Raw genomic sequence first — 72,089 nt, forward strand, 5'->3', positions numbered from 1 at the left:
TCTGGTGATGAATGGAAATTCGATGGAAGTTTCAGGTGTAAGTTTAAGTGTGTTTGATATTTTTCGATTGCATACTGTGGCGTATTTAGGAAATTTTCATGTAGGACTCCCTATAGTTAATTTTCCAAACACATTCGAGTGAGGAGCTCCCCTATAGAATATTTTAATATATATATTAGGTATTTAGATAGGTATTTATGTGGCCAATGGGAGGGGGTGTCTGTACCCCACGGACTCCTCTGTAAACACTGGACACCACTGATTGTATAAATTTATCTTAAATGTTTAACAGTTGGAATTATTATCCACAATGATTTTTCGACATGAAACTTTTGTTCTTGATACAGTAATAATTGAATATCTTCTTCAACTGTTTATAATATCGAAATATTAATTATTATTAAACGGAATAGATAATATTGTTACTCAAAGTTGTTACTAAAAAAAGTTAATGAAATAAAAATGAAGAGGTAAAAGCACTTCAAGCTCATTCAAGCACTTTTATATTATAATATATCCTTTTTTCGATTAAAAAATAATATTTTAATGAAATCGTTTTATGTTTGATTACTTATTTAAATAATACCTACAAAAAAAATGTCCTGATGGTTACAACGTTTATTTTAAATATTCTTTAAAAATTATTTATTTTTCTTAACTGTTAAATAAAATATAAGTTACCTTTGTGATTATGTTATTATCCATTAACATTACCTAAATATTAAATAATGACGTAATTGTTGTAATTATTTAAAAATACAATTAATGTTTAAATACTTAAATTAGATAGTCACGAACAATAGATTATAATTGTTTTGTTGTAATTGGTACTTTTAAAGACAATTATATAATAATAGGATAATAATAAATAGTAATTGCAGTCATAAAATAAACCAAATATGTCAGATGTCAAGTATGTATATGTTAATTCCACCTATCATTATAAATCATAACAACGCTCAAATACATTTTTATATGATACTAAATAATATATTATATACTCGTATAATATTATATCGATATGGTAAAAAGACATTAAGCCAAAGAAACCTTAGAAAAAAAAATAATAAGTTAATATAATAACATCGGTAGGAAGTAGATGTATCGATTGATATAACAAATCAAAGTATGACTAAATTAATATATTTATCGAAATGTATATTTTTCTGTAATAAATATTAACCATCAAGTATATATATATCCTGCATCAATATTATGCATAACGTTCGGGTGGGAAATATATTCATAAAGCTTCTCAATTTGCAAAAAGCGGATAAAGGGTTCCATATACCTATAGATTTTCAAAAAAACCTTTTTAAAAAAATTGTTATACAACAATTTATCAAGCTAAAATGCACTTAAAATTAGTTGTTATTAATAAATTGTATTAGATAATATTAATAAATACCATAATGTGTGAGTATTATTATTATTTACTATCTTGAAAATATGGAATGCAGGCTATAATATCTAAACAACACAAAAGTTATTTGTTATTATTTTATTGTATTGTATAAACAAATAATAACAATGTTATTGACTTAAATAGTTCTTCAATGGATAATTTAATATCTATGTTTTTCTAATATTAATATAAATGGGCAGTCATCATTGACTGACATGGTAATATATACCATGTTTCACAAACGAAAACTTTTAGTAGAGGTACACATACTTACCTATAATTAAAAAACTACTTATCGGTGATAAAAAAAAATTTTTTTACATTTAAGTTATCTTTTCTGAACAGTGTATAGATATTTTATACACCAATCCAAAATAGCTCTTGTAATGGGTTTTCAGTACTCATGTATCACCACCATTCTTCAATTAATTGATGTCCCAATAAAGTTGTTTCCCCTTTTACTTTGATGTTGTACTTGTGTTTTCATAAGCCTTTCCTTCGACCGTTAGTGTGCATACTTCAGTTTCAAGGCCAGCAAGCTATTGATTATTAATGACCAACTGATTTTTAAATCTAAACTTTTATAGAATTTCATTCTCTCGAATGGTTTGTCACTTTCAAACTTTTTTCTTAATCATATATTAATTTCTAATCGTGTTCACTCGTCTTAGTCTACAACATATTATTTTATTTTCTATATTATTTTATATGGCTCGCATGTAGATATTCAATGTGCGTATTCTTAAAAAAAAAAGCAAAAGTGAAGTGAACACACTGAACAAAACAAAATAAGCCGATGTTCAATCTAACGAGAGGTAGACGCTAGATTTACCTTAATCCTTATCCGTTGGTTTCACGTGCTTGTTAAACTTTAATGTATAGTGACATGTGAGGAAATTGACTTTAGCTTCCATACAACATTTTATAAATGGGTCCCTAAATTTACATGTTATTAAAAAATAAAAATCTAAAGACGTCGGCCAGATTTGTGGCCATATAGTGGCAGACCGACAGTGGGTGTTCGCACAAAACGCATTGTTATAACATTAAAAACATTTAAACATTTTTGACGTGTGAAAATCTTATGTTATAAATCATATTCGCGTGTCATAAAATATTATAATTCAAAGGTCTTCAAATGCGATAGTACTAATCTAAATGGAAAAATGTCGACGTTGAGTTTTCCCAACGTTATACTTCTTTTATTATAACGAGATAAAATATTAGGTCATTTTACTTAATTTTAATGTTCTCAGCAAATGTCCACAAAGCGAGAATAACACAAATCTATTGTTATAAATCCTAAACGATTATCCTCTCGGCATTTAGACTTTCAGAGTAACGTTTATACCGTTTAACGTGAAATGTGTGACTTTTGAAGTCTTATTGTAATACGTCAGGTTTATAACTCATTCGGTAGATATATTATATACATATTATCATGTCTAAGATACGTAAACAATAGAATACACCACGTTAGATAAAAACATCCGAGCATTGTTTTCGAACATTTAAAACATCTATTTTTGTAAGTCGTGTACGATATATTTCAACGACAGTCTAATAATATAATAATACCTCCGTTAAATTTGATGATACGTGTGTGTTGTGTATGAATGCAGCTGATTATTTTTCAGACAGACTGTCAGCTGAGGGTTTTCGTGTACCTTTATCATATCATATACAACATGCATACCTATTTATACACACGATCCAATACATCCAGAAATAATACTAATGCATAATTCAATAAGATGTTCACGAATCCCGGAATTCATATTATTTCGTACTTCCTGCAATTCACAATATTGTGTAGACGTCATAAATGGTAAAACGGTTGTATATACATCCGAGTCGTCTCTTATTTACGCCTAGTTGAATTTCTAACTTCAGAATTACTATGTACATAATATAGATGTTCGAATAGAACGTATGAAACCTTTTTACAAACATAAACATTGCTGGTATATCGATAATAATATTTATGTTAAATAATATTTGAATTTTCATCCGTTTTTATGTTTGTTGGTTCGGTTGTTTGTTCGTGGTAAGTGTTGTATAACTTACGGTTTACATTGTTTTCCCCGATTTAAGTCCCTTACAAATACACCCGATTTTATTTTATTTGTAGACGTCATAAATGCCTGACACAATAGTTTGACTGCTTTCATGATCCCAATCATAATTTTGATTATATTATACACGAATGCACCTATATCATAATTTTAATTATTCAGCTGTAAGTCAAAGAGTTGGTACGTTTTTTTTTTTTATTCTAAAATCAGTCGAATAAATTATCAACCCTGAAACTATAATACAATATCATAAATAACTGTGGAAAATAAAAATAATATTTGGGAGGAGAAAGAAATATCAGTAGTGGGGGGTAAACCTAGAACCCTACCATGTACACGCCATTGACTAGCTTACTTGACTAGCTTACTATATCGTTAAGTAGACACACAATACACCATCGACCTTACAATAAAACGGCTTGTACTCGAGCTCTTAATGAGCAAGTTTATAAAGACGCTTTTTGCAATAGTTTACTGATTCCGACGTTTCCATCCCTACAACGGGCAGTATGGAAAAACCCAACTGCTTGGTATGTACAACAAAGTTACGGTCTGATTAATATACATTACGAAAATTAATAAAGTATCCACGAAATGTCAATATTTGAATCATATTATTTGCTTTAGAGTTAAAATAACTGACCCAGGAACAAGGATTAATATTTCTCCCTTTTCAGTTTTATGTTAAGTGCATTTGTTCTAATATTAGGTTACGCCAACCATGGTGGAAATACGAAGCAATGTTTTTATTTCTACTCCACCCGTTAACGATACGGCGACAGTTCATGTCAGAGTTGTAGCTGTAGCATTGGTTTAATGAAATGTATAAATACGTAAATGCAGTATAATATATTTTTGTACGAATGAGAATCCGGAAGTACTACTGTTTAGCACCCACTCATGGACTCGTGTGTTTATTTTGTTGTTGTTTTATGGTTTTTTCTCAACTCCATAGCGGAACGTCGTGGTAATTTCACACTTGGAAAACGGATCTGGGCGGAGGAATATGCGTTGTATATCTACTATCTATTACATACTATTATATAATAATATAAACACGTATATCTATTGACGTGTGCATCATATTATTCAGTGGTAGATAACTTAAACCGTGCCATGAAGATAAACTTATTTTGTTATCACATTTTTAAGAGGCAGACATGACGGCTTCAATCAAATATAATAATTAAACGTTATGAGAGTAGTTCAGTTTATATTATAAATGTTGCAGAAGCACTAGAAAAATAGTTATTTATACGTTGGGTAAATATTACCATACTATCTGCAACTATATTAGTAGTCAGTAGTCACTCGCGTATTTTAGGCTTAATTAATAGGATGTTGTATTAAACATTGGTATAAAATATAAGTAACCACGTAATTACGTTATTTTGTCATCACTTGTGTTTTTTTTTTATTTGGTGCACAATCAGCCTAGGGTGTCGACACTTAATTGGGACGTGTTACGCGTACTACATAAATATTCAATAAGATCAGTCAAGATTTACAACTTAAACATTTTTTTTCAAATGCACATACCTACTTAACGGTTTGAATACTGAAATTGGTCCACGTATTTTTGGATAATAAAGCTTTATTTATTTGGTTATTTTACATATTAAAATAACAATCAAAATAAATGTATTGTTTTAAGTCTAAATCATTGGAATACCTTTACTGGTTGACATAACGTTACGTAAACAACATAATAATATAATTTATTTTTAATTATTTTTTTTCTTTATCTCACCTGCTCATCATTTTTTTCCCGACGACATAATACTACGATTAGTTTTCTCGTTTACCAACTAGGTTTTTTTCACGCATTGACAAGTTACTTAACTCAATCATCGCGTTCGTGAAGACCTTCAAAAGTATATTTTAAAAAAAAATCAATGACGCGTGCTCAAACAACAATATTATATTGTATTCACTCAATATAATGCCCGTCAAGTTGGCATCGGCACATTATGCTAGGAATATTTAAATAATAAATAGTATCAACAATTTACTAGAAATTTCCAGGCCATTATCGGTTTTATCATATTTTTATATCATCGCCCCTAAACTTTTAAAATGCCACTACCATATTGGATTTTGCGGATCATTTTATCAATTCAAAAAATTATGCCTGATTGTTTTTAATAGGTGGGCTTTTTAGAATTTTTCTAAGTCTCCCATTGCCTCCCTTGGAGGCTTACAATTTGATGTCAGCATTGGCACACTGTCCGATTCTAAAAAAAATCGTAAAAACCTATTTGAATAAATTTGCTTGATTTTCATGGTCATCCTCAGTCGCTTCATTAGAAACGCGACTTTAACACCTCCGTCTATTTTGAGTTTTAAGTCCGTAAAAAGGTGATTTTTTTCTCACTATTAATTTAATTGTTGTGATTGATTCAAAAGTTAACCATTCAAATGTTACTCAACTTTCACACAGTATTTTGGACTTTTGGTAATGGAAATAACTATTTAATTTTTTTTTTTTGGAACCGGACAGAGGCCTATTTGTTGTGGAATTACGGAATTAAGGATTTACGGCCCCTATCCCTAGAAAAATTCACAAATGGCCTATCAAATTCTAACAGATTGCTAGAAAATGTTTGATATTATTATTATAGTCCTAACTTCTAGCGTATTGTGCCGGTGCCAACTTAACGGCCATTACAATATTTACAATTTTATCAGTTCACCACGCACATATAAAATTGTATACATTCGTTGTTGTATATATTTAACTATTTAAGTATTTTTTTTTTTTTTTGATAGTAAACTGTCATTATTTTTTGTTTTTTGATTGCATCGTTTTAGTCATGGATAATTTGCACACCATCGTTGGTTTACTAATATTGATATCTATTACTATAATAAGTATAGTTACTAACACGGATTATAAGCGTATGTAGTTGTTATTATTGTAAACTATTTTACTTAATGCGGACCATATTGTCTTTAGGGTTATTACTTAATAGACCATCTATTACAATAATCCTTTATGGGTTGTGTTGTTGTTTTTGTCGGTGATTTCAATTATAATATTTATATTATTTACTACAGTACCTAAATGGTAAAAAAAACGTCTGACGGGAACCATAAAATTAAAACTAAAAAAATGTAAATGATAATAATAACAAAGCGGTTGTCTAACTTGAAGAAAATAAACGATTATTATCAATCACTATTTCAATATTATACTATAGTATAATACCTATATATATATATATTATATAAGTGGTGATAAATGATACGAAAAATAAAACGTTTATACTTTTTTTACGATTATTATTGTTATTATATTCTCCTGCCCCTTTGTCGTTATCGATTTATTCTTATAATAATAACTGAACGTAAAAAACGAACCGGAACTTTTGGTCTACATAGGATATATTATTATTTTACAATTCGTTTAAAATATAAGCACATCTCCGAGTATCTATATGCTATAGTATACGCATAATCAGCCGTAGATAGGCAAATAAAATTTACGTTTTTGTACAATATTCTCCGTGACTTGTCACTGTGCCCGTCTGTTGATCTGTTAAGTGGTTGTCCCCGCACTGGACAAGGGAGGGGTTCTACATCCGGCGACCAAATAGATGCACCAATGTGTACACAACACTAAATCATACGATTAGGTACCATAAAACAACGAACATTTGTATTTTTATGAGCATCAAATATAATTAACATTCTGTACAGTACACAATTATACATTTTTTATACACTATAATATTATTATATAAGTACAAAATAATACAACGTTAAAACTCGAATGAATAATTCGAGTCATTATACGCTCGCAACACTATAGCCTAATCAAATACAAATGATATGCATTTTACATAATATATATTATACACATAATAATTAATAATAATAATATAGGTAATAATGTAATATATATATATAATACGAAACAAACACAGAAATCAAAATTTTCACTTACAATGTGTAAACAATATAATATTATAATTACGTAAATATAATAAGAATAGTATATTATTATATTATATAGTATTGAATGAAGGTAGGATTGAAAAAAATTACTAATTTTTTACACGAGAGTTCGTTTACCCGTCGGGCGTGTTGTATGATTGTTTTAATATAATAAAATATTATTATTATTATCATACAATAAATAAATATATAATAATAATGCATCGTGACCTGATGCGGTAAAAACCAATAAATTAGTTAATAAAGATAACTGACACAATTAAGCAATGTGCTCGGTCTTATTTTCACACTTACAATTATACATATATTATTTACATGATATACACTCGTAAGTATATATATATATAGTATGACCTATTTATTTATGGCAATAGATAAGGGGCTATTATTCTCTGTAATAATCATGTTACTTTTAATTTAAGAAAAATAATTACACCAATGAATGATTATTAGTAACTGTTTCAGGTAAAAAGAAATAAAAAAGTACTAATTTTAGTCATATCGTGTAAAACATCAAGGGCTGTTAGTTTATTTTAACTTTCCAACAATGTATTATATTAACAACCCAATTGACTAGTTAAAAATTAAAATATATAATTAAGCATTGTTATGTTGTTGGATTATATTTGAATATTAGACAAACGAATTTACACCATTGCTTTTGTGAGCCTTCTACTCTAAAACGCTTTTGTTACTATGTGTAATGTTAACCAAAAATGAGCGTTAACTTTTAATTGTGTTTGTAAACTTCAAAATAGACAGGGAAATGTGTTGAAACGAAAATAAAGTAAATTTCTTATAAATTGATTGTAATCCAAATATGACGTGTCGACAAATAAAAGAGGTTTATGCAGAGCTTTACGAAAATAAAAAGTGATAACGACTGATAATGAAGTTCATACAGCCATGAATAATAGAGCGCCTTTGTGGTTAAATTTTTCGCTGAAGGTAGTGAGTAGTCGAAAAATAAAAAAATAAAAACGTGTGAAGAGAAACGTGTTGGAAAGAGGGTTGCTGTTAATTATTTTTGCACGTTAAAAAAAAAAAATAATAATAATGAATTCAACATTTACGTGTAATTAATTCAAGTTAAAAGTAGGTAAAAATTCTGCAGAGGTCAGATAATATACGTGAACGTAATATTACTAGGTAGGAATTGAACGCGTAGTCGAGGGACACGTAGATGATTAATCAAAATGATCATCATTATATACTGTTGAAATGACAAGCACACGCAAAAATATCATTATCACAGAGCCTTTATAGTCAATTTTAACGTTTTTTTTTATTTTTTTATGGCACAAAACAGTGGTTAAACTATAATGCTATACGCGACCCATTCGTTTACATAATATTATTTTGTTTTATCGTGTTGTATCGGCCGTTTGGAATCGTTAAACGCGCTTTAATAAAAAAAAAAAAAAAAAACGACCGAAAAATCGATGCGAGACGGCATCTAATAACCGTCACTATATACGACTATTATAGTACCTATAAACCTGTAGTTGGTTGCGGTTGTGTGGTTGTTGTGTTTCGTTTAAAACCGTTGTACGAAGTAGCCGTTGATGTATTTACATGGGTATGTCGATCGATAAATAACAACGGTCGAGTGGGGCCGTTTAATCATTTTCAAACGCGTCCGTTGGGGCTACAAGATTTTTGAACAGCGTCCACAGTGCTACGACGTTGCCGGGTGTGTGTGTATAGGAATCTTATTGCACTTGAGTGAGGACAGATTCGAAGTACTCGTAAACACGTCGCTCCGCAGCGGACTGTATACGATCGAGGGGATTAATATTATAAGTGTGAAATGGTGGGGATGGGAAGGAGGTGGCCGAGTAGAAATAATGACACTAATATCGTTGTATAAAAATCAATTATCGAACAATAATAAATAAAAATTAAATTATAAAAGAAAGTGAGACCCGCGTAGAAACGGGATCGCGCCGACATCGATTGCCGTTGAGCCTCTATTGGAAAGCGAGCGAACCAAAAAAAAAATAATAATAATTTAATTTACCAATAAACGGTGAAAGATCGTTTTAAACATTTATTTTTTTCCATTTTTCAAACGGCAACTATAGACACAGATAGCAGAGAGAATAATATAATAGCTAATATAATATATCCGGCGGAGAGTATAGCGTGTCACTCAGCAGGAATCTGGCCGTGTGATGTGAGGAAAATACATAATGCATATCGACACAGTGCATGCGACACCGGTGTGTAGTCGTCTACCATGCATTTCGTTACGGGTAAATGCAACAGATTTTCATTAGATAACATTGTTATGGGTATTTTTTTTGTAAGGCTACTTAATTGAAAACATTCCATATAAGCACAAAGACGTATTATAATAATTGCGTAATAATATTTTTTTCAACCCTAACAACACTACTAATAATCAAAATGAATTTTATTTTATTTTTACTTTTTTTTTTTTTAGAAAAATACCATTATAATATTATGACGTAATACACTATGAAACCGTATTGAATATTATAATATATTATATAAAAAAGAGAGTAATTATTATGTTAAGTAAGTTATTTTAAATATTAATGTATAACATATATTATATTATGATAGTAATAATAATTTTTATAAAAAGTAGAGAGCTACACATAATATAATGACGATTTCTAAAATTGATCATTATTAGCACAAAAAAATCGTCGGATTTGGATTACAACAACAGTACCTTTATTTATTTATTGAAGAACGTCTGACTCGTACAAAGGGTCGATCACATGAATGTTTGATCAGAATACAACAAGAAAAATGATTAATTTATCTTTTTTACAAAACATTAATTTTTTTATAAACTAATACTCTACGACTAGATCTATAATTTGTGTGTCCAACGTTCTCCAAACACAGATACATGTTGATGCGTAATACGGTAGCGGTGGCCGCGACGGTGTTGGTTTTCCTATATTGAATATTTTTCCGGACTCGATCATGAACGTATCCCATGAAACACAACGACTACAGTCTTTACTCTTTCGAATTTTCATCAAATGGTATATATTATACACCGACACATACCCACAATGAGGCATAGCGCGTGCTTTACATGTTACGCGATCGATGAGATGCGTAACTGGTTTACAAAGGCCTCTTATCCTCTCCCCCGCCCTACAGCCACCAGTACACTCGAGACAACAGCTTCCGTAGCACTTAAGCCGGTTACGGGATAGTGGCTGGATGGTGATGTATGATGGGGAGGAGGATGGAGAGGGGATCGTGTGCGTCGGATTATTTTTTATCGGTGCGATCGGGGTCTTCGGGGCAGAGGGGCAAGTAAAACGGGGTCGGCAAGTGCGTATTATTTGTGGCTGGGCTTAAGAGTCGCAAAAACGACGGAGAGAGTGAGGGTGGTAAACACGGTAACCGGGCGGCGGTAGAGATCGGTTGTTCAAGGTTTGGCCACCGCCTCCGTATTTGGAGATTTCGCCGGAAATGTATGAAAAGCCGGTGACATTAGTAGTACCGTCGGATGTTCCGGCGGCTTGGTATCGCCTCTCGCCCGTTGGCGTTGAGGCGAAAAGCTCTAGCTACAGTTCCGTGACCGGTATCGGCTTGTCGTTGCGGTGCGGCATTGTGTTCTGGTGGCGTGGTTGCTGTGGCTGGTAAAGGTGTTGGTTGTGGTGACTGTAAGTACCGTGATGCAGTGGTGGCGGGGGTGGAGGTGGTGGTGCCGGCGCCATCATCATCATCATGTGATGGTCGTTGCTATGATGCTGATGCTGCTGCTGCTGGATGTGCTGCTGAAAGTTCTGGAGGTGGTGATGCTGCTGCTTGTGCTGCTGTGGCTGACTGTGATGCTGAACGCCACCGTGGTGCTGGTTGTGCTGCTGCGAGTTATGGTGTTGGGGCTGGTGGTGGTGATGGTGTTGTTGTTGTTGCTGTTGTTGTTGTTGTGGTTGGTGTCCGTGAGGACCAGTGTGATGTTGCGTGTTTGTGTTCCGGACGATGAATTCATCGTCTGAGAACGTCTTCTGGTACTCTAGGTCCTTTCGGTTTACCGTCTCCTTGTTCCAGAACGTTTTCTTCAATGAATGGTGCAGACGCTTCCGGAACCGGTACGCCAACAGCAACATGAGCGCTATGAACGCTACGGTGCACCCGAAAACTGCACCCACGATGGCCTGCTGCCTGGTGTAGTACTTGGCGCATGACAGGTCGTCGGACCCAAGTGAGTTGAGTGGCTTGTCCTTGAGTGGTGCCGGGCTGGCGCAGTTAACGTGGCTGGTGTTACGGCGAGCCAGCAGTTCCTTGAGCCACAGCACTGAACACTCGCACACCAGTGGGTTCTCGGTCAAGTCGATCTGCTGCAATTCTTGCCATGTGACCATCGCCTCGGCAAACGATGTGAATGCGTTGTTGCGCATGATCAGGTTCCGGAGGTTGGGTAGCCCCATAAACGCACCGTTTTCAATGGTCGCTAGCTGTTTATTGCTACTAAAGTTTATGGTTTCTAGGTTGAGGTTGTCGTTGAACACACCTTTTTTTATAACGGACAGTTGAGACGCACCTGACACATCAATCGATCGCAAGTTGGCTAGCCCTTTGAACGCGTTTGGTTCAATCGTCACAAAGTCGTTCTGCCCCACACACAGGTCTTCCAACCGATTCAGGTCAGACAACTGTTTGGTGGGTATGGCTGACAGCCGGTTGTCCGTTAGCACCAGTCGCCTGAGTACGGTTAGTCCTTTGAAAGCATTGGTACTGATGTTGATCAACGCTGCGCCGGTAAGCTCGAGCACGGACAGCCGGCCGAGTCCCGCAAAACAGTCATCGTCCAGCGTGGTGAACGCGTTCAGGCCGATGCGCATCTCAGCAAGGTTTCCTAGGAACTTGAATGCGGGCGTGGGTATAGCTCGGAGCTGGTTGTCATCCAAGTACAGAACCCGAAGTCGGGTTAGGCCCTGGAACGAGGCCGGATCAATGCGGGTGATGCGGTTGGCGCCCAAGTCGAGTTCCTCGAGTTTGGGCAGCGCTGCGAACAGCCGATCGGGCAGGTCTTCCAGATAGTTGCCACGCAGGTTCAGTATGGTTAGTGACGCCAACCCGATGAACGTCTTGTTGTTGATTGACGAGATCTTATTGTGATTTAGGTGGAGCTCAACGAGCTTCTCCTGGGCCTCGAACCCTTTGTTGGGTATGTTCACCAGGTGGTTGTGCGATATATCCACATACTGCAGTGCCCCGTAAAACTGAAACGATGCGTCCACGATCTTGATGCGGTTATACATGAGCATCAGTCTCTGGATGGACGGGTTCAGTGTGATTGGGATCACGTCCAGATTGCCCTCCTTGCATAGCACCACCAGCGTATCGTCGTCACATGAGCAATTTGACGGGCAGTGGGCCCTTATCATTGCGGTCACGGCCAATATCGTGAGGGCCCACGTGGCCGAGACGCGGTTGGTCGCAAACATTCCGGTCCGCTGTGGCTTACACGGTCCGCAAGCGAAACATCTGCAAAACGATAAAAAAAAATCGTTAAAAGTGATCAACAAAATACGATTATAATACAATGTTATTATAGATTTAAATACACGAGGACGGTCGTGTGTGATAATCTGCACTCGGACCCTTTTCAATATCATTATTTATACATGTATTAAATGTAATATTGTATTATGATTTTGCGCCCAATTTTAAACACAGCTAAATGCTAAATTATCTAATATCTAATGGTATATCTAGTTTTTAATATGATTTTATGACTGTTGCGTACTGTAAGAGTAAATATATATTTGTTCGTATAACCATATAGGTGACGTTAAATTTACATAAAATGTGTATATTATCTACAGCACAATCACAACAGTTGTATCCGCGAATATTAACGACTTCACAAAATACATTATGTTTTAAAACGCATTAAGGTCAGAGTATAGCGCCGCGATTTCTCTGTTGCAATGATGTTTTATAAAAAGGTTTTTCTCTGTTACTAGTAATGTCAGCAATTGCATGTCATGTAAAATGGAAAAAGAAATCTAATGAGTAGGGAAATATTCCAAGGCGTGTATGCCACAAATCAATAATGCACACCTGTTTTTTACGTACTTTAGAAATACCAGGAATCATTCTATATAATGTAATACATAATATTGAAAGCATACATTGATAAATAATGATTATGAACCGTCGGACTTTAGCACGATGTCTTTAACCTTTCGCGGTCACCTAAATCACTTATCGAACGGCCAAGGTCGAATTCGCGAGTGTTTCGACAAAATACTAGTTAAATAATTATTGTTTACACGTCCATTTTTACTTTTATTTTTCTATATCGTTCCGTTCGCATGTTAAACTACAAAATATTGAACATAATAAACACTACAGTTGATTTATTACGAGACCCCTAAACGTGATTGATATATTATTATATTATTATGTATTTTACGCACACAATCTGCAGTGTGCGCGAGATTAAGTGAGCCATAAGTAAATAGGCTACAGTGAAAAGCTATTTAAATTTTTGTATTTCAAATTTTATAGAATTTCATACATGAATGCGTCGCTTAAGAAGCAACAAAGGCGATTAGTATATTATTATATGACTCACGTGGGGGAAAGAATAACCCGAAATGTTGTAATATATTTTTATCGATCATCTGCAGAGTGTGTGGAGAGTACACACAATATTATTAAAACACGGATACGATGCACTTAATAATAATAATAATAATAATAATAATAACAACAACAAAATAATAGTACGTTATAACATTATGTGTTGACAAAGCAGGGATTTGGTTAAGTCGGGCTAGGCGTTGGATGCGAAACGATTGCGCTCAACGATAATATTTTGCAAACGCGTAAAATAAAATCGTGCCTGGACGCGGCGCGGACGATGGTAGCAAACCGAAACTATTCCGACGCGCGTGAAACAACCGCCGCGTCGTTGTCGTTGTCGTTGATTTATTACTATTATGGTTTAATTATTTTTTTCAACACGTTTTTGTTATTCTTTGTATTTTTGTATTTTTTTTTTTTTTTTGATTCGTAAGCAAAACGATTGTATTTGAAATGTTTTGGTTGAAAATATGTGTGCGGAAAAAGCTGTTTAATTTTTTCAAACATTTTTTTTTTTATTTCACACGTTCGCACGTTATAAATCGACCCCCACACGACAATATTAAAGTATTATTAAAATGCTTAACCGCAGTTTTTATTTCTCGTTAATGAGACGTAACTTAGTGAAACTGGTTTTTATCCATGTAGAACGAACCTCGAGGACGACGACCAACAAAGAGAGGAATACAAATAAAACGAAACGTCAAAGTATTAAAATTATAGTCTGATGGTTAGTGATATTTTTTATTTTTTTTTTGTTAATGTCCGTCGTAGAGATATTAATTCCGATAGTGTCCGTCAATAGAGGTTTTTAGATTTTTACTGTTCGTAAAAGTTACATCACTATAATAGGACATGTACATTTTTCTGCTCGATCGTGTCGTAAACTATATGAGCACCAGAGCGCACTAAACATAATTTATTTCCTAACGTTGTGAACACGAATATTTACATAACATTATCAGGGAACGTTTTTGATAGAAGAAATTGTTTTGTTTTTATTAAGTGCGTATTTTTAAATGTTGTGACTTAAATATATATTTTTATTTTTTTATTCCCAAAGGGTTATGACATTTTCCGATTTATTTTTTCAACAGAAACAGAAACAGATTTTTTAAATAATATTTTTAAGTAAGTACCAGGAACAATAGTAATTGTTTATTTAAAAATAAAGTAAGCACCTATATACAGAATTTTACCAGCCACTCCTCTCTAAAAGAAATTAGGACGTTTATCAAAGGTATTCGAATTACGTTACGATAATTTATTTCAATAATAATATATTATATAAAATTATTACAAGCGTAGTCACCGCGTTAATAGCTATAGACCGCCCGTAAATCGTGTTGTACCTACTATAAAGGTGGGTTATTATACGGTCAGTTAAACCTCGCGAACAATTTTTTTTTTATATTTTGTGCAGTTCTTTTGAGCAATTAAACTGAGTAACTGCGTATAACTGTGACATTTTTGTACGAATTTTAGTTGATATAATAAAACGCCGTCATCGTCGGGAAATGATAAAATTATAAAACTATGCCACTTGCCGTCGCGCAGAAACCATAATTATATCGAATATTCGGTTCCGTCCACGCAGCCGTCACCGTAGAGTACGAAATGGGTTGATTGTAATATAATATATTATTGTCTTTATTAAAAACTTGCACAAGACCGACGGTTGTACGGCACCGCAAACTTTTTACTTTTTCAATTATGTTACTGCATCGACATGTTTTATGTTTTCGGGAATTGTTTTTCTCCGTATACGCACGTGAACGGCGAACACATTACCTGCACTACTTAATCGAATTCGAAATTATTCAAAAGTACCTAACAACCTTATATCGCCCTTCATGCGTGTAACGGGAGGGGTAATCGCCCACCCCTCAGGGGTTTGCCCCATCCGACGTCGCTATACATATTATATAATAATACGTGTAATAGTTTTTAACTACGAAACCTATAGGTATAGGTAGTAAGTACCCGTACATTATGTGAACGTTGAGCGCTCACAAAGTCGCAAATGATTTCCATTCAATTTTGATACAAAGCCGACCCAAGCTCATGCGTTCATCAAAACTTTATTCCTGCAGTACACTGGAAATGCTGTGCTTAATCCATTTTTTTTTTCGACGTTCCCGGGAATCTAACGTTTAAACTTTAAAGTTTCCCCATCTATATAGGGATCCCTAGTTCTCTCTCTATATCTGTCTGTTTGTCTGTCCCTCTCACTCTCTATCTCTTTCTCTCTCTCTCTCTCTCTCTCTCTCCCTCTCTCTCTCTATCTCGCTATGCATTGTGTGCCACTTCAACGAAGTACGAACACTAACACGTACAACGGAATCGTATGCCCGTATCAGCTGTAGGTAGGTAGCAATAATAGTGTACACGCCGCCGTGCTGGAAATATATAATAATTTACAAGTTTATACGGTCTCGTCGAGTTTCACGTACGTACGTTTTGCATACCTGCAATGCATTTTGCGTGTCTACGAATCGGGTGATACACGAAAAATGTCACAGTCTGTACGCGAACACCGTTCGTGAATTTATTATTTAAATGGTTTACCAGCTATACTATATTATATAAGACCTATAGGTCCCATAACGGGTGTGGTCTTTCTTTTCCGTCCCATCGGCGCACTGCAGAACATATTTTATGCACACTGCGTCTATCGATTATCGAATATTATTATGATATTATCGTTATTCAAAACACAGTTCGAAAAACCATCCGTGTGCGCGTTATGTATATTATAATATTATAATGTTATCTGCGATGAAGTGCCTTTGTCAAACTGTATTTTGTGTATTTTTTTTTTTACTTAAAAAAGGTATATAATAGTCTCGTAACTGCGCTATCGTTCTCTGAGTTAGGTTCACCAGTGATTCACCGTGAGAAAAGCGACTGTGTGTGTCGCGCTGCAACTTGTATTCGTTTCAAGATGGAGATAACGGAAAGCGGGTGGAGGCGGCGGCGTCGTTGTTATACTATATAGTGATGATGGGAGACGGATTTAGACGGAATTCTGTAGGGCGAGGAGCACCTTTAAAACGCCGTTGCGAGTGAGCACGGAATTAAAAACGAGTGTTAAACTAACGAAAATAAATATTATACTATTTCTTTCCACCAGCGCCGCCCGCGAGTAAAACATTGACCTGTTCAGTGTTCGTTCTGCACCGCATCGCCAACGCCACCGCAGCAACCGCGTGTGACGAGTGGCGGTCGTAGGTTTATTCAAGTCGTCGTCTATTTTATTATTATATACATTGGCGTTCGAGATTTTCACGTACTCGTTGAACATTACAACTCATCGGTGACTAAGTTGTCCGCGTGCAGACGGTTAATGTATAATATAACATTATGTGCGCACAGGATAATAAAAACATATTAAATAATATTAAACACACATCTTGTTATTTAAATACGGACAGCCTGGGGTGAAAAATGCAAACGATACGCCGTCGGGGTGGGCGAAAAATGGACTCCCGAAAATATTACATTATAAATCCTACAGCGCACCCGCATATATTAATTTAAAAAAAAAAAAAAACGAGAACAATAAATTTTAATATTATAATATTCTGCTGTTTTCATTTTTTAGGTCGCTGTCGTCGCCACCGTGGTCGTTGATCAAACTGTGAGAGATTTGTTCGTTTAATATAATAATTACTATCATGTCGTGTTACCATTGCCACCCGGTCAGTATAGTATTATAATATTTAAACACACAGCTGTGGCGAAAGGTCTGTGGATTGGTTGGGGATGGGAACTCAAAAACATATCTCAGCGTAATAATATATTATATTTTTATAGATAAATAAATAATCATAGGTAACTTATAAAGTGTACACGTGGAAAATTATGGACATTTTAATATTATTGTTGTGTTTATTATAATACGTGGGCGGTTCGTTCACCTTTTTCCCCCTAATGACCTGGCAGTGTTCGAGATGGTAATATTACTAATTACGCGTATCATAATATTACATAATGTATATCTATCTCGTCGTTCGTATAACTGCAAATGATAACGTCGTAATAGTGTTATTTTTTTTGTGTACCTATATAACATTATAGTATTATGTTTAAACCGTTACACGTTCGTCATCGAATAATATCATAGTAATAATTTGGAGTTTTCGTTTAGATAACACAAAATATGTTCCGTTTGTTTTTATTGTTATTTATATTTTTCTTTTTTATCAACATTTTTTTAATAACTTATTGTTTTATCTTGAAAATATTTTCTGGTTTATTTATTAAATTTATAAAAACCGTTTAGCTTGTTCGGGTGAACTGTAAAAATACATTAGAAAGTTAGAAAACTCAGTAGAGTAGATAACGTTTTTATATTAATTCTATACGATAGTATTTTTGTAAAGGATTTTTCGAGTTGATTACACAATACAAATCGGTATTAGTCAGCTTCATCAATATTTATTTATTTATTTATCTTTAATTCTCTCTATAATCTCTCTTTTTTTTCCTCTTTCATCCATTTAATCCTAACCGAGGGGAGGAGTTGTTCATCAGATGATGCTATTATTATATTATTTTAAGGGTAGCAATTCCATTGTCGTAGAAAATTTGTGTCAAAAAGGATTTGAATAAGGATCATACAAACGGAGGGATTTCGCAATACAACCTCTCTGTGTTTATTTGTTTAATATAATGTCATTATTTATTTTAGGGAGTATTTTTTTTATCACTGTTCTAACAGTCTTCGTCTTTGTCATTTTTATTCTAATTTATGTAACGTAATACATTTTTACAGTAGGTAGGTAGGTACATTTCTGGAGAGAATTTCGACGAATACGAATATTTTGCATAATACAGGCAAATTGAATATTGCCAGTATGACAATGCGCGTTTCTGTGACAAAAAGAAACTCAGGGCCTCGGCAGTGTATCATAGTTACAGTATAAATGCTTGTAAACACGCGTTTAATTTTATGCGAAGAACTGAATAGACCTTAATGATTGCGTATTTAATTAAGCGTTGACACGTTTATTAACTGCGACGGCCACGAAGTGTAAGGCGACGACGGGACACGGTTTTACAGTAACATTGTTGTTTATTGTTTTTATTACTTAAACATAATATTTGGTTTACCCATAACCTAATTGGAAACATTTCTACAATTACATTGGAATTTAATACATGTAATACACCGCCCCGGGCATAATGTTTTATTAGTATATTACATACGTATAGATATATTGTTATACAATGATAGTAGGTACGCAATCAATAATCAACAATGGAAATGTTGTGTGCATAGCAGTAAACGGTTGCCTGTCGTGTTGACGAAACGCTGCAGCCTGCAGCATTAATGACGAATAAAAGGGGGTGGGCCGAGGAGGGACGAAAAGAAAGAAGTTGTAGGTAAATAAATAAACAAAAATCCGTCAAAATCCATTCGTCAGTCGATTTATTATTCAACAGACGTTCGATTTATATATACGACACACACATACACGCACATATAGTGTTTTCTGTTGGTCCGATGGTTTTGTTTTGTTTGGTCTCGACGGAGGCCTAACCGGCAGGTGGAGATCGCACTCCTTGTCGGATAAGTGAATTGTCCTGTTTCTTTGAACCATTTTTCCGAGCATGTTCAAGTGTACCTACAGGATCCGATGCGGTCATAGCCGTCGTGTATATATACAAAGTAATATACATATTATACATAATATATATATAACAAGAAATTTAAAAAAAAAAAAAGTAAAAGAACCTTTTTCCGCGACTTTTGCAAGTTTAATCATTATTCGCCTACCGGTCAAGAAGCCCGTTGAAATGTACGTCAAATACACGCGTTAGTCTTTATCTCTCTCTTTTTTCTCTCTCACCCACTCTCTTTATATAAAATATAATATATCCATATATACATATATATAAATATTTTCATATTTCATATTCTTATGTACAGGTACTCGCTATTAACCGTTCTGCAAAAACGTATACCCGACGCGCATGATGATAAACCGCCTTGGAATGTAAATTTCTTCAGTAAAACAGTCGCAGAAATATTTTATTTATTTTTCTCAACAATTCTGTGCGCGACCGGATAAAAGCATGAAACGCGACTACGTAGATATATTTACTCGTATACGCACATATAATATACAGCTACGTATTATATTACAGGGTATATGCTATGTACACATCCACATACACTCTCATATACTATCATACATACATGCATATATAAGCGTATGTGTCGTGTGTGTGTATGTGGATATAAGAGACCATCATGACCACGGTTGGCGGCTCTCCTTAACTTGGTTAATAGGTATCAAAAGAGGGACGCGATTGGACCGATCTCCGGGTACGATGGAGTTGACCTACTTTTGTTCAAAGACCGCGCGGCACACAGAACAACGCTCAAACGAACGAATTTTTCTACGTTTATATAGATTTATTTATGATCTCAGACGGGTAATTGCTCGGCGACGTTTTGTTTTCGCCAATTACATATTGTTCTCCGGACAAATTGCTTTTGCTAGACATATTTTTGCAGCGAACGTTTCACAAAGCAATTCGTATATATATATGCGTAGGTAATTGTATACAGTATATATTTTATATACATATATATATATAATATATATACAAACACACTCGGTGCTAAAACAACAAATCTTTTTCGGCTTTTGTCGTTTAGGGAGTTTTCGAATTACACGCCCAGACGTCAGACGAATTCCTTCGAATAGTAATTTTTCTGAAAGCCCTCCGCTTAAACAGGAATACAAACAATATAACTTATAACGACAGCATAAGAAAACCTTTGCTTTCGCCGACTTTTGAATTTCAACAATATTCGTGGAGGACTTTGTTTTATAAGTATATGCAAAACTTAATGTCTTTATGTTTGTTATGTAATTATCATAATTATAATTACAATAACAATATACTCGGAGACTAATCCTACAGTTCGCTGCAGCTATAAGAATATTTTTAATCCTATCTTGCGTGATGTACCTATATTATATTATTATATAATATGTTTTCACTGTTCTTAGTTATTATTATAATTCGGTAATGTTAACGTATCCCGGAATGAAGCTGTGTGTGTGTGTATATATATATATATATACATGTATAGTAGCTATTCAATTCACCCGAAAAAAGGTTTTAAATTAGTACGTAGGTAGCGAAAACATCGCACAAACTGCAGAAGAAAATAATATAAACGTATATAATATCCGTAAACGGTATAGGTTATACCATAGGTGTATATACCATGATATATATTATATATATATATATATTGAAAACGGTGCAGGGTACCGCGCGATGCCTGATGCCATTATACATGACCGTTGGTCGAAAAATGCATACATATATACGCACACGGACGGGCCAACCAGACGGGACTATGGTCCGCGAATAAATCGATTGTCGTCCGCATACGAGTGGAATGCTGCACGTCGTTTAAAGAGGAAAAAAAATTAAACGAAAAAAGAAAAAAATCTATATATATATATATATAATAAAAATAATAATAATACCTATATATGTACGCCGGGGCGACGGTGGCCCCCGTTATATTATATATATATATATATTATATTATATTATTATATAGGTATATGTGTGTATAGAACAAGCGCTCGAAACCGAGGTAAAATTCAATTCGGTTTTGCGGACCCCGAACGGCAAGGCGGCCGGAGGGAACCCCGTATCGGGGCCATATACACACACACACACACACACACACATAAATATATATATATAACGACACACCGACGACGACAATACACACGGTTTGGCGTGGTCCCAAGTCTGCGCCGTACAGCTATATACCATTATAGTGCATAAGACACGAGCTGCGTTTCGGTCCTCGACGGCGGGGTCGTAATACGTATATTATATTGTAATTGCGTTATATCCGCACCGGAGGCGCCGTCCAAGTCTGTTTGTCATAATATCATAATATATATATATATTTTTAATTTATTCCGTTTTCATTTATATCATATACATGCATATAATATATGTAATATACACGTGTTATGTGTGCGTCGTGTTCAGCGGGTCGGGCGAAAAAAGCTCGTCTCGGTAACCGGCCAAAGTATATATATATATATATATTTTACTTGCACCCGCTATGATCAGCAGTTTAGATTTCGTGTGCACTCTGTACCTACTACGCTGCTGCTGCTGCAGATAATGCGCCCGTGGTATATACAGGTAATATCCATATTATTATTTTATAAGACCGCATATTATAGTCGTAACGATCGTCGTGCGACCGATAGAATTTTTTCGTTTCGTCGTACTGCAGTGTCGTCGATAAATTGATGGAAAAACAACGTGCCGTGGTTCCATAATAATTGACTCGGCCGTACGAAAAGAAATGAATAGGTCTGGTGTGCCGCTGCTGTGCAATCAATCGCTCGGAAAGCGCCAAGAACCGGAGCGCGCGCATAATAATAATATAGGACGTGCAATAGACATTGTAGGCGGTGGGCATGGATCGCGTAAAAGACGAGCAAATTATAAAATAAAATACATTATGATTTAACGGTCGACCGGAAGAGTCTGTCCCGGTGCGGTGACAATATCGGTGGAAACGATCGAACAACGTAATAATGTTGTACGTCTTGTGGCGTATTGTGAGCGTCGGAGAAAAAAAAAACACGATGCACGCGATAAACGGCCGGCCGCGGTTGCATATTATTACACTATTGCAGACACACACACACACACACATTGCACATATAACAATACACACACTGTTCGTAAACACACATACATATTATAAATAACTATTATACATAAGAACGCAGCTAGAAGGATTTTATTGCGCTCACCCCGACCGTATAATAATATATTATATTATCGAGTGCATACGTGTTGCAGCGACTGCAGTTTCTCGCCGTGTGCATGGAAACGCCATGAAAATATGATTGGTGGCAAAGGGAGGGGTGGGGGGGGGGTGTGTGGCCCATAAAAAACCGTGTTTGTGCACGCACGTTTTAATAAGCGTACCGTGTTCTATATAGAAATACGCGCGCGTGAATGCTATGTGCATTATAAATATCACACGCTTTGCCGGAGAAAAACAAGAAACCAAAACACGGCTTTCGTGTGCACGAGAGTCGTAGTCGGTACCGATATATTATTATACGTATTTATATGGGTAAGTAATATATATAATATATATATATATATATGAATCGAATGTACGGCGATATTGCGAAATACTATGTGTGGAGCGCATATTATTATACCGGGTCACGGAACGATTATCGCCTTTACATTCCCCCGACGAGTACCTATACGAGATACCCGTGCGCATGTGATGGATCTATACATTTCAATATAAAATTATGTATATTGTATATATATATATTGTGTATAGTGTAATATGTTATTAAAATATATTGTACTCCGTAAACTAGAGAGGTCAATGTCGCTCGCGTCTCTGGGTGAATGGGTTGTGGGGGTACGAGAGGCATTTTTTTTTTCGCGAAACATACCTACAGCGGTGGTAGGTATAGTATGACTGGGACGTCACACGCAAAAAACGCATGTGCAACTGGCGTGTATCGTACATATAAGTTGTACCTGCATTGCATTATACATTAGATAATATCGGTGTCCGACGGACCGGCGGGGAAGCGGCGTCATGAGGAGGGGTGTCAGAATAATATCAGAAAGCATAATAATATACAATATATTATACTCTTCGGGTCTCGCCGCCGTATATATTATTATACTCGCACAGACTATTTATACGGTCATGGTATGGGCGATATCATCGGCGGCGGTGCGGCAGGGTCGGATGGGGAGGCGTGACCGGATCCGCGCAAACGGCCGCGGCGGAATCGCGGTTAATGCCGAGCATCGTTTGTGCGCGCGTTTCGCCGCAGAGTCGCAAATCCGCCCACCCGCCCGCCAGCCCACCCGTTTGTCGTAGCCACCGAGTTTTTATTTTTCTCCGACTCCTCTCCCTCGATCTCTCCCTCTCTCTCGCACACACTCTTTCCCCCCTCGGAAGTGCGTGCAAACGCCAAAGCGACCGCCGGGTGGACGGCAGCTGCATTATTATTAAATTCAGGGTACGTACGCGTCCGAGAGCTCCCCACCCCCGCGGCGACGAAACAACACACACGCACACACACGTACTAGCAGAAATGTATATTATAATATTATTTTGTTGTACCTATTCGAGCAATATAAACACAATATTATTATTATTGTTATCATAATGTGTATATACACAGAGTGCACCTATGGGAGTGTTTGGCCAAATCTCAAAGACCGAAACATGTTTAAAATACAATATATATACATGACGTGTATATAATTTATAGGTACCTACAGTATACAACAATAATAAAATATAGGTGTCACGTGTTTTGATCGGTTTTGTTGTGGACAAAAAAAATAAATAAATCCGTCTCACGCGGTTATTGGAATTCTTTTGCCCGACTATATACGAGCATAATAATATCATCCATCCCGTCGCCGTGGATCGTTTCCCGTGCATAATATTATAACATTTTCGAGACATCATACAATGCGGAATAGGTCTGACAATGGAAATATATATAACAATAATAATACCGCCACAGTGGCACACACAGCGCAGTCACCATCGGGATGATAATAATAATATGTCGTTGGCATTAAAATATACAATACGCTATCGGGCATTATTTATATTTCGGTTGTTAAACGACGCCAGAAATCGGAATAATCGGGAAATGCGTGCAGAGTTTTACGACCGCGCCGGCCACGTCAGCTGCACCGAGTCGGACGACGGCGAGGGGGAACATTACAGTTCCGATGTTTTTTCCTCGGACGCCACTGCAGCGCAGTAAATTTGTCGAAAATGAAATATACTCTTCGAGCTTTTGGAAATCCCTCCGGTACAACAAACCAAAATGGATGGAACCGCGGGGGATATGGATTGGCGGGTAGGTGGGTGCAGGGTGTATAGCTTTGGATAAACGCACGACAGTCGACAACTAATAAACGACGGTCGGGCCATAGAATATGAAGTATACATTATAATGTGTACACATAATGCACTACGAGTTTATGCAATTTTACGACTATCGACAGGTGTTGCGCAATATAATGGAGAAAAAACGTTTCGTTGACTTATAAATTAACGCTGTTTTACGAGTGATCCTAAATTTATTTCACCATTACATAGATAACTCTATGTGATTTTGGGTTGACGAAACAGCTTATGATATTATTATGCTTTCTTGTTGATTTACGAAAGCCATATCGTGTATCAGTGTACACAGTACACACTATACATACACACACACACACACACACACACACACACACACACACACACACGAGATAACGTAACGGGCACACATATTATACGAATTTAAAAAGAAAAACGATAGGGCCAAAGTGAATCGACCTTGTAGGTGCGTTTAATGTCGTCAACGCGTTGAAGTCGGTCAACCTCGAAATTGGTTATCGTAGGTGAGAGGAAAAAGTGAACATTGAGGATTATAGGTAGTAATAATAATAATAGTCGTCCCGACGTGTAATATAATATTACAATAATAGAGTGTTTGATGAAAAACTGTTGGCGTTATATGGGACATATAACATATACACCTACATATATTTTTATTTTTTTTTTATCAAACAACTATCCAATAATAATAAACATTTTAAAATTATATGTTAATGCTGGTCAATAATTTATCGATCTGATTCAATAACAGACTAATTATTATAAATAGGTACACGTCGTAAAATGTGCGCACGGCACGGTGTTATGTAATATTATTGTAATATCGTTATAGGTACGTATTACGAGTTGACGGTAAAGTTCTATATTTTATTTTGTTTTGTTTTTTTTTTTGTTTACCGACTTTCGCAAGGCATAATTTTCATGAAAACATCATGCCTGCTAGGAAAGTTTTCTTTTCGCTTCACGGTGGCGGCAGGAAGCGACGATGACAACGACGACGAGAGAGCGAGAAAAAAACATTCGAGATTACTACGGTTTTAAAACGGGATGAATAATGGTTTTTAATTGTTTTTTAATAGTTTGAGCGTCGCAAATGTTTTGTAAAAGCCGTTTGTTATTTATTTTTCGTCCCACTCGAGAATAATAATAATAATATGATGATGATGATGGTGATGATAATGATGATAATATATGAATGTAATGAATGAATATTACATCCATCATCGTACCACGACACCATTATTATATTAATGTGTCTAACGTCATTTTTTAAAGTCGTCCATACGTTGTCAAGTAGATTTTGCATAGGCGTTTTTCAGAAAGGATATTAGGTAGGTTTCGCCCTTCGAAACACGTCGTCGTCAATACGATGTTCGTTTTGTTTGGAAAAAAAAATAATATATTTATATTATTTTGTTCCACAACGTTTTAATTATAATACTTTTTAAACATTCAGTCGTCAAGATGACGAAACGGCGTGTTACACCATGTTACGTTTACTACACACTCTGCATAATAATATTTCTTAAGAATTTTGATTGGTTTTAATTTAAACACATCGAATAAATTCTAATAAATATGTAAATATTAAAATGTTTTATTAATTTTTTTTTCCACTCTATATACCTACGCCCATGTTAATGACGTGTTTAGACGTATAAAAATTCCACAACGCAACCGTACGCATTGCAGTGTATTCAGTTATAGGTACAATAATTAAATTATTTTAATTAACTGCCTACACGACGTAAATAAAATAGCGAGCTGGATGCATATACAGATTTTCAAGGGAAAACAAAATGCTAAATCAGTAAATCACTACAGAGAATACGCCTGCGGGAATACAATACAATTTCATGCGCGATTTGAAATAAAATATTGACAAAATTAGTTTAATTTTTATTTCTTGTCGACAGCGCAAAAAACGAGTAGACAATCGAAAAGAATGTACCGAAGAATGCGGTTATTAAAACCTAATGGAATTTTACGGTTCACGACTTTTGCGGCGTTTATAAGCGTTTGTCCAAATTGATCTATAGAACTGCTGGCTCGCAAAAACTTCGGCAAGTTTGCTTCTTTTGACTGGTATTAGTTTTAAAACTTTCCGCCCAGAAATTCGAGAGGAGATTACCGCTTTTAGAAAACTGTCGTTTATCCAATAATTTCGTTATATTGGCGGAGCTTTAGCTGCGGATCGAGCCATGTATTTTTAAATAATGTGAATATAATATAAATAAATATACAGGATGCGCTACCCGAATATTGCGTTTGCTGCACGTTTTCCCTCGTCGAGTTTATGGAAAAACGGAAAATCACAGTATTGTGCCTCCTGTACACGCATGTCTTATACGCTGGGGCGTACGACGTCGTCGTTATCGTTCTTTGCTGAATACGTGTGAAACGACCAAAATAGTAGTAAGTAGTTGCTGCGAGCCGAAGTAATTTCCCGGTTTATTTTTTTCTCTCGTCTCTGTGGTTTTTTTTTTCTCAAGCCCTCCTCCAAACAGTTGAAACGTTCCGACGCGAAACAAAATCCGTCCAAGGCGCGCTGCTGTTGGACGTTTACCAAATGTTCGATCCCCTATGCGGTTATTTTTTTCACCGGTCCGAATTAACGCCCAAACAAAAAGACTCTTCCTTTTGTGTGTACGACACCTTTACGAGCGAAATTAAATTTAGACCCGTCAATTATATTTATATATAATATAACATGTGCATTATATATATATATATATATATATACACACACACAATACACATATACACATTACACACTCTCACATATATTATTACACATATCGAGCATTGTTGTCCAATGCCAAGTAGGCGTTTGTACGGGAATATAAAACCTATATAGAAAATACCAGCCAAACACCAGCTGCAAGATTTTGCAGAGATGATTCTATTTTTCACAATCGCGTATTGTTATTATTATTATTTTTATTATTGTTCGGTATAATATGCGCGTATAGATACATGCACATAGGACGCGTTCTATATAAACGCATATTTTTATCGACGTCCCACTGCGTTGATCCATATTATATGTATTATTATTACCTACCTACTGTTTTCATACATTTTATTACTAGTATTATCAGCATTATTATTATTTTTTATCACAATGTATACACAAATATGCATAAGTACGCATAAAACAATGGCGACATAAGCGCGTTAGCTGTATAAAAAAAAACTCAAGTGCGCTCTTCGAATTTAGATAAAAAATTAATATAATATGTATATAATAATATTATAATATTGGATATTATAGATATATAAACGCGTCATGTTTAAACGGGTCACATCAGAAGTTTAGGAACAGCTGACTTAATTCCCCCCTACCCGATTAGCACAGGTGTACACATGACTAGTACGAAATATTAAAACAGCTACATAATACGCGTCTTATATAATAATATCACTCATCGTATCATATTTTTTACGGAAGAGATGGTTCTACCAAAGGTACTCTGCGTATCCATTGTGCATAAATTATAGACAGATATATTATAATATTATATTATGGGAAATGATAACATTTTTTGAATTTCTTTAAGTGGTTGAATAATGAATATTTGACTATTAATATTTTATAAATATTTTATTCTTATGATAAAAAAATATTGTACTATATGATTGCATAAAAATGTTGACTTAATATATTTATAAAGTTTCTGTAAAAGTGTTTTTTGAAAACATATGATTAAAATATCTTGTAAATGTTTTTTATAAAAATAATTTCAAATATATGAACTTTTGGGCCAAAGAATATAAGTAAAATATTTCCTAATTATTTACGCAACTTTTTAGAATATTTTGACGACAATAGGTATTATTTTCCTGAAAATATTTTTACCATAGTTGGGAAATATTTTTATGCTGTATGGGCTCTGTCCCAAATATTATATATTTATACACGATAATATGCAGTATGCAATATTATACATGTATTTTAAAACGTCGTGCCTGAACGTAATTTAATTTTAAGTATAGTTACGCGCTGTTACGCATAGGTACCTAGGTATCTTCTACAGTGGTATGCGTCGTGAGTCCTACAACTGGTGACGCATAATAAATCCGAGACATATTGTAATTCAACGTGACGAAGCGTGGTGATACGATCGTCTCGCGCCGCAACGTCAATATTTTCCTAGATCGCATAAAAACCTCCGCCGATTAAAATGCCGCCGATACCGATTACCCGGCCGCGTGTATTATAGTCGTCGAGGTGTCGCCGACACGTAGTAAAATAAATTGAAAAATCCTCGTGAACATAATATAATAATATAAGCACCTAATATATTATAATGGTAATAATAATATGCACGATAAACGTCTATAATAATACCACGATAAATGTATTTTTTTTAGTATTATGTTTATTCTGCAACATCACAAATTACACTCATAAACTTCATGATCGGTTTATTATTATATCAAATTAATATCATGTTTACTTGATTGAAATACACCGTTCTCCCAATTAGTTGTATCTATACAAAAAAAAAAAAAAAAATGGAAAAACGACTGCACAATAAAGATAGAGACAAAAACAATTATATTTATATAATATAATATAAACAATACTATTTCATGAAATTGAATAAAAACAATTAAATTGAATCTCAAATAAACTTATAACTGCATTTTTTTTTTTGTAAAAAATAATATTATATAGTTTAGTACTTGGGTCCAACACATCAGCTGTACCTATACCGATATAGCTGTTTTAACAGACAGTTAAATATTATCATCATAATATATATCTTAATAATATTATTTCTCCATTATAATATAATATAATTAATATTTAATGCAAACACTGATTATAGACAGATACCTAAAACGACTGTTTTGAATTCGTAATACTCTTCGTGGGACAACCTGTTTGGCAGAATATTGGCTGTATACAACCTAATATAATATTATACGAACGCTTCGTTGTACGATCAAGACGCATCCGTGCACACATTACACCGCTATTATTACTCATTACTAATCATATGTACTTACAGTAGTACTACAGCAAAGGTAATAACATTTCGGTGCGTTTACCTAGGTACGTACCTACATTGATATACCTAGTGATATAACAATATTGTTATACTACATCAAAATTGTGAGCGCAAGTGTACGCGTAACAATCGTCCGATGATCAGAATCAAACTCGACGATCGCGATCAGTTATACAGAACACGATTTTTTCACGCATTCGGACGACGACATTCACCAAACGTATATAGGTACAATTATTATTGCAGAATGCATTCCGAATGCGGATATATAATAATATGTATAGTATAATATCCACGTTCGGACCGAGTTCAATCATCGCGGATAGGAAATCGGTACACGCAAGATACCTTGTTCGCTGAATATATTTTAGGTAGGTACATAAGAATCATATACCTGGCTGCGCACGAGCAATTCGAAGATATCGCGCTTCAACCCGACCAGCTGCAGTTATATAACCGTATGCGAGGGGCCACATCATAAACGACGATTAATAATAAATCGGCACGAAGAGCCGCAATAATAATTTAACTATTAAAAAGCTAATTTAAAAAAAAAAATAATAATAATAATAAATACAGTAATAATAATAAATTGTCATTATATATACCCACGCCGCGGCTGTATAATGCGTACTGCGGATCAAAACCCAATTAGAGTGCGCACATTATACTATTTTATGCATTATGGAAATAATTATGACGGGACAGTTTTTAAAACTAGCTCGAGCACACACCATGGTTATAATAATGCATACGCGCGCTGTGTGTGCATTACGCTATATATTATATTATTATTATTAACGCGGTCGCAAATGCCGCAGCCAAACCGATAAATCGTCCGAAACGGGTCTCGGCGATATATAATACACGCGGCAGTATATCATTGCGGCGTACGCACAAAAAATTGATATCGAAAATAATATTATAATCATAATATATATTATATATCTGTATTAAATATTACACTATATGTACCTCCACCGGTGCATCGCGGTCGCTACGTAGTTTCAGTTGTTGTACTACTATCGTATAACATACCTCCTCCTATATACATAATATTATTATACTGTTGTAACTCGTAATACACAAGTCGACTCCGTCTCGAGTCGAAAACGGGTTGTGCGCACTCGCGGTGTACACGGAATGATATTACACGTCGCATGTATTATAATTTATAATATATCGTAAAATTATTACGTCGACCGTGTAGTTGTTGTACCACACGGGAAAAAAATCACGTGCGTTATATAATGCGGTGTAATGATATTCGATGGTAACAAAAAAAAAAAAATAAAAAAAAAAATAACAATAATGATAGATGGACGTAAATATACGAAATAATATTATAATAATATTATAACGCCACGTTGACGATCTGTGGCGAATTATATTATTATTACGATTCCGGTGCAAGGACCGAACTCGGCTCGAGCGAACGCCGCCGCCGCTGTTACCACGCATACCCGCCCATGTGGTAGTTTCGTGCGCGCCCTGCAGATCGATATTGTACGGTGTTATTATTATTATATACATAATATACGCGGCACAGAGAAGACGTCCTCGCATATTTTATATTTACATGACATACACACGCGTGTATAATATATTATTGTATTATATATGCACACACACACACACACACACACATCCCATACGTCGCCCGTATATACCGTGGTCCGGGTGCAGGTTGTACTAGGCTCAGCGAATATATAGTACCTATGTAACCACCCGACCGGCGGCGGAAGTGCGCGGTATACGGTTACAGAAATCGGGCGGACGGTTGCGGGTTCTGCAGTGTAATAATAGTAATAATAATAATAATAACAAGCGCATCGCACACGGAGAATATTACAGACAGCGGCCGTCGGTCCGGGACGAAGACGACGAAAACTCGACAAAATCGGATAGTTCGATTTTCCACCGCGGTCAAAATATATAATATACTGTAGGTAATTACATGATAAAATATATGGACATATCAATCGTACGAATATATTTTCGATACACAACGTCATAACGATGACGTAATGTATTATACGAATTATTAGGTTTTTGGAAGCAAACGTCTGGCAAACTTTTGTGTGTACATATAATATCATCACAATAATATAACATAATAATATATTACTATGACCGCGGACCGCGGTGGCACGCTGCGCCGCATTAAATATCGCACGGAAAGCGAAACGTTCACTTTGGCTGACACTTTTCACGGCCGACCGCCGTGCGAAAGCCAACGCTGCCGGACGGAAAGTGTTATTTTCACTCTCATCCAAAACGACGATGCTGCAGTGATCCTGAAGGGTGATGGGGTGTAGGGGCGCTCGGTCGGTGGTAGGTCTTACGCGTATGACAGATATAAAGTGACATCCGTACACGGTGGAGTAGTATTGTATTCTCGTGCGCGCACTTACTATACACACATACGGACACTACAGAAAAGCTCGTGCCCGGATCGAATATAATATATTATATGCATAGGTATTATACGTATGTTCACCCGCCGCAGAAGCGAGCGGTTCAGCGTTAACCCTTCGCGCGAACGATATTTCTGGCTATATTACTGTTACGTGGCGCAGGGAGGGGCTGGGCTTCATTTTTATCCGTCCCGAATATTCTCGTCCTCCGCCTCTGCTTTTCCGTGTCAAAACGAGCAGCATACATGCCCTACGCCGTTATATCATATACGTACATAATATAATGCACACATTATGATGCACGCCGTAATATTTTATGCACATATAGGTGTGACGGGCGAGCCGCGCACGCGATTTCATATTATATGATATTAACCCTGCGGAAGGGGTGTCCCGAAAATCCTTCATGTCAAAATGTAAAAGCCACTTTTTATCTGTAAATACGCGCACCGCAAGGCGCGTGTATAGTAGGCATATCATCATAACATGTCGAAATTCGTGACGCCGACGATCGGCTAGTGTTTTACCTATAACATATAACTATATGCACACAATGTAATATATTATTTATACAACGCGTGCACACTACACCACACACACACACGAGATAATATTATTATAATATCGTACACGCGTATCGCATTTACGCGGTGTACACTTTGGGGTTACTCGTGTAAGCGCTGTTCGCGAATACCTACCTATGATATATGCCGGTGCGGTTATCTAATGTGGACCATACATAATATACCTAGGTAATAATACGAAACGCGGGGCGTATAGGTCGAGCGGAAATCGTGAGCGCACGCCGCACGTACCCGTCGAGACGTTTAAGCGATGATTTTCACGAGTATAATGCCTAATAATTATTGCCATCGCGTACATTTATATTATTATTATACGCTCGTACGGCATGACATAACGCACAGACAAAAATGCATATAGGTACCCATGCACAATATATATGAGCGGGACATTCGATTGTTTGCAGTATAATACACAAACGCATAATATCGTAGAAGGCGATAATTACGGGTTTAGGCCGATTATAATAATATTGTAATGACTGCTGCGGCGGGTTGTCGCCGTCGCCGTTGTGTATAGGGAGTGGCGATTTTCGATAAACGCCGTTCATTCTATAATATGCAACGATGGCCATCACAATAATAATAATAATAATATATTATATGATATGCGAGTGTAATTATATCTATTATAATGCATATACTATTAACGTGTATGCACATGCGCCGCGATGCGATACCAAAGTCGATAACGTCTACGACAAACGCGGTTACTGTACACGCAGGTCCATATTTAGCGAATTGACAATTTCCCCCAGCGGCACTGCTCGGGGAGCGGCAATATTTTTTTACCATTCTTAGTACAATGTATGCCTATATAGCCATCATAATAAGTATATTATCAAATTGCAAAGAGAAAAAATGTAAAAGACTGAAAATCCTAATTAGGTAGGTGTACTGTTAAAATTTAAAACCACTTTTACGGCAGTTTGTTTGTTGCTCCCGGCGTCGACTTTTCTAAATACCCGTGGCCCTGACTACACCGAGTGCGGTAAAACCGCGTGCCACGCCGACCGCTCTTAGTGCCGCTGTATAGTTAGTGACGGTAAATGGTAATATTATAATATCCGGTGTGTGCGTTTTTGTCAAACCACCCACTCACGAGCTATAAAAGAATTGCTGACCACGGTGGTGATTTTAAAAACTCTGACGTGAACGCGTTGATGGGTCACAGTAAAAATAATATTGTTACTGGCCTGTATAGCATGTTTATCGGGCGCGTAAAACGAAAAAAAAGATAATTTCTATTGATAAGAAATGTATTAAATATTAATTGGACTCAGCGTTTTGTAGGTCAATACACTTGAAATTTCTCTCCTAGAATAACGTTACGGGTAACGTGGGTTTTACTATAATAATATAGTCTTACATTTTCGATATTGTTAGGTAATCACTTTGTGGTATTCATATTTTGAAGCAAAAAGGTTCATCAACCTGTTGTGAAAACCACATAAGTATACGATCGATATGACTTAGGATTTGCTTAAAATATATGGGATGCGTATAGGATTCGTACTTGGGTAGTATTTTCAAGCAGAAATGTTTCATTATTTTCAAATGTTATGAGAATAAATGAAAAAGAAACAGAAAATAACGATTATGGGGAGGTTATTATCTCTCTTCAGAATAATTTTTAAATGGCCTAATTTAAAAATCATTTAAAATTAAATTGTACAATACACAACACTCCGTCCCCCGTGGCAGCTCTATTCTGCGCTGAAGTGAGAATAAAAAAGACGCGCCAATGTCAGATCTTTGTATCATATCGTGTAATTTTTTATTTTTTTATACTTAAAACAACTGTCATATTTATAAATTGTTAAATTAATTTTGATCGTTACTCGAATCCTATGTAAAGTTTTTAAGACGTTAAAATACAAAAAAATTAAAAATAGGGGTATTGTTTGATGTGAAGTATAATATTATTTAAGTTAAGTTAATAATGCAATTGATAACCATTAAAATAGGGATAATACGCGAGGGTAGTCGATGACCCGTTTTAAGTGCAATTGGTAGGTTCAATAATTTTTTTTTAGTGACGAGAGTATTGATACAAAAAAAAGGTTAATTAGAGGAGGCAGCTGGAATACACCCGTTTTATCCCGAGGTTGTTTTAAGAGACTGTACAAAGATGACAACAACAATAAATAATGGTTAATAATCAGACGACTCAGTACGAAAGAACAACGTTTTAATAATATATATAATAAATTATACATAGGTAGTATACGCTGACCGTCGACACAACCATCAACAATAAGCGATATAAACCCGATTATAACTTCATGGTTGGTGTGAGTGGGGGAGTGGAATGGTTGGTCTTTAATTATATTTATATCCCGTGAAGCAGGTTATTATTAATTATTATTATACGGTATTATATTAACTGCAGAAAAAAATTAAGCGCTAATTCGGAACGATGTTTCATCGTGAAAAGCGACTAAGTGTACACAATTAATTATCTTGGCAAAACCGTTAACCAAAATAATAATAATTTAACGTCACATCGGTAAAATATCATAGAAAATAAATATTACGATAAACAATATTCAAACGTATTACAGAATATTAATAATAATATCATAATATAACATAAGTATTATTATATTTTTCATTGTGGGCGGAATGACTGGGATGGTGGCGTTTTCGGTGTTGGTGGCGTCAGCGGCGTACCTTTAGGTATTTAATCAACAATCAATTTAGACGGCGCGGGGCGGGTACACTGGTGAAAACAGACGACGTTGTCCCGACAAATTTGATTTACTTGAAACGCGTCCGCGTTCGCCGTCGCTGATTAAAAGCGATATTTATTTTAGCCTGCAGTGCACAATGGGAGGGTGGGAGATCGGGCGAAGTTTTTGATATATTTTCCGAGGAAAAATCTGCTTTGAGAAATTAATTAATGCCACCACACGGTCCGCGGTCTTGTATTATTGCATCCGATCATAGGCCCCACTGTACACACTTAGTGGCCGATCGCGTATGTACACTTCATAATCTCGTGTATGTACACGAATATAATATACGCACACAACCATCAAGTTGTTGATTACTGCCTATAATATGTGTGTGCGGGTGTGTGCGAGGGGAGTTTTAAGCAGCTGCAGCGGAGAATGACAAAGAGGCGGTGTAGGAGTAGACGCTGTGTATATAATTATTTGTTCCCTGCGCGCACACATTTTTGTGGGACATTACACGCGACGTCATAAAGGCTTTCCGCAGAACCGAGTTTATTCCGTCCGTCGTTTTTAAGTCGTTCGCCGCTCCGCCACCGCTCCTTTCGTCCCGCGGCCTAACAACGGCAGCACGTGACATTTTTCACTACCCATTTTAATACTATACATACACGTCATAATAATAATAATAACAAGAGTTTATTTTATACTCACTGCACGCGTTTACCTACCGTATGCGTTTATACAATGATATGCAAAATAATAGTAAAACATATTATGATATTAGAGTAGGTAAATAATACAGTGTAATATTATAACACGATAAGGTAAAGCGCGCAGTAGTGTCGCGTAATCCAAACGGAATTTTTCGCGTGGATTCCACGACTCTGCGGCGTGCAGTAGGTATATTATAATAATAATATTGTGATAGCGGGATAAACGCGAAAGCGCACCACGACGACCGCCGTGGCGAGAAACGTTTTTAATATTCGTCAAATTCGTGTTATAACGCACGCGGGTACAACTGGGTGGAGGAAACGACCCGAAACGTGATTAAAAAAAATTTAAGTTAAATGAGGTGCGACGGCGACGACAACGCAGTAGTCTAAAAGTTTTAGTGAAAAGAAAAATTAAAAAAAAAAAATGACTACCCAGAGCCATAAAGCGGCGGTCTAACTTTTTAAACGCAAACTCAAAGGTTTCGCATTACTTATTTATATGTACATTATAATGCACGCCGCCCCGTGGATTATGTCCGTATTTCGTTTAAAACAAAGAGCGCATCATAATATTGTCGTAACCGCCGTCATCCGCGGCTTTTAGTTTTCGAGTAGGTATACGATCGAAAATTTCGACAGTAAACGATCCGGTGATCGGATCCGAGGATTGTTATCTATGATGGTAAGTAAATGACGCATGCACCTACGATCTGCATCCACACGGACGGCTCCATACGGGTACCTATATAATATTGTTATACGTGCGAAGGTCGCCGCACCCGAGTCGATAACGTTTCCTGCAGGATTTTCTAAAGGACCGGAAAAAAGGGTTGGTGGGGTTCGCCCCGGCACCGTAACTACATATAATATCGTTTACCGAAATGTGAAAATAATTTTTTACCAAACTCCGCGTTTACCGAATGGGATTCCCGAACATGGTTATAAGAACACGGCAGAGAGTGATAGAGAGCCGGTCCGGCGGCGGCGTTAAGGTCGGTCCCTCGGGTGTCGTTCAGCACTAGCCCAGAGCCACTAAAGCGGCCATCTTTTTATTTTTTAATGGACTTTATACATTTTTCATCGGTATATTCGGTACTTACGCAATTACACATGTTTTCTTTATAGTGGACGCGGCTGGACGGCGGTTGCGTGTGATGCCGAACCGAAATTGGTTTGTGCAATTTTTGCAAATACGACACGAGGTGCGGTTACATTACGAGATATATAAAAATATCTTTAGATATAATAATATCTTAAATTCTTAAAATTTCTATTTAGAACAAATAACGCGAACAAATTGCGCGATAAACTATTATTGAGTGATTAGATATTGAAATAACTGCATGACTGTACGAAAATCGTTACAAAATAACGCAAAGTAATCACGCCCGTATAGTATTATAATCATTATCAATTTAATATGGATGTTCATATTTCAACAATTTTAACTATTCGCATTCCTTGGATTTATGTGGTTTTATTTTACAATCATTTATTCGAGTGTATTATATTATACACGTCAACTATCTGTGTATTATATGATAGAATAGAAGACATGTCATAAAAGCGCATAAAACACCCGGGTGGCTTGTATTTTTCTTAGTATAATATTTTGGACATTTGGTTTTAATACTCAAAAGTTCTCTACAGCCAGCTTCAATTTTTTCCTACATTCCTGGTAAAATGTTTATTCGGTCAAATACTTTTAAAACTCAATAACGTCTAAGCTGGGTTCGAAAGTTTGGAGCTAACCGCTGTCACACACATCCTTTGCAGTAAGCTCGCACTGCACAACCTTCTCTCTGATATATACGGGCGTTAAACTTCAAAACATATTCTATCTCAGACACACACATTTGTATTATACATAATTTAAATGTATTTATGTGAAATTAAATTAAAAGTGTTTTTTTTTGTTTTACTAAAAGTTATATAATATAAGTTATAATATAAAATTATGCGGTCCAATGTAGAAAATATATTAGATAAAAATATGTAGGTATTGAAATCGGTGTTACGATTTTTTACAGTAATAGGTACGTATTATTAATAGTGTAAAATATGAAAATAAATCCGTCGGTAACGTCAAAACGTAAAATCCAAGAGCATATCAATAATAAACAGAAGGTTTTGTTAACCGGACCATTAACCAATGGCCAAAAAATGCCATTGTTCTATTTAAATTCGCAATATATTTAAAACATAATAATCGCCCCGGAGGGGATTAGTCGACCCTAAATCACGTGAATTATTGTATTTACGCCCTCATAACTAAAAAACACACACACGCACCCTCATATACACATACACCATCAAATACACATATTTATTATATTAATAATGTTATATATTTTATCATAGCCCCTTGTGATTTGTATTGTCCATCATATTATACGTAAGTGTATATTATATATTATGTAGTTGTCTTTCTAAAAATTTCTATTGTGTACAAGCAGCAGCAAAATGTAAGTTTTCATAACCTTTTCCAGAAATTTTTTTCACATTTTTTTGTTATATTAATTACCCTTCGCGCGCAGAGTTCAAAGCGAGACCTTCTTTTGTATATATTATTTCTAAGTGAAGGAACGCAAGTGTAATTTTTTTAGCTTTTTTTTTATTTCGTTGTGCACTTAACGCGTTCTCTGTAAAATGACGGTAAACGGCGGCGTGTGTGTGTGTGCGTGTTTATATATACATATGTTTCTGTGTAGTTGTCATTGTATATATAGTCATCGTTAAATTTTACGGTAATTATAAAATATTTACATAATTCAAGAGTACTGTGCAGCTATACACACACGCACACACACGGATACACAAAATATAACATGTGATGTTCCTTTTTAAAATGTTTAATAATACATCACATTTTTTTTTTTGTTGTTGAACAATTAATGAGTTTTAATTATTCTTTCTATATCTCCACGCCGAAGGGGGTGAATGGTAGATTTTGGTCGTCCTCGGAAATTTTCTAGAACACCCGCATTTCACTACACGCAACAGACATAATTTATATTTCACGTTGCCATTGGATACTATACATGGGATACGTAGGGCAAGATTTTCGGCAAACCCCTATTTCGGACACTGAACACACGACTCTATAGGATATTATGTTGCGGGTGAGTTGTATATGCTCTTTGCTATCCGATCAGCCAAGCTCCATTAATACCAGCGTGCAAAACGTCACCCAAAGGCTACGAGGCTACTTTCAACGACCATTTTTCAAAATAAAGAATGAAATAGTGAAAAAAAAATCAATGAGGATAATATAAAGTAAGCTACCCCTAAAAACACGAAGGGATACCAAGTCCTGTACCATATTTTGTAAATATCACGTTTTTGTTTACAGATATTAGCATAAACAAGTAAGTTGAATCATGACTTTAATCAAAACTTAGAATCTTGACTTTCAAGTATATATATACGTTTTAATTTTACTATAGAATACACAGCCGTTGAATAATGTGCAAGACTTTCATTAGTGCTTACTGTAGCGATTAATTTATGAAAATAAAAAATCGTGACATGTTATATGATTAATAATAAAATATTTTATAATCATAAAATATAATATTATACAAATGCTCACATTTTAACCTAATATGCATTTGGTATGCTTATTTCAAACTCCGAGCTCACTGACATTGAGTATATATACATCGTCTGTCAAATACAGAGTCAAAGATATATTTTCGAGTGTACGAACTATTGTATTTATACGTCAAGAATAATTTAATTTTGAATGCATGGAAGAGAAAGTTCAAAGTTTCGATATAAACAAGTTTAAGTGACGAGCAATTTAGTAAGCATGTAAACATATTGTTCAGTAAACTTGTAATCTCTATAGTAGGTATAGTAAAAACTACAACTTTCTGTCAATCTAGAAAAGATGAAATCTACATTTTGAGTCAATTTTATTTCTAAAGAAGCACAAAATACCATCATTTTAAAAGTAATTAACAATTATTAAAATATAAGATATAATAATAATCATAACACAATTTTTTTTTAACAAAGCTATATACATCCCTGTGTACATTTTGTATACAAATATTATTAACATTCAACAGTTTAGCATACGATTGACGATACTGATATATGTGTTACTTGAAACAATTTGATTTATTGTGTTATAACATTGAATTACTGAATAATAGGAAACTTGCGTATGTGTACGGTAATTGTATCTGTCAGATGGAAATGGCTCGATAACCAAAATGTTATTAAATTACGAGTTTGTGATGTTGGGAATGACAGTATTAATGGATTATGTACTGGCTATGACCATAAACCGAATATCGATGTAATTAATTTCTCAGATTATGTTTAATATTGAACTTGCTGTTGCTGTATATACAAATTGAATAATTGCATTGCGCCCTAATGAAAGATAATACGTTTAGTCTGTTGTAATATTTTACAACGTTGGTCTTTGGCACGGAAATAATTATTCAAAGATAAAAAAGAATGTCATTTATTTACAAAAAATCGAATTGGCTGGCAGATTAACGAATAACGATTATTTAATTTTAAAACCTAAATTAATGTGGTAAGAAAGTACAGTATAATAATAGTAATAAACAATAACACCTATAATATATAACTACTATTATAATATGTATATACCCATACATATTATAATAGTAGTTACATAGGTTAGGTTAGATAAAAAAAGGCTATGTACTGGCAAATAATACCCGATAGAGTGGTAAACATTTATAAGCAAAAGACGTACTTCACAATTTTAATGGAATTTAGATACTTCATTGGTTCGCCAATTCGATGCTATCATACTAATAGCACAACAATATCGTCAGTAACACTATACAGATACATAGTTTATATACATATATTGCATAAGAATGCCCTTGAGATCACTGCGTCGGGCCACAGTTGTACATATCAACACTATATTGGTTTTTCGCAAAAATGGTTCATATACACATTTTGCAACAAAGTACATCTCACAAAAAGGTATTTAAAGTCCGACGAATCCTTTATATATACCAACAGTGCTGCAGGTTCCTCATGGGATCTGGGTCACTATATTATGAGCTATATTCTAGAGTCCACTGAGGCATACGCACAACAAAACCTAATATGTTACGACCGTTGTACAAAATATATATAGGTACCTAACCTATACTGCATTAATGACTCTGCCTCTAGTGTATTCCCAGCTGATAGCTGTATACGTGCTTTTTGTTTTGTTTGTTAATACCGTTTTAGCTTTATATACGTATACAGTCCCAGGGAACACACTACGCCACAGTCAGTGCTATAGGGAATTTTTCTGGACATAGATATCAGCATCTACTTGTCCTCGAATGTAATTAATTTAGTGTTATATGACCAAAGTTAATGACAAAAATAATAATAATAATAATAATAATAATAATAATAACAAAAATAATAATAATAATAACAATAATAATAATAATAATAATAATAATACCTATAGATTTTTTTTTGGTTAGTGTGTATATGTTTTTAATTTTATTTTTAATTGGATAGGTATGCATACTTTTTTTGGTTACAGTTTGTGGTCAATCGCCCGTATTATAACCGGATTTCCAAGATATCGGACGTGACGAGAACCAAAGTGAACTTGCCTCTCAACTACCATATTATCATCTCATAATTTCACACACTGGACCGAACGTTGGGCAATAATACTTAATAACTTTGAATAGATCGAAAAAAACGTTGTGCCTACGACTACTAGAGGTCGTATGTATATATTATGATATACATACATGCACGAGAATATTATTATGTAAAATCAATTTCGAATAACCATAAAACTATATTATCGATTTCATAATAACAAAGCATCATCTTTTGGTTATTATGTAGGACGACATGAATTGTATAGATTAAAATAAATAATACTATTATTGTAGACTATGGCTGGAAAAGGGAGCGATTTTTCGAAAGGAATCGGTTTCGTAAAACTCTTTCAGAACGTTTTCAATAAATAAAAATAATAATAATAAATAAGTAAAAAAAAATGTACGGGTAGGTAAACCACTATATTCGTAGTTTATATCCATTTTACGCACCCCCGGGACATGGAGATACCCAATTTTCGTTCGTTCTCACAGATATTTCAGTGAAATACTAAAATCGGTTTAGCCAAACAAAATGTATGCGATGGTTTTATACTAGGATCGTATAATATAATACACAAATATAATTTTTTTGCGCATGAAATAAAATAAATACATTTTGTGCTAGTTGGCGATAATAAAACAAATATATAAAATACCGTTGACGCAATAAATCGTGGCAATCAGGAAATACAATATGTACGAGAACAATGCAAAAAAAGATACTCCTACTAGACATGACATTGAACTAAAAATAATCGAATTTTAATTGATTACAAAATATATGATCCAACGTGGAAAATACAGAACGTTTAATTAATCGTGCAAAATGTTCATATATATTTATTGTTAAAAGGTATTAGCAAAACGAGTTTTGATGAAAGCCGATGAAGTTCGTAACACATTTTGTAAATTACTAATCAAGTATTTGTTAACGGAAAACTGTTTAAAATGGACTAATTCAATTCATATCCATATAGTGTTAAACCTTACTTGCAATAATAGAGTTAGAAACAAAAGTTTCTTTAACTATAAATACGAAGAATAACTTATTTGTATTGCGTTTGGGTGTTATTTAATTTCGTAACAAATGCGGACATTTTTTTTACATAAAATATTTATTTTTTCGAAACAATTTATTAAAATTAATTTAATTTCACGGAAACAAAGAAGTTTTTTTTTTAATTTTAACAAATAAAACTTTTTATGACTTTGCTCTTAAACAAATTGTATAATAATATATTGGTGAACCAAAACAATGTCTACATTTTCTATATATCTTGAGTATATTATACAACAGAAGTGCCCACATCAATATTTATTCCATATACATACCTAAAAGTTCTACTCTATATTATAAATGTTTTATGTGTAAAAATATATTTTTTATAAGGTTTTCAATTTTAATCACATTGACTTTGTAATTAAAATCAATCTACTATAAGAACTAGAAAAATTTTAATTTTTTTATAACATTTTGCATCCAAAGTTGAAAAAGTTCCTCAATTTTCAAAAAAAATCCCTTGGTTTTGAAGGCTTGGAATTGTCTTTTTAAATTGTATTTCCGATTGATTGGTTAGCTATAAGCCTATAAATGACTTAGCAGTGTGTATGAAAAGAAGTTAAGACAAACTTATTAATTTTTTTTTACACAATAAAATTAAAATTTTAGATTTTATTCGATAAAGATTTATTTTTCCGGAACATAAATATGTCTCAAAGTCACAAAAACTAGAGTCAGTGAATCATTGTAGTACTTTTTATTTTCTTACTAGTTTAAAAAATGTCATGGAAAGCTTTAATTACGTTCAATTACGAAAAATATTTATTCCAAATAAAACCATGATATTATGTGGAAACTTTTCTTGCAATTATATTTTCGAAGAACATTGAAACGTCTAACCTTTTAAATTAAAATTTTCTCAAAATTTCGTCAAAATGTTCATAAAAACCAATCCCAGTTTTTCTATTTTTTAGAAAAAATGTGTCTAGAAAGTTTATAAATAAAATTTTTCCGAATTATATTATTAATTATACTAATTATAATCACATCAACAAAATATTATAATATTTAATACTTAGATAATATAGGCATATACTATTATTCAAGTTATTCTCATCCACATAAAATTTTTTGCGATGGAAATCTAAAAATTATAGCTTTCTTCTAATGATAATTATAGCAATAAAGGTAGTCGTCCTTACCGTAGTCACACGGAATATGCCCACCAAGAGGCCAATATCTCTTGTCGCGCGATCTTCGATATGTCTTCGCAGGTTCTCCACGACAAATATATTATATTATTATGATAACGGTGCCGAAGGCGGTTTTTGTGGTATATACCGCGCGGATATTAAAATTATAATATGGAAAAATTCGTCGGAAAACGCATGTGGAGTGAAACTCACGTCCTAGTCGGGAGCGAACGAGAGAAAAAAAAATGTACAACAAATTCGATTGGAACGATGTTTTTCAGCGAGCAGAGGCAAAATTCAAAACACCGGTCGACGACGACTACGACGACGATGACGAGTGCGACAACGCTGACGAAGGCGACGACGAGCTTGTGCGGCCGAGCTGACTGAACTGATCGTCGAGCGTACCGTAGCGGTAATGCGCGAGGCGCTCGCGAGAGAGTACGACGACGGCGGCGGCGGCTACCGACAACAACGGCGCGCACACAATCGCGGCGGCGGCGGGCAGATGGACGGTCGGGCGGGCGGTGCAGCGGCAGCAGCTGCCTCGCAACGACGACGACGACGACGGCGCGCGACGGTGGCGGCGGCGGTAACGACGGCGGTTGAAGACGACGGCCGCCGCCGCCGCCTTTCTCCTGGGCTCCGTCGTCGCCGTCGTCGTTACCACTTACCAGTACGCCGTCGAAGCTGTACGGAAAAAAACGCGCCTTCTCCTGGGGGGCTTCGTTAGCCCGCCGCCCGGCAGTGTTGCCACGACGGGAGCGCGTTGTCGTCGGTGGTCGTCGGCCCCCGTCGTCTGTGATATAATACATTATTACGACTCTCCGGCGGCGCAGCATCCGGACCCCGCGCGAACGGTGTGCGGGGTGGGTGAAGGGAAGGACCTTAAAGCGGCTAAGCCATCAAAACTCGCGAACCCCTGGAGAGAACCACCGCCACACCGCGACACTCTGCCGCCCGCGTGTATAGAGCTCTGCGCGCGATTTGCAGTTCTTATCATTATCATATTATTCTATACACATACTATGTGGGACATACTTGATTGTAACTTCGGCGTTTTGGGCCCGGGGGCGACAATGTGAGACTCGAGCATTGGGCGAATGCACAATGAATGAAATCTGAGTGAACAATACTCGTTTTATCTTTTTTATTCGTATACTAAAATATTATAGTGTTATACCGAAATTTTTTGAACTTTGCAGGAAACTGTTATATAGGCAGCACAATAATTTATAATGAACGACTTAGAAGAAATTTTTCTTGTTGAAATTAAAATTGTTTTCGATCGGAATACAAAACAAGAAAAATCAATAACTAGCTATAACATATTATTATTATGCACCTATATTATATAACAATATATTATATCAATAACGGGTCCCTAATATAAGTGTTTGAAACTTGGGTGCCGCTATGTACTCCCCCTCGATCCCTCCTACTTCCCTATTATGATATATAGATACGCCGCTGCAGATCATAATAATATATCATTACGGCTGCCGAATGCTGGCTGATGGTAGTCGATATTATTGCGTTATTATTGTTCCCATTATCTGGAATATCGCAGCGAATAACAATTTATTACGCACGTGCATACGATGTATACGCGATAATATAAGCCGAACGTCGTCGTGACATAATATAACAATATGCCCAGCCCGTTCCGTATAATGCGTTTGCAGAGTATTCCTGCGGCATAAATAGGTACTCTACTTACGACGCGGCCAGCCGGCTGTATACGTCGCCCTTGAATATTTTTTTTGTCTTGTGCATTTATCGATGTCGGCTGAGGGTAAAATCGGCGTGAAAATGTCGTATATGAAACCCTCCGCCGGGTCCCGTCTCGCGTTGGTATGGTATTATTATTATAATAATTATTATAAATGTATTATGTATGTATTTTACGAACGAGATAGCGTGTGAATTACAAACGTATATGAACTATATGAAATACATCATAGATAAATATTTAAATAATTACCACCGTATTATATAGCAATATTATTTTATAATAGGCAAAATATTATGTTTTTGGCCCCGTCGATGGAAGACTTCTCGGCGACGATAGGTATAGGTACGACGATTAAAGGTTTACGGCACGCGCTATGCTTTAATCGCATTCGTCCGCCATCTGCGCCGCGCCGTTGAAAGGAAAAAATTACCAATCAAACTTCCGTCCGACGCGGATTCCGTTCGGCCGCAATCAATCGATTCCCCGCCCATAACCACCGATCGTCGTTCCGGCAAAAAAATTCCCATAAAACATATACAAATGGGATTAGGTTAAGTCAAGTATATATATATATATATCGGCCCGGTAAATATACTTGTAGCGATTTGAGGGGATTTTAATTTTCGATCAGAAACATCTGATCGGATTATTTTTAAGTTTAGTTAAGTTCAGATTCAGATTTTTTTTTTAGCATGGTTCGATGAAGTTCGTAGCGGAATTTGGTTTAACCCCTATTGACAAGTTGATTTGACAGGTGAGTTGTTGGAAAACAGCGAAGGAAGTTCTTTAAGACGATATTGCTTTATAAATCTAATCATTTATACATATATATATATATAAATATATGATAATGCTAAAAGGCGCTTGTAGGGTAGTCTATTGATTATCTACATTAGCGTCTCCGTTATAGTTGTATTCATTTAAAAGTTATCAAATGGGATTTTCCGGAAATTCCGATTCGGTTGACATATTTTAGTTTCCGGCATTTAACTGTAGAAGTAGATTTGATTCTTTTCCCTGCGCACAATATAATTTAATAATATACATGTTTTGACAATTTATCAATTAATGTTCCTATATTGATGGCGTTTCATTTTGATTATTTTGATTTTTATTTTAGCTCAATTGGCAATTAATAAGTCGACGAATATATTAATATACGTTGCATTCAATTATTCAAATGTATAGAAATCATCAAATGTCAAAACACGACTTCAGTCTGCGCGGCCCAAAAAAATATTTAGCAAACAAAAATATACAAATATCCATTCAAAGACCACACAAATTAATTTATAATTTAATGTATTCAGTCGTATATAATTTATTAATTTAAATTAACGAGTTGGCAATGGGCTATGTTGGAATATAATGAACACGTCACAATATTCATATAGTAAGTAATAACATATATATAAATCTTTTATTTAATGTGAGTTATCTCATTAGCAAATTGTACCTGTAAATCTTGTAAAACTTATGACTTACGAGCCAATAGTCGATTTGTATTAATCATATATTATAATTCGATGACATTTGACACTTTGGAGACATTGATATTAATTATGTGGCGTCCGCAATTAAATATAATAGAGAATATAATTAGGTACTCATGATAAAGATAAACTATACACCTTAATAATAATAATTAAAAACAAAAATTACTAGCTAGATAATAATAATTATGATAATTACTATTATTAGTTGTAGTAATTTTGTGTATATTATCATTATAGTTTTTTTTATTTTTTTATTTTTTAATAATTGTATTGTTATGTCGGTTTGTATATTTGAACAATTGAAATGATATATATTATTTGATTGTGCACCAGAACAAACGATAAATGTAATGAGTGTGAAAAATATATTCATCATATTATTTGCCAATCGTACCGGATTTCAGTGAACGGTGTTTATCCCTTTGTCTTAATATAATATATATGTATACAATATACATTTAACGCAAAGACGTTTTTTTTTAGAACCGGTGAAGGGGTGAAGTGTTTGAGCTGGATCGATCATAGGACTACCGGAAGCCACGACCAGCCAACCAAAGTCAGCGTACAGCAAATACAATGGGGGTCTTTCGTTTTCAAATCGTTGGCAGATTATCTTGCGAATTCAAATCGAATTGTGGGTTTTTGTTCGCCTCCGTGATTGTCCTCGGCGTGGTGTTTGTTTTTGTTGATGGTATAATGTATTATAATATACGGCATTACGGCGTGTGTTATACTAAATTATGTATAAAACTTAATCATCCAACGACCCTTCGAATTACTACTAACTAGACCACGAAATCGAGGGACACAGACGAAGAATTATAATATAATATGTATAGGTATACACAAAATCCGCGTCTATATAAAATATGTATCTATATATACATAGCAATACGTTATATTATTATTTTTTCTTACCTTAGACCACCGCCGTACGTAATACGCTTCCTTATAAGGGCGGCTTAAAGTGGCTTTGGTCCCTCGGATTCGTTTCACTCCGGTAATAAGTAATAATGATGACATTAACGTACAACGAGAACAATATAAAACAGCGTGTGACAAAATCGGTCATTTCCTTCTCATTCGCTCTTACTGTATATTGTATAATGTACCTACCTAAATATATATAATATAAGGTAATAAAATACTAGTAGAAGTGATGAAAAAATAATACGAGAAGATAGTATACCTATAGGTACCCAATAATATTGCGTATCGTTTTACTAGAACCCTATATATATATATATATAAAAGCAAGGAACCGATTAATATTATGAACAATATTAATATCGTCAACACGTATTTTGTGATTGCTTGTTTGTATATATATATTTTTTTTTTTTAATGAGAAAATAGTTCTCATTTAAAACGGCGCTGCGTCTAAAATTGATTTTGTATAGGAATTCATTTTTTTTTTTTTGTATTGTCGGCATCATAATAATATATATTATTATTATATAGTATCGCACCAAAGGAAAAAAAAGCAATAATATATAACCTTGCTACCGACGAATTATCTGGACGGTACCTTAATTAACTGAAAAACCATATATAGTATATATATATATATATATGTATCTATATGGATGCATAAAGGACACCGCACATGCTGCTGCCTATACCGCACAACGTATTTGCCGGCAAATGGCATTTTGTCGGTGACCGTAACACACGAGAAACAATAATTATGAAGGAATCGCATCCTGCAAGAGAATAATGTATATATATATATATAAAATATAATATAATATTGTTATACGCCGTATTCATTGTGTCGGGCGTCGGCGGCGCGTACATGTACAAAGAAATCGTATTAAATCGCGATTTATTATTATTATTAGTTTTTTTAAACATTGACGTTTTATAATAATATGGAATACAGGTTTTAGGATCACCTCGCGTAATAATATAGGTACCTACCGCCTCGCGCTACTTATATATTATTATTATTATTATTATAGGTACGCGATAATAATATTACCATTGCACGCGTAATGTACCTATGTGTGTTAGGTATAGCTATTATAATGTTTGCACACACCTGCAGATTATTGTTTGCCTATAAATCGCATATACCTGTCCCGGGGTTGTTGTCTATTTAATTTTTACTGCGCAGTGTATTTTTTTTTTTAACGGTCATACTTTTTAACCACTACCACTTTGATTACTATATACGAAGCGTAGTTGTTCGGGCAACCGTTATAATATTATTATTATACCGCCACGCTGTAGCCAACGAAAACGACGATAATAAAATGTAATATTATGGCTATTGGCTACTTAAGGAAAGCATTAAAAACGTATATATTTTTATTGCGTTCTCGGTTCGACAAATGCAAAACAGCTAAAACACCAAATTAACTTTGAATAATTCGGGTTTAGGAACTCTCACGTGAAATCATTGGAAATAATAATATTATAATGAACCATTTTTTATTTATTTATTATTTTTTTTTACCAAGGCGGGAAACCATATGCTGGAATACGGTGTAATAGTAGGTGGCAAGTAATTTTTATTGATATTTTCCGTTAACTATATGCTATTACAATTTAATATTATATCGTATAGTCATTGAATTTAATACAGGTAGTTAACTTTTGTCAGTAATAATATTAACAGTAAAGTAAAATGCAATTGCAGTTCAATTTGGTGCATTTATAGTATAAATTTATTATATCATCTACCTACAGAGAATTAATTTTAAGTTGTACATTCTTCGAATTGTTTCGAATGTTTTTAGGAGGAATGTGATGAAAATCTCGTATAAATACTAATTTATTATAAATGTCATCAGCCGGCACGATGATCGAGCTATTTTAACGACGATTGTTATTGTTCTTAACTTTTCTCATATTAACCTTTGTGTCATTGCTGGGATAAAATACCTTGAACCTGTAAGGGTTTACCCATTGTATAAGTTAAAGGGGGTTAAAAGGGGTTGAGTTTTCGGTTGAGAAGATACATATTTACCGAAAATTAGATTATTTGTCGTAGAATAATTTTCCTGTATGAAAAACTTGTTAATGTGCCAATGTTTTAGCAGTTTAATTATGCGTTACTCATTTTGATTTTAATTCTAAATATTATTTTGATTTTTCCAAACTGTTATGCCTATGTAGCGTATGAACACAATATAAATAAAAACATATTAAACATACCTCCTACCTACTATATTATAATATTCTTCTTAATAAATAGTATAAACTATGATTAATATTGACTTAAAACAATGACCTATTATGGGTATAATTATACCGAAAAAATAGTAACATTTTTTAAATTTCAAATAAATTGAATATTTTCCTTATGCTATAGGTATATTCTAATAAAATTATATATTGATATTGTTGAAAACAATTGTGACGTTATAATTAGTAATATTTTGTCCTGAAATTAATTTTTAAAAAAAGAAACTTTTTATAAACACAAAAACGCGTTTTAATGACGAGTTTTTTGTAAAGGGTATTTTCTTTAGATCTACGCGTACAATGGCCATCTATTGTATTGTTAATTATTGTTTGTTTGACGGTGCCACACACAAACGTTCGTATCAGTGTATACTTAATCTTAATAGTACGAGTTTTTTATGTTGTCGTTTTTATTCATTCATTAAATATAAAAATATTCATTGAATACGTAATGTATTTTATATTGGATGTGTATTCATTATTAACGAGTTGCGTTTGAAACAGAAAAAATCTCTAAAACATAAATCGGTTAAAAATCATACCTATAGGAGTAGTGTGTTCATACACTTTTTATTATTTTAATGATTATTTATAGCAACATTCGTTAGTACGGTTTGGCGTAGATAGATATAGGTGGGTACACATTTCGATTTCTTTTTAATTTTCTCTCAAGTTTGAAAATTATGGATTTTCAAATGACAGCCATTATTAATTCCGGCCCGTCTCTGCCGAAATACACTAAACCATTACCATTAAATGGTTAACGATTTTTCAAAGCCGAAAATAACATACCTATATATAAATAAGCATATAGCGGACAAGTTTCGACGTTCAATAATTTAAAGTTTATTTAGCCACTGTAATTATATTATAAATACAAATGTTTAGGTATAGTTGTGATGTATTTCGCTGGGAATGTTATAGTCTATAGACAATATAGGCATATGTATTATAATATTATTGCCGGAAAACAAAATATGGTTGCAATATCGTATGGTTTTTACAATTTTATAATTATACGCGCGTTGAACACTTTATATATGCCTACGTATTATATTATTATACTTTCGTGGCTGAGTAAAATATCGTTCCCATATCGTATTTCTATCTTTTTTTTTTCACAGCCACTTTAACCGATGACACAGCGTTATTCGACCGCGGTATACCTATCGGCTACCACATATATCGTTATTTATTTTTAATGCAACAACGGCCTCTGTAAGTTTTAAAAGCAGCGGACCAGATAAGTTGTAATTTTTCACATTCACTGTACGGATATTAATATCATCGGTACTTATAGTTTAATATGATTTATTAATATATAGGTAACTACCTATATACACATAACTACTTATAAAATATAATATATATATATATATATATAATATAAGGTACCTATATGTTTTTCTCACACGGTTTTGTATTGTGTAAAGGTCACCCGGATATGGTATAATAGAAATACCACCAATTATACGTTCGTTTATATTATTTTCAAAACGACTATAATAAAAATATGTAATTTGAAATTCGAATAACTACGTACCTAATACGCGTTTGTTTCGAGAACGTAAAACGAACCTCGCGTACAACTCTTCACAACGAAAATTGGTTGTTGAAGTTTTTGTTTTGTTTTATTATTATTATTATTATAATAAAGCGTGTACACGTTTTTATATCGAATGTGTAAAAAAAAACAAAAACACATCTAGACATGCAGGGGGGGGAGTTTATTATGTACATACAGCTACCAAAAAAAAAAAATGAAAATAAAATACCAGTTCGACGAAATCACTCCAGAATTCAAGACAGCAAACGTAGGTATTATAATCCGAAAAATATTGCGATGTGAAAAATATGAACACAACACCGCATTATATTTAATACATCGACAAAAGTAGATAGCATTAAAAGTTGAAAAATAATCACTCCCTATATACACAATATTATGCATGTTTTAAACATAATATATTATACGGTGTGTCTATAAAGTTTTAGAAACTCTAACTTGTAGCGGGGATCACAGAATATGATAACGTGCAAATTAATCTTAAATCGTTGTATGTTATCATAATATGTGATCCCTTCTATACACATTTAGGGTTTCCGAACTTTCTAGACATAACCTCTGTACTTATATACATATAATGACAATATATATAGTTACGTGTGTTTCGGTAGCTGTATATGTATAATATATACGACATGTTGAAAAAATCGGAATTAATTTTCTTGTTTATACCATTTATAATATACCTATATCTAGTTATCATTAAATTCATAGTGTGTATTTTTCGGCAAATCATTATCACCGCGGTTATAACGTAAATTGATCAAAAATAATTAAAATAATTTATCACTGTAATATAGTCAATGTTGTAATATATATTATTATAGTCAATTGGTTTCATATAAATATTAAATAATGATAAAAAAAAGTTAAAAAATTTAATAGTAGGTAATAATAAAAAAAAAATTAAAGTAAAATAATTTTTAAAACTATAATTCTAATATATAGGTATAAATATGTACCTAACCATTTTATTGTGCAGATTAAGAATTGAGTGTACCTCCACTTCGATGGTTATTATATTAAATTTGAATTCAATGATAAATGATTGTATAAAGTATTTAATATATACACAAGATGAAAAACGATACGGAGTAGAGATGGTCAAACATTTTGGTAACCAAGGTAAACAAAAAAATGTTTTCATAAATTATTATTAATACTAATTAAAATGTTAACAAATATTCAAAATGTTCTGGATTACTTTAAAAATTACTGATACATTTCTACTTTTAAATCACCCAGAGTATAAAATAGCTAGCTAACAGAAACCTCCCTCGATATTGATGAATGGATAATTTTTTCTACTAGACACGAAAAAAAAACACTAATTATTTTAAATTCAATACATTTGTTACTCCGCTCAAAATCTAAAATTTAAATATTGATTTAAATTTAAAAAAAAGATGTAGCCAACAAGGTATAATAAATATAACATAGGCTAATAATCTGAAGCCAAAAATTTACTTGAATACTTGAAATTGTTTTAATCTCACTATGTATAATTATAATGCTCACAATAAGTTAATGCATTGTATGGTCTATTAAGATATTTGTTTAATCCAAAAAAAATATCCCATTTTATTGTGCCGAAAGCCGGGAACGTGCTTCTACAAAATCAAAATTATAATTTCTAACTACTACTTAATCAAAGTAACTAAAATGAAGAAGAATCTTAAAGGAATCTAGAAAGGAAAGAATTAAAAAATATATAACACTATTATCCATGTTTAAATATTTAAAAAATAAAAATTAAGATAAATTAATTATTATTTAGTAAACTTACAAAAAAAAAAAAAATAGAAAAATAATTGTACAGCGCACCTTTACACAATAATATACCTACACAAATAATATATAACCATGTTATAATAATATATTCATTTACGATCATAAGAAATGTGACCTGGATATATTTTATCATTGAACATTTTTTAATAAAAGTTTTACTTATTGTAAATAGGTAAAAACCGCACAAACATTGTATGGATACACAAACTTGAAAAGTCTAAACGAATAAATCCTATATAATATTTACTTATAGGTAATTTCTTTACTTAACAAAATCTTCGTATCTTTTAACTTTATCTAATGCATTTTAGATTTTTGGCCGGAATCAATTCTGTTGATTTTCAATGGTTTTGTTTATTCTTGAAAAACACTTTTCGGGGACAAACAATAGTATCCAAACATTTTAAAAGAAACGTCTCTATATTGATGAAAATGTAGACACAGATGACATTTTAGGGATGTCTATTTTGCAAACTGCAAAATCATTTATTGTTATGAGATGTTGTTTATTTCTTCAACATTATCGATTCCAAACTACCTATGTTTTATATTATAGTTTTATCTCAAAAACTACACAAATATTATTTTTACAAATACTAGTAAAAAAAAAAATAAATGTGATTAAATTCAAAACGTTTGACACCCACCTTTGAATTGGAAGAAAGTTAAAGTAAAGAATAAATTAAAGTTGTACCGATAATATTATACGTGTAAGCGTTCAAAGGAAGATTTCAAACACTGGATTAGTGTTACATATTTACTTTACTTAAAAGTTACAACTTATTAAATTATATTTGCTCGAAATAGTCAACACAGCACATTCGTGACAATTGCTTTTATGGCAACTCAAACCATCTAGGGTGCATCAAATAACATTGTGCAAATAATGTCGATATATTGGTCACTTTAGATTTTGAGTGGAGCGATGGATGCATGGGTTGTACAATTATGTGTGTTTTAATTGTATGACGTGATCTGTCATCACTTTTTGGAGTGATAAAAATGTTTCAATCTTCAACATTAAGTGTGGTTTCTGGTAGCAAATTGGATCTCATTGGTCAAGATCTAGGGTTAAAAAGTGGGCAAGTGGGTTTCGCTCGGTTGTATAGCAGGTTACAAGTGGATCACTGTAATGGGTGGTGTTAAATTTGAATTCAATGATATAATATCATTGTATACGAAAAAAGATTCTAAGCGAAGACGGTCGTCTTACTGACACCCATGATAATATTACTAAGTACCTATGTTTGATGATATTATTGTGAATAAAGTAATTTATTTACCTATTTATAAGTGGAACCTTGTTTTAAATTAAAACAAAATATTTTAAGAATGTTATCAATTAGGATAGGAATTAATAAAATATTAATTTGAATACCTTGATTTTAATTATTCAAAGGCTTAAGACATTTTGTAAAAATGTTAAAGTTTTTTTTTTATTAAATTGATGGTAACAATTTCTGTTTTAGTTTTGACGAAACAACAATTTTCAAATGCTTTTAGAAACAGATTCTGCTTAACCGTCTCCGCTTAGACCGTTTTTCGTATGCAACGTTTTAACATTGAATCAAATTGAACTCATCTGCAACGGACCCGTGACCTGGCGACGATGGAGATACGTCTTCAAAACTAAACAATACAGCAAAGTGACTGACGTGGGTTTTTTTTTATAATATTATTCTTCACAACATGTAGGTTTAACTAATGCGTATTGAATGGTTTTGTATTTCTAATGTTTACATTTATATTGAGAAAACCAATTAGTAAGGACACGTCACATTTATTTTATGGTTTCTTTGCCATTTCCACGCACGAAAAACGTAACAAAACTTTTTTTTGCATAAAATAATTTATCACCGAGTATATTGTATATAAGGTATGCCTTCTGGCAGCTGCTTCTAAAATAACAGCGATTACCGTATGCCTGACATTTTGGATCTTTCACGCTGCAGAGTTCACGGGGGATTATACGAAATATGGCGAGAGAAAAAATGTGGACGGTTTAAATATTTATGAATCGTTTGAAAAAACAAAATGAAACTCGCGACGACGTGTTTATAGATTGAGTTCTATTCTTCTATACATTTTATAACAGGCCTGTGCAGTGTATAGTCTGTATATAAGGTAGTGGGTACGCTCACGTTTCTATGTCAACTCTGGCGGGACTTGCGATTTTCGATGTGTACGGAATCCAATTTTGCAGCGTACAATATTTTATATACACACACACACACACACACGGAGAAACAGGTACACGCGGAGACAACGAACTTTATTATTGCGTCGTGTCGTGTGTTAAATACGTAATACGAGCACCGATCGGACGGCTGTGGAATGTTTTCCCGAACAAACGGGAAATTCGGCCGGTAATGTGCGTCTTGTAGAATTACGATTTTCTTCAGCTCCCCCGTCAGTGCTTCCTACAGGCCCCGTCGACCCCGGCGATCACAAGGCCTACCCCTGCACCGAACCCGCACTGCACGTGAATATACACTCCAACTCACTCTATATATAGTTAAGCTTGATGGCTGTCGGTGTGAGTGCTGGGTCGAGACTTTTTAGTCTTTACAATTAAATCACGTTCCCTATATATATATAATATATATAATATTATAATATATATGTTCACGAAACACGTCTAAACTTATAATATAACAATTACTATACTATATATATGTAGAAATAAGTAATAACCGCTCCTGTCAAGTACAGTCCGCGAGACCAATCTTAATAATAATATTAATCGTATCTAGAATGATGTTATATTTTATAATGTATTTTATAGTATAGGATATATAAATATGGACGGGTAGGGCGGGGTGGCCTCGAGAAAGATTTTATTACCGACGAAAATACTCGAAAATCCAACACTCGGGCGCCACTGAAACAGCAGCAGTGGCGATGGCGGTTGCGGTAGAAGATCGCGTGCGGTTGAAGCGGCTGCAGCTGTTCCAGTTCATTATAATGTACATGTACCCTAATTATATCTTTGACGACAACCTGTAGTGTGCGTGTCCGCGGACAATCTTTGCCGGTCGCGTCTGATTACAATTAGTTATTATATTTATTATATTACATTACCTACATTATATAATGCTCATCGGGACCATGATTAAAATGTGTTGGTAACCGTATGCGCTGTAGTCCTACTTCATACGATAATGATATTATATAAGTAAAATAATTATATGATATCGCCGCCAAAGCGACTGGCCGCCGTCTACGTCTCGTCTTTCCGCAAAACGATTGTACTTCGGAAGCGGAAATTCTAATATCATCGTCTGCGCAATATAATACAGTACGATAAAATATTATACGTGGAATTATCTCCCGTTTTCTGTATATCTCTTTCTCTCTTTCTCTCTCACCTATGAATACAATAAAATTATACCGTTTAATATACACCTCGCACGCGAACCGTTTATACTCGGCCACCGCCGCTGTCGTTATAATGTCACTTCTGTTTTCTCGCTCTCGTCCAATGTCTATTACATTATTACGCAATATATTATATTTTAATTAAATATATTGTTTTACGACGGCGGCAAACGCATTGATGCGTGTGATCTTCGACAGCATACAATTACATGACGTACGTCATATTATTGTATTGCAGTGTTATTATACGGTTACACTGGGTACACGCAGCAGCAGTTTCACGAGCACAATTATATAATGTATATTATAATAGACGAACTGCGCCGATGTCGAGTGATAGAGGTGCACAGCTCTTCCTTTAAGCTATTATTATAGTGCTCCAGACGTCGAATGCCGTCCGAATCGGTAGGCGAGATTACATCGGAACTATATAAGATTACCGTCTGTAACTTTCTTGCAGTGCATTAATAATACGCGAATTTCATTGTTATTATTATTATTATATTACCGATGAGAACCAATAATCAGTTTTATAATACCTAATAATAATCCAATAAATTGTTAATTTATGCATTCTTCGGACTGCATAGGCGCAAATTAGTATGTATACCAATGTACTATGTAAGTAATAATGCGCCATATACATGCTATATAATATTTATGACTAACTATTATATTATATTACCTATATAATACATTGTTTAATCGTGTTGTCAAAATAAAAACTTATTACAAAATTAAAGATCAACTTGCATAATTATTGCTGTCTTTAGCAGGTGGCACACACGCACGCGCATTTCTGATAAAACAAAACTTTTATCTTAGTATTTATGTTATTTATAATTATAAATAAACTGATAATATGTTAACTTAATGCAAACATTTTTATTACCTACCTGACTCATATTATGGTGTAATACTTGTAACAGCTAGACATGAATCAAAAACAATAGCGATAGTGATATCTGATGATATTGGATCACTACAATTTAAAATTGTTTTTTCAATCCATAAACTTCTGTATCACAAATAAAATACTAAACGTATATAGTATTTATTATTATAAAAGTACCTAAGAGGAGTACCTAGCAAAACTTTTTATTGAATTTGAAAAAAAAAATGTAATATACGAATACGATATAATGATACATCTTTATAGTTCTGAGTTGGTATATACATACTATCGAAACTGTGATTATAGAAACAACGTAAATATAGCATAATATACCGATAACAGGTTAAACGTCGACAAAAAGCACATATAATATATGACTTATTTACGTCGGAAAGCTACGATTACGTAGGTAGTGTTCTGGATGGTTTGACACCATCTTGCTCGGTACCCGACCCGCAGGCACACATTCCCCACATTTTCTCAGTGACTTAATATAATATCGATTATTATGAATCAAAATATTATAAATTTTACTATAATATATAAATGGAAAAAGCTCGTAGATATATTAAATATTATATACAGCCCATGACATATTATAGACTCGACATAGTTGTAAAATAGAAAATATATTAAAAAGTATAATTTTTCTATTTCAGAACAATGTACACCATTTCACCTATGATAATATAACACTACGAACATAAGTTTAAGAACAAACGTTATTTTAAATGACTACACTTATACCTACATAGGTAAAAATATCTCTGACGGTTTTTGGCGCGCTCGTGTCCTCGTTCTGGCACGTCCTCCGGTTTGTCGACTGATATGCACACATACCCGCCAGTGTTTTGCGTCAATGTAACGCGATATCGCCACTGTCCTGTATATATATACAGAAAAATTAGTGGTGACATCCACGACAACATATATTATGCGGCTACAAACGTGCTGTGGTAAAATGACCTAACGCATACACCCTGCAGTATAGTAATAATAATATGTAAAATCTATAGGTACATATTATCTTCAACGCGAGACGCCTTTAGCGTTTTTATCGGTTAGTGGACGGTGTGTTGGTGCCCGGAAAACGCATAGTCACGGTGAAACGGCGAAAACAAACAATGGAAAAACTGAAAACATGTGTGAATATGCCATTTTTGGGCTACCAGAAATTGTATTACCGACCCATAAATGAATAAACCCACAAAATTAGGTGACAATTTAAAGCATATAAGGTTAGGTTAGGTTTTTTTCTATTTAAATGATTTTTGGTCAACAATTTTAAAAATGTAGTACAAGGTTCTTAATAAATTGTTCATAAAAAATATCAAAAATACATGTTCACAATATTTTTTTTATCGGCGTTTAAAATTAGAATTTAGTATTATTTATACTGTGATACTACGCAATAGATAACTAATATGATAAAGTGATAACAACCTATTTTATAATTTTTCACTAGTTCAGAAATCAGGTTTAGTTTATCAATGAATTATTGTCTTATGAATTTATGATATTCTAACCAAATTACTACAGGCCACATTGTTTAATTTGTATAAATGTTATATGTAACAATAGTACATATATAAGTTCAATCAATAAATCATTTATGTGCAATTAGGAAATAAATATTTATTATTGTTTTTCTTTATTTATAATTATAATTTGTTTTTGAATTGTTATTAAATGGTTAATATCATTTGTAAATGTATAAAATTTCTAAATCAATATACTCACCACTATTAAAATGTTTTTTTTTGAATTTATCACAAATATATTGTTATTGGTTCATACAAATACTTAAACAGGTACAAATTTACTTTAAAATAATGGTACTGATTGTAAAAAACACTGCATCGTTGCCACGCCGCAAACGATCATATTTAAAACTACAATTCGATAAACATTGACTCGTTCATGTTAGGCGTATGCCCCGATGTGATTGGCTACCAAATATTTTTAACTTGAGAATATTTTTTGAAGTCCAAAATACATAATGTTTTAAATAGAAAATTGAACACCGTTTTGTAATTTAAACATTAAAAACCATATGAAGTGTAGTATTTATTTATAAATATGACAATCAATTAGAAATTATGTATTAAGAAACAAGATTTATATGACAAAAAATAACAATTTTACAGTGCTACCATAATAATAAGTTAACATAATTTATACAATTTTAATATGGCCAATTGTTCATAGATCTTTGGTTAATCCAGACATGGTGCAATGTGCGTCCGCTTGTGTGACACCAAATTTCTACTTACCGAGAACGACTCGTCGCATACATCGCACACATATGATTTTTCACCAGTGTGCATTCGCTTGTGTACCATCAAACTGCCACTTGCAGAGAACGACTTGTCGCATACATCACACGCGTATGGTCTTTCGCCAGTGTGCATTCGCTTGTGTGCCGTCAAACTGAAACTTTCCGCGAACGACTTGTCGCATACATCGCATGCGTACTGTTTTTCACCAGTGTGTGTGCGTTGATGTTTCCTTAAAGTGCCACTTTCAGCGAACGACTTTTTGCATACATCGCATGCGTACGGTTTTTCTCCAGTGTGTGTGCGTCTATGTGTCCTTAAGCTGCTACTTACAGCGAATGACTTGTCGCATACGTCGCATGCGTACGGTTTTTTTACCGTAGTGTGTGCGTCGATGTGTTGTTAAACTGCTACTTACAGCGAAAGACTTTTTGCATACATCGCACGCGTATGGTCTTTCGCCAGTGTGCATTCTCTTATGTGCCGTCAAACTGAAACTTGCCGCGAACGACTTGTCGCATACATCGCATACGTACGGTTTTTCACCAGTGTGTGTGCGTCGATATTTCCTTAAGCTGCTACTTAGAGCGAACAACTTGTCGCATACGTCGCACGCGTACGGTTTTTCGCCAGTGTGTGTCACATATTTTATGCAACGATAACGAAACAATGTACATCGCGTGGCTGTGATATATTATAATACACAATAGTATACGAGTAGGTTGAATATATATTATGTATACTTGTTATAATTATACTTGTATGTCATCATTATGTATACCTACTTTGCCGTATCGCGCGAAGTCTCAGCGGTTCGAACAACGCTGGTGCGACGGAGTCCGTCCGCGAATATCGGCGGTAATCGATATACAGTCGTCGCACACCCCCACCCACCCACCCACCCATACACCCGCAGTGTTGGCGTGGCGGGTGCGCGCATATATTACATGATTTTATTATAATATTACGTTATTATACACATGCGGGGTTCGAGGCATTTTTCGTACACGGACGTTCTGAGAAAATTAATCCGTACAGTCAAGTGTACTTTGCCGGGTTGTATAATTTTTATATTATATCGCGTGTGCTGCAGCGTGCGTTCAAGCGCATGCCCTCGCGCACGTGTGTGTGTGTGTGTGTGTGTGTGTGTGTGTGTGTGTGTGGGTATTTTATATAAATTATTAATCGAAACGCTGTTTGGACACCACCGCCGCCGGTAGACCGTGTATACATTAGTATCTTGTGGTTTATCTGCACTCTCGGCGTGTCTACGATTCGCCTACATGTATCATATAGGTACGGTAGATATATAATAATATGACGTGTAATGTGCAACGTCGTATGTATCGTCAACACCCAATGGTGTATTATAGGTATATATTATAATATCGTGATACGTTTAGGTTAATAGGCCTATGGGCAGTATCTAGACTTGATGTTTTCACGTGCACACTGTATAGCTATTATTATTATTATTATTATTATTTAGATATAGGTGTATTAATAATGTATACTGTGCGTTCCACAGTATGCACCTGCATTATACCTATGAAATGTTTTGTTCGGGTACACAAAAAAACCTAATATGTTTTCTTCTAAGATTAGAAGAGCAATTTCAAATATCATTATTATTAGTGATGTAATATACGCACATCATTGTATAATAAGTTAATTTATTATATAATATTAAAGTATTCTGCGTTTGACATGGCGAACTACTCGACGGTCACGTGTAGAGGATATGTCAGGTATGCGGTGGCCCGTGGCATAACGTAAATATTAATAAAACCAAAAACATATCCACCCTTATTATTTTGTCAAGTTTATAGTAATTCTAGGAAAACATATTTTTAAACTTAAGAAATTGATATGCGTTTGAAATGTCTCGTGTAACTTTGTATGCTTTTTTCCTAGAATTATATTATAACGGACAATATTACGTGTCCAACAAATAATAATAATAATAATAATAATGGGAACAATTATTAACTTACATAGGTATCTGTTACCTAACAAAAGTATTTAATCCCAGAGGAAATCTAAATGTAGAATAATTACAATGTATACCACTAATATTAGATTGAACTTTATAAATTATTATAAAATAGAGAAAATGCAATAATTTAATATAGCTAGTAATACATTTTATAAGAATATAATGTATAGAATTATTAGCTTCTGTTCACTGCGCAAATGCCGGAACAACAAAACCACAAAACCAAAATCATTTTTTAGGAATTCGGGTTTGCGAATACAACATATTGTAGAGAAAAAGTATATTATTACTACTATATTAGTATAATAGTTTTGATATAAAATTTCACGAAAATGTAATTGATTTCTTACGTTTTGGTTATCATTTGTTCATTAATTAATTATTTTTCACCTCAATGTGTTTCACGTACTTACAGTGTGTACCTACTTTGTGTATAGAATATATAGAATTGCTGGACATAGTAAAAATAAACCCATAACAATTGTACTATATAACAAATCATATATTATAATGCAGACTGAAGAAATATCTAGACGTTGTGTGTATCAATATTAATATTTTTCAGTTATCAGTTTAGTCAGGTAATAAAGAGGTCGACGAATCAAGAGTTGTATACGTAGGTATAGCCGATGACGATATTTTTAATATTTAATGTACTATATATTTTTTTAAGTGTTTTGTTGTTGCATCATTCTAGTTAATTTCTATTATTTCTGTATGTAATAATTTACTATCACTATTTAATGGTGTCGAGCCTCGGCAATGCTGTATAACACTATATTGATTCAAATCGTTTACTTACGAGCAGATACCACGCAAGGTTAAAAACTATAAATTACTATACATTTTTTTCCGACTCCTACCTATTTGAACGATAGTTTTGAGATCGATTGTCTACTACAGCTTACAATAATAATTATTAATAATGATATATTATAATATTGTGCGTTTGAGTGTCAATAATTCGTCACGCAATCACAGGTGGCCTGCACCGACTAAACAATACGACAGCCACCGATGATCAAAATATTATGGCCTGGACCCTGTCGTCGAGTTTTCATCAAACTGTGTGTTGTACTCGTACTTGCGTGCAGGCATTTAGATAAATTCAAATATTATACGGTTTTCACGCAAAAAGCGAAAAACGGTGCACCGGAGCACTTAAAACAGTGCAGCGCTCATCGATACGCTTGAACCGAGAACAATGTCTGATCAATATGCAATGAATGCTCAATAAACTATTTATCATATATAAAACACATAGGTATATACATACATGTATGAAATTATGTGCGAAACAATGGAATGGAAGAGTGCACACCGATGACATGTGCGATGAATTGTTTTGCATTGCGCTATTGTATAATGCATATAATATATATATATGTGTATGTGTGTGTGTGTGTGTGTGTGTGTGTGAGTGTGTGTATGTGTGTGTGTGTGTGTGTATTGTGTATATATACTTACCTATATATACCGACGGCATAAACTCTATATAATAATAATATGTACACGCGGTACTGTGCGTCGAGATAGGGAACGTCGAAACGCGTGCCGGGAAATGGTTTTTGTAAAAATCGGTCTTAAATATCGACCCGATGTGACAAAATATTACGCGATCAACGTAAATGGCCGACAAGTGCCATTACAACATCTAAATGCATAATACCCGACGTGGCAGATCCGGATACGTTGTCGTCGTTCTCGGTCCAATCGATAAAAATTCAATTCCACGTAGATATTTGTAGACACTTGTATGTATATACACTTAGGTACATAATAACATTTCAAAACATATTTACCCACTATTTTTTTTTTCTTGCGGACGTGAAAATCGTTTTTAAAATTGAATTTAAATGTTGTAACTGTATTATTTATTATTTTATATGAATTCGATTTTATGAAATTATAGCAAAATCACAAATCATATTATATGAGCACATATTACTATATTTTGATTGTAAACGCAATTTAACACGTCTAGAGTTACGAATTGCGTCCCGTTTCCAATGTCTTAGTTTTCATTAATTTACCATAAATTTAAAAATGTTAAGATAAAAGATAATCATCTACATACGAAACATCTATAATATACGAGCGATAGTGGGCTTTGGATGTTGTTAACTTTTATCGAGAAGTTCTTGTAAGCAATCAACGAAGTTGAGTTTTCGAAAAAGTTCACTGCCTAACGCGTTGAATTGCGATTTGTTGGAGTGAAAAATTATTTCCAAAAGATTCAGCCGTAACAATAAAATAATACTCCAAATTTCTTATAAAACAAAGACTTTATTTAGATGCTATATTATTATACTCTTATAATAATAAACATAATTGTAGGTATAAATAATTTAAATTCATGATTTACCCATTTACAATCATCAGACGTTAATAATCGTAATATAATTTATAGATTGAAAATAAAAATGTATTACCATATGTTTCTTACTATAGGTACACATATATTTTAAGGATTTACTTGATTAACTGACTATATAGGTACAAAATATGTATTTATGTAAATAATATTTTTATTTTTTTCAAAGTAATGTATTTATGGATATTTTAACTAAATGCTTTATAACTTGTACAATAAAATCAATTTGTATAGTAGAAGATACGCTAATATGATTGCAATATTACATAATAAGACATATTTTACTAACGTAATAATGGTATTTATATTATGTACATAGGAATTAAAAAAAAGTATCCGAATTGTTAATAAAAATATCTAAATTATAATACGATGAAAGGAAATCTAAATCATTTATTATTTATCATTAAAAAAAATTGTGTAGAAATGTATAAAATTACGCTGTTATGTAGACTTTGAAATTTTCCACTTTTTAGAAAGAGTTTATATGCATATAATATGGAACGAAATTAATAATATAATTATATTATATTACTTTATAGATTTCCGAGTAAACTATTTCTTTTCAATTAAAACTATTATATAATATACTATTATGTGGTCGAGACTCGAGACTAATAAAAGTTAATAATGTTTTCATATCGCGAGTGCAAAGTCTATTACACTTGTATGCAATAAAACCATTAATTATTACAATAATTTTAAGGAAAAAGTGTATAATTAAGACAAATTGTTTCTTCGGTACGTTTTTTTTTTTAATTGGATTGAACATTTTCGTTCGAGAGTGTAGAGGGTCAAAAGGTCTGTACGGTTTCCGATTCACGTAATAAAAAAAGGAAATAAAACAAATAAAATAGAAAAAAAAATAACTTTGGTCTAAAGTATAGCTGGCGCTACTAGAGTAATATTTTTCTTATTTCTGAGTGCATTTTTTGGTTATTTGACAGGTTTTTGTCTTTTACAGGTTTGGGACGTGCGTGAAGGTTTTTATGTTAACTATATATATTTTGTTGAGAGAGAGAAAAAGAGAAAGAGATCAATACAATGAAGAAAAAATCATAAGAGTTTCGATGGGCTTTTTCAAAAAAAAAAAAAAAAAAATAGAAAACACGTACTTTTTATTATATTTTGTTTATATTCCAAACGTGAACAAATATCACACTCGAATTTAAAATGTATTATCTATGTGACCATGTCAATTGTTTTCAAACTTTAATCCACTAAGATATTTATAAAAATACAATAATTTTTGTAGGTACTTACTTGTTTTACTTACATGTTGGAATGTGTTATATAAATTCGTTTTTACCATAACACTGTTAGACTCGTTATTAGCTTTGAAAATATAATGTTTTTTTGCCTATTAAATTGCACATACCTAACATTTACAATGTACATTATCATTTTATAGTTATATATACTTATTTAGAGTTATTGAATCGAAAACTTTTGTAGGTACACATTTTAAAATGTTATTATCTATTTATTGTATAAGATTTTGAGTTTATAGTGTGTAAGTAATAAGTAATAATAAACTGTAGTAGATAAATAAATAATCTCAAATAATATAATATAATGCTTTAAAACTAGGTAAGTACACATAAGTGTGTGACATTGCCGTTTCCCACTTTATGATGGTATATTCTTCATATTTTTTTCCTATATCAAAAAAGAAACACTTATATAAGTATGATTAAAATAATGCGAGTATTTGAAGTTGACGTGTCGCTAGTTTTTGTTGATGTCTCGTTCACATTATGATTATGTGTCATTGATAAATTGATACGCAACAGCCTCCTCCACGGGTGAGGTATACTTATGATATATACGCTCTTACTGCACGTGTGATCCTTCTTCAAAGGAGTTCTTTTTTTTTATAGTCAGCTATTTTTGGATAGCAAACATTTCAAGTGGTGGTTTATTAGTTATTTTTTGCATATATATGTATACTATACTTTGTTTTCTCTTACAGTATTAAAAAATGCGACCGAGGAATTATATGAACTTTTAATTGCTCGGAAAAAATTAAATAGGTACTATATGTGTGGTAATAAAACCGTCGGGCGAAATCTGATGAAAAAGCTTATGTTATATATAAAGAAACACGCTATGCCTGTCTGTCACGTCATGAAGCGAACGATCATCTGATGGATTGCAGTTTTTCAGGTAATGCTTCAAGTTTTATTTTCTCACTCAATGGTTTAAAAAACTCATAAAATATGGGTATAGGTATATATTATTGTTCATGACATAGTCGTAGGGCGCTGCAGAGAGGCCAGTTATGAATATTAATAGCACTATATTATACAATATACACGTAATATAATGTATATTGTATTATATAATATAATTTTTTTATGTACATAATATTATATTAGTTGTGTAAAAAATTACTATACATTGTGCACTTTTATCAGATTTAATTTTAATATTATTGGCTCCTATAAAACGTATACGCTCCTACTGTAAAACCGTTACCTATACTAAATTCATTACCGTTTAAACACTGTTCTACTTACGATGTATACTTGGGTACTTTATTTTTGTAAAACCGGTCAGCACGCGACGGTACAGTTTTTATTTTTAAAATGGTTTATAATAAAATAAAAAAAATAAAAAAAGCCCACCCCTTAACCTGTGTAAACATATAATTAGTGTCGTTCACATTTCGCTTTCGGTACACATTTTTATTTTTATTTTTAGATCCCTCGCCAAAGATTAGGTATCTATATCGATTTTACGTCAGTTATTTTATTTAATATAATAATATTTGACTCGCAAAGCATAACAGAAAAAAAAACAACGACAAAGTTCAAACCGATCGCTTCTGAAGAACTCCACTACATAGTAAAGTAGTGCGTCAACTTACCAAGATAAGTATTTGTGGGACGGGTTTTCGGTGTACCCTTATAGTAATATATTTACAGTTCAGCGAGGTCAATTTGGTCATGAAAATAGAACGCAAACATATGGTTTTCCATTGAACCTTTCGGCCGGGACCGCGTTTGACGGAAAAAAGGTACCATACCGCAACAACACAATGAGCATCGCTCGAACGCAATGTAATATAATAATAAATTATGGCAATAACAACTGTGTAATATGAGGTTTAAACGTTTCACGTGTGTGCCATTGGTCTTGGCCTTAACATTGATACAGATGGAACTGTTTAATAATATTCCCATCGTATTGTATTACGATATTATGTTCTCGACGACCCGTGACCGTTGTTTGTGTGACGTGTCTGGGACCGGCCGGGGTGGCGTATCTGATTTGTTAAGTCCGCGACAGCCCAGCTTTTTACCGATACAATATTAGAGGTATCGTAATAATATTCGTGCTGTATGGGTTCCTGTACCATAGAGTCTCGCCTTGATCAGCCGACATCGAATAATGACACCGCGTATATTTTAATACAATAAAGCTACGAACGCGAGCGTCTCAAGGTTGATTAGGCGGTGTACCCGGTGTTTTGAAGCGTGAAGGCGGGTGCTCTCCGGCGAGGGAGTGGAGACCTCAGCGTCGAAATAACGAAAACGTATAGAGGTAAATATAAACGTACAATATGTATTATAACGGTTCGGGTATGGATGCAACACGAGAAAAAAAAATACGAATTTGATCAATCTCCAATAATTTACAGTTTTGTCGTCTCGCCGCGCAAACATAATAATATAATAATAGTAATAATACTATCGACGGATGTAGATGCGTGCTAAACAATATTCCAGCCGAAAATCTGCTGCCAGTCCCCAAACAATATACATATATACACACGTACTAACGTGTATATATATATATATATGCGCGTATATAGTGTATAGTGACGGGACGTAAAATATTACATAGATGACTGCGACGATAAATAAAAACCATTTGTTTTACGATCGGCGGTGCGCCGTCATAGCACGTCGCAATCGAATCGACTGGACGAGTCCAGATAATAATATGATATGATATTCTTTTATTCCTACACACAAATCTCGTATATAACGTCGCGCCGTCGTAAAACCACTATAATATAATATAATATAATGTGGAATCCATAACACACGACGCGCGAATCTCGTACGATAATAATAATAACGATGATATGCGTACAGAATAATATAATATATATATATATATATGTCATGCACGTATTAGCATAAACCATATACACGCTATATTATGTGTTACATGATAATATTATAGTGTATTATGTTGTACACGAAGTAGATGCCTAATAATATATTAGGACTGTCGTCCCGTGCTCGACTTGGAAAAATGCAAAACGTAAACAATAATTTGAGTTGCTTATATAGCTGCACGTTCCATGGTACCCATACACCGCGGCTCATAAAATCACCTGCACTTGCCTCCTTCCACCGCAAGCAAACATTCCAATCATTCCATATTGTATAATATATAGGTAGTATTAAAAACAATGCAATTCTTCTACAGCATAAACAAACCTTTTTATTTATTTTAACATTTTTTTTTTTTTTTATATTATATATTTTATTACAACTCCGATTACACAAACACAAATTTCAAAAAAAAAAAAACCACCTCGCATACTACCAGGCGTAAACAGAAAATGCGTTTTGAAAATTGTTTTTCAGAATCTTAGAAGACCGTCCGGTACGACTGTCGTGCATGTTGTGCTATAATATTATGTTTCAACGTCATATCATAGTACGAGGGTGCCTGCGACAAGCGCGAAATTAACGATGACGGTTCATATTCATATAATATACTACATTATAATACGAGTATTCACGTATACTCGAATTACTCGTACTCGATACGGATGGGCGTAATAACGTTACGATTTTATTATTATTGTTATATACAGTCGGGTGTGAAGCGTGTGTGTTTCACAGTCACCCGCTGCATTATATTAGTATTATTATTATCATTGTTACTTACGTACAGTTACATGTGACGTGTTGGGGAACCCGCAGCGAGTCCAATTTCGAAATAAATCGAAAATATCGTGTTCTATGGACGGATTAAACATTAATTGACTTGGACCACTCGGACTATAAAATGTGAACTGCCAGCTACGTCCAATATCGCGACGACGCGTCGGACTAATCGTTTCGCTTTATTATGGTCGTCGTCTGAAAAGCGTCATGGTTTTCGGAATTATTTCCAAGCAGAGGACCTATCGAGCTCATCAGAGTGTCGTGGTGAGAAACACGCGGCCCGCAGCTGCTGGCGTGTACACGAAATATCCGATTTTTTTTTCTGTTTTTACTCGGGGTCCTGCTCAAAGATAGATAGACCTAAATGATAGACGAAAAAAAAAACGATATAATATATAAATAATAATCAGACTTATTTGGAATAACGGCCGAACAAGACGATTCCCCGCGCACATGCTACTCATTATATTACATTATAATATCATTATAGGAGTGCGCCTCTGGGGACTCGTAACGTCGAACACGCATTTATATATGCACTGCCGCGTCAACGACGACCGAATAAGTCGACGACGACGACGACGACGACTACGACTTCCGAGTATTAATCACTTAAGACGTATTATAACGGCCATCGCTAACGATCGTCGGGGAGGGGACGAGGCTATTAAGTTATTGTAAAAGGGACCCCATGCCAGAAAAATGTCCTTTATTTTTATTCGGTTTTAAACATTTATCTGTACACACACAGCACTCGCCGCAGCATAAACCCAACGCATTCATCACGCACGCTCGCGCCAACGTCGACGTTTTTTTTATTCCTTCTCCATAATATTATAAATTATACGATCATATTATACTATGTACGTCCTGTACCGGATAACGTACTGGCCGGTCTTGAAAATTTGTTTTCGGCCATTAATTCGCAGCACCAGTGTATCGACCTAGGCCGCCGCGGTCTGTGTATAATTATCGTATTCAACCGAGTTATACCACATGGGGATGAATGTCATTATTAATATTATTGTTGTTGTTTGCGATTACCGATTATTAACGCGATACATGCCGCGCCAGTTAAAGGGCTGCTGATATTAGATTTTTGTTTAGCGAACGCGCAGCTGAGCACGTTAAACAAATCTATTGCAGCGAATAATAATTTTCAAATTACTGTGTTCTATAATACCATCCCTAAATAATATATCGTAGTATTGTATTATAACGTACTACCTATTATTATCGTATAATGCCCGTATCGATAATATTGTATACTTTTATCGAGATTATGGAACATTATTATTTTTTATTCTCGCAAATATAATATTAAGTGAAAAATATAATCTTTTTAAAGAGGGATTTGAGACGTGAACGTTTTCGTTTTACCGGTCTACAAGACGTACCTATATATTATATTATATTGTATTGTATATACATTTATTTTTTATCATTTCGAAGCTGGTATTTTCAGATCGTTATCCTTGACTATTATCGGAGATTTTATAATATATATTGAGCGTCGACATGAAAATGAATCTATGTAACTGTAAATTGTTACGAGAAAACAATGGACAATGCATTCATCCTCCGGAGCGCCCATAATAATATCATAAACGGATGTATAATATTATTATTATTCTCTGTGCAACTTTCGATACTTGAAACGGGGGGTTTTTTTTTCTTTTAATTTGTGGAAAATAGAATATAAACGAACAGTACGTTTCGGCGGAACGTTATTTGAAAATATTTTAATTTATCTGACGTTTTGTTTACGATACACTCTGAAATATTATCGTGCTGGACGGGGTTAATGTTGCCTGGGAAGAATTTAATAAAACGTTTACAGCATTATACTATTTTTCATGTAGACGATACTATTATATATTGTTTATACAAATATATAATTTTATTTATACGCGTGTTTCCGTGTAGATATAATTTGAAGAAAAAAATGTTCAAACGGGAACAGTTTGTATTGATTACCCAGATATTATATTATATTCCCAATCGTCGAATGTCATACGTAGTACGGCATCACGCTTTTTTCATATATTATGTTTATTTAATATTTATACATTATATTCTCTGTTGAAAGGAGAATTTTGCACACCACTAATTTTGATTGGCACTTTATTTGCCTTGACTAAATTTGTTTTTTGTTTTTTCCTTTTGGTAGATAATTCTGGTTCACTAGTCGAACGAGTTTATGTCTGTTTGAACGGTTATCAGCCAACCTTCCTGCCGTACGGAATACTGATATTTCATTCCTGACCATTTAG

At 34.0% G+C, this 72,089-nt stretch overlaps 2 protein-coding genes across 2 annotated transcripts; both read right to left on the reverse strand.

Annotated features, from left to right (window-relative positions):
* Positions 1 to 7,139: 7,139 nt before the first annotated feature.
* On the reverse strand, positions 7,140 to 44,729 carry LOC132933977 (SLIT and NTRK-like protein 5). Its single transcript, XM_061000252.1, has 2 exons — positions 44,219 to 44,729; positions 7,140 to 12,921 (listed from the first exon to the last, which is right to left on the reverse strand). The coding sequence occupies exon 2, from the start codon at positions 12,879 to 12,881 to the stop codon at positions 10,995 to 10,997; it is 1,887 nt and encodes a 628-aa protein (XP_060856235.1). The 5' UTR covers positions 12,882 to 12,921; positions 44,219 to 44,729; the 3' UTR covers positions 7,140 to 10,994.
* Positions 44,730 to 60,476: 15,747 nt separating this feature from the next.
* Positions 60,477 to 64,901, reverse strand: LOC132940625 (endothelial zinc finger protein induced by tumor necrosis factor alpha-like). Its single transcript, XM_061008346.1, has 3 exons — positions 64,898 to 64,901; positions 61,017 to 61,220; positions 60,477 to 60,847 (listed from the first exon to the last, which is right to left on the reverse strand). Exons 1-3 carry the CDS (start codon positions 64,899 to 64,901, stop codon positions 60,477 to 60,479), a joined length of 579 nt encoding a protein of 192 aa, XP_060864329.1.
* Positions 64,902 to 72,089: the final 7,188 nt, after the last annotated feature.

This window comes from Metopolophium dirhodum, chromosome 1 (genome assembly GCF_019925205.1).
Source record: "Metopolophium dirhodum isolate CAU chromosome 1, ASM1992520v1, whole genome shotgun sequence".
Taxonomy (NCBI): Eukaryota; Metazoa; Arthropoda; class Insecta; order Hemiptera; family Aphididae; genus Metopolophium; species Metopolophium dirhodum.

Excerpts from the sequence above, each read along its gene's own strand:
- LOC132940625 (XM_061008346.1), bottom strand. Across the intron at positions 60,848-61,016 it reads AAGTTTCAGTTTGACGGCAC|ATAGACGCACACACACTGGA; the intron begins ATAAGAGAATGC and ends GCTTAAGGACAC.
- LOC132933977 (XM_061000252.1), bottom strand. The coding sequence starts at position 12,881 with ATGTTTGCGACCAACCGCGTCTCGGCCACGTGGGCCCTCACGATATTG.